The sequence below is a fragment of the Populus trichocarpa genome, chromosome 7 (assembly GCF_000002775.5).
Source record: "Populus trichocarpa isolate Nisqually-1 chromosome 7, P.trichocarpa_v4.1, whole genome shotgun sequence".
NCBI classification, from domain to species: Eukaryota; Viridiplantae; Streptophyta; class Magnoliopsida; order Malpighiales; family Salicaceae; genus Populus; species Populus trichocarpa.
Window position 1 is genome coordinate 1,922,374 of NC_037291.2, and position 71,129 is coordinate 1,993,502.

The following is a 71,129-nucleotide window of genomic DNA, read 5'->3' on the forward strand; positions in this document are numbered from 1 at the left end:
ACCCACTTCCCTGATCTGGATATTCAAATTATTTGTCATTTAGAAATCAGAACCAGTAATGCTCTCAGAAAATTGCAAACCAGCATTAGTCAACAGTATCTGGCCCCTAGTTAACCGGTCCCGTAAGGTAGAGCACAAAGCTGATTCTGTTCTGTTCTCTTTGATGAAAAATCTATGGTCTTAGAACGAAAGGAAAAATGGAAAAAGACCCTTCGCAAAGATTCAGAAGGTGATCTAACGGATACAGGCAGTTTGCATTTCTTTTACTTCCCAAGTGCCCTAGCTAGTTTTTTAGCAAGCCAGTTGAGCTATATTTTAGCTACATGTTGCAGTGCCTAGAATAAGAAACTAAATATACTAAAACTACATCATTTAATAGTATTAAACCTCAGTTTTCATTATTGGCAAAGATCCATAATTGCTGGTGATGTTTGTTAAGTCAAGATCTTATGCTGATTTAAAATATATAGAGAAGAAAGGCCAGTGCTTACTTTAGGCCAACTTGTTAGCACTTTTATGTTGGTAACATCCTCGACTCCTAAGCAAAGGCAAAGGTTTCATGGCGCAAGGGGGTATCGTAGGCAGAGATGTAGTAATTTCGTAATTCTTGCAGAAATTTTTGGCATGTTTGGCATTGGAAATCAAGTTGCTTCCTTGAGATTGACTGACTGACTTAGAACTGTACGTAGGTTTGTCAAACTGTGATGCACATGATTTTTGGACAAGCAAACACTTGAAAAAGGTGGGTTTTCTGTCTGCCAACCCATGGAAATGTTGGTAATAGAGAGAAAACACATGTCTGAATTTCTTACTGTAACATCATGTCCCTCTTCCGAACTAGAAATGATTATGCTGACAACGCCGCATGATTATCAATTATCATGAGCTCCTGGTCTTATGAAAGCATTTTTACTACACTATTACACGGCACATTTTTCTTAGAGGATCATTTTCCCTTTCTGTATCCGAATTCAGCATGTTCCTGACTCTTTCGTTTTTTCTCCCTTGTGGTATTATCTTTAGCTTTCAAATAAAATCGCTTGAGAAATCAATTTCATATGCTAGGAAAGAATGCATCCATGACTAATTTTAAAGCAGAAAGGAGAGTTAACACAACAGATAAAATGTTTAATGCTGCTTCTTTGGTACATATATAGGATAGAAGTCATCACATTTAAGAGAGTAAAAAAATGACGACTCAAAACTTCAAGGAAAATAGCCGTCTCTATTGTTGATATCCTTCTCCACTAGAACTTTAGTTACTGCAGCCTGCAGAAGAGAGGGCCAAGTAAGGAAACATTAGCAACATAATCAAATCATTTCATTCTTTCAACATACCAATCACTACCTCAAAATTATCAAATAGCAATGACATTAGCATTAGAATATATTCCGTTGGTAATTTTCAATAAAAATAGTGACAGATAAAATCGGTGGGGGAATTCCCAACATAATTATAGAAGAAAAACACTTCATCGTTGAATTATCGATGGAAATACAGCTTATACACCGATGGAATATTCCTTTGGTGTAAATCAATTTTCTAGTTGTGAACTACATTCAATAATGTTTTTCCAAATTTATAATAGCACAAAAATGAGATTTTTTTTATACTAGAGAATTCACGACAAGTTAGTGAATCTAAATTAATCAATCCATATAAGAACTATGCTTTCCTGGACTCAACATTCAGCAAATCTCTGTCCATTCTTCGGATTGATGATTAAGGTACCGATCATGTGTTAGTATTACCTCTCCTCTTCATTACCGATGATGTTTTCCTTGCTGCTTCCTTCGTTCTTGTAATTCGGTAGCGGGACTTTGTCCGACTCAATGCTCTTTATATCATCAAGAAGGATCTCGTATTGCTGCTTTACTTCATCCTCGGTTGTTCCTTTGACAATCTTGGCTATTTTCCCCCAACGATCCGGAGTGTCCTTATCATATATCGCAAGAGCATTTTCGAACAACTTGTTTTGTTCGGCTGACCAATTTGTGCTGGGCTGCGGGAAAGAACTTGATGCCATATCTCCCATAGAGATTTTAGAGAGGGTGGAGGATGCTTAAATGGCGAAACAAGTTTATGTCTGTCTGAAATAAGACAATATTGTAATTCAGGATGTCAAATTTGAGTATGAAAACAAGAGAATGGAAAGATAGCAGAAAGGCATGGTCTTCCAAAGAGATTCAATACAGTACAAAGCACGAAATGTGAGCCAAGGAAAGGCGAGCATAGGAAGTTGCGATGCAAGTGTTTAAGCCCGATCAGCACGGTGTGAGGGATGATTTGCTAGTTGGCAAATGCATATTGAAAATTTGCTAAAGTACACATTATTTAATGGAAAAGTACCTCAGAGCAGCAGTGTCGAGATAAGTTTTTCGGAGGATCACTTGATGATATTTGGATGTGATAATGATACCCTTTGCAAGTACGATGTCTGTTTATTTTATGAGCATGTGGGATTTTATTAACAGGAAATTCACCTACCATTCTTGAAAGAAATAAACCCACTGGATACAAATATTCAAATGATTTATCATTTGGTGCCAGTATTGCTCACGGGAAATAAAAAGCCTCTTTGATAATCAACCTCGGTGACGCAGGCAGGCGAGCCATCTGATTTGATAATTTTAAACAGCTGAATCTGCTACAAGTTTATCATGCAAGAAGCCTAGTATGCTCGTTTATAAATCAATGGAACGAAGCTAAATTTAAAAAGAGATTTGTTCATGTCAAATGAACAACCTAATAAGAAAAGTCTATAACTTTTGTTCTGATATTATATTTTAATAGATGATTTTACATGCATGTTAGATCTAACCATAACAAATTGAGCTTCAAAAAAACCCTTAAATAAAACTTGAAAGATGTCAATTTCGTTAGTTTTCTTTTTCTTTTTGAATTTTTAACTTTATTTTAGATTTTATTTCGCTTTTCTATTTGGTTTAAGATTCTAATTTTCTTCTTATAAAAGTTTGTTTCTTGCCCTATATATAATATGCAGTAGTAATAAAGAGTGTAAATCCGCCAATTCTATTTTTCTCTGTGATTGCTGTTTTCTTGTGTTGTTTTTCACCTACTTAGTAGAATCTGTGGTCTGATCTCATATAACCCATCTCAGAAGTTAAGAGGATAAATCCAATTGTGTCCTCTTGATGAAAAATGGACTGTCTGATCTAGTTTCAGTCCCGAAACCCCCCAGATTCATGGTGGTGATCGAACTGAACTGACACTAACAGTTTGCCTTGCCGGTCCTCTCTTCTTCCAAAGTGACCTAACTTGATTTTATATATATGGTCCGAAATCAAGTGTTCATTATTGCCGAACATTTACAATTTTATATACTGCTAAACTGGTTTTTGAAATCTTTTGCTGATTACAAACTGATACGAGAGGCCATTACTTTAAGCCAACTTGTTATTAATCTGATGACAATAATTTTGGTCTTGACTCCTAGGCAAAGGCAAAGGTTTCATAGGTGGGGGGGTAATCTAGGCTGAGCTGGAGTTGTTCATATGTGTTGAAATTTCTGGCATGCTTTGGTCTCACTGACATTGAAAATCAAGGTGGATCTTAGAGATTACTTGATTAACTTAAAATAATGTAGCTTTAGGAACTGTGATCATCATATTTTATTGAAAAAACACACCCTTAAAACTATAATCTCATGTGGGGTCTGCAGTCTGCCTGCTTCGCTTTTCTTTGTCCACCTCTAATCTCCAATAGCAGGTTGCGAAGATGCTGGCATTTGAAAAACACCGTGTCTGAGTTTTGACTAAGAACACAGGTCTAAAAGTGATCATGCCTCGAAGAATTTTACAATGCCTCGTGTTTATCATGAGCTTTACCTTTTAGTTCAAGTTTTAACACCTTTTTTTGGCCCATTTAATTTTATTATCCCATGCGGTAGCATATTTAAACTTAAATAATTAATCTCTCCTTTTCAATCTTCTCAACACTTGATTGATTGTGGCCGGCTACCACATTCAAGCATCTTTCTTTTAGCTTTGATCTCTGCCTACCCCGACACCAATAAAAAGTTATAGATGATGTACAAAATTATTCAAGAAGTTTAGTAATAAGATTTATGTGTTAAATAATCAGTTAATCTTTTAATTTTAACAATTTAATCTATTTTTTCTAGCTAAAAAGGTTGTTAGTTGGTGTCTGATGCATGATAAGCCAAGGTGGTTAGTAACTGATATCTATAAAAGATTATTTTTGATAGATATAGAAACTCTCGGATCCTTAAGTAAATATTTTTGTAGAGAAAAAAAATGTAATGATATTTTGAAGGATTCGTGGAGTATTTATAACTCATGAGTTTTATCTTTTTTATGAAGAAAAGAGATTAAAAAGTCATTTTAACTTTGTGATATTTTGAGTTATATTCTATTTAAAATAATATATATTAAAATAATATAAAATATCAAGAGATCCACATAAAATCTTATCTTGAAAGAATTTTTAATAAAGTATTGGACTTGGACGAGTTTCATCAGCATGTTAAAAGTGAAAAATAAATTCAGACATGCTATCTAAATCCAAATACATTAAGCTCGGGCATGCTAGGGCGTGTGCTTACGAGAGTACCTAAGAGTGCTGGGTAGTGTGCCCTCCTTGGGCTCAGGCATTCCTCTTGGTCAGCTGTAGCCTGGACCCATGTGGTTATGGAAAAGTTTTTTGAGCTTTTATAAGGAATTTTGAGCTAATTAAATTTGAGTTTATATGTTATCTGTATGTATGTAAACCTATCTATGACTTAATTATGGCATACAGCAAAGTACTTTAGTTGTTCAAGGTAAATGCTTTCCTCATGCTATGTATTTTCATTTCAGCTTAAATATGATTCCTAGAGAGGCCACTGACCAGGAATTTGCATGCTTAACTGGTCAGACAAAAAATACTGTCAGCTGTTAGAAGAAGGTCCTCAACATACCTACATAAATTGCTCCTTTTTTCCTCTTTTCTTTTCTCTCCAAATAAACTGTTTAACTGCTGAGAAAATTAAGTAACACTTCTGCATCAGTATATAAACTCTGACATAAAACTACGTAAATGAAGTTTGCTGTACACTCGAGAAGCAACTATAGACAGAAATACAACAAAAAGACTTTCAAGCTCTCTCCATGGAAAGCATGATCGGCCAATTTGCGCAGATTAATCCATTTTCCATCCCTAGTTGCCACAAGTCCGTCCCCAAAGAGTTTCTTTGAATAAAAGATGGCAGCTCAGACTTGAGGTAATTTCCATCTTTATTGTTCGATATCTCTTTAACCTGTTCAGGTTCAGCGACTTCCAATTGTGCTCCACTGCCTTTCCACCAAAAGAAATCCTTCCCTGCACCAAAATATGGTAGAGATAAAATTAAACATGAGGTTGAACTCGAGGGAATGGTTGATGGCATAATTCCATGGGCTTGCTCATGGCCTCTTTTGTCAAGTCGAGGACCTCTTTCAAGTTTCCATGAAGGAATCTGCAGTAAGAAGGGCCTTCAACTCCTTGTGAGTACTGCAAGGCAGACTGTGCGTAAATTGGAGTCTGTTAAGGAACTTGATGAGAATCAAAATTAAGCATAGGCATACACAACTTGAAAGGAACATTATCGTGGTTCCCATGGTCACCACGGCCACGCTTCATTGAGTATGCACAGGGTTAGAAAATCTTCTTCTTTTAGCTATATAACTTTCAATAAGGGTTTTTTTTATATATAAAGAAGAGGATTTAGACTATTTAGCTTGTTTTTTACTAGAATTATTCACATTCAGAGTTTATTAAATCAGAATTTTCCCAACAATTTAAGCATAATTTTAAGGTTTGTGAAACTCTAGTTTTATCTTTTTTAATATAAACCATGTCAATTGATATTAAAGCAGACTAACATACTTGATGAATGGAAATTGACATTGACAAATATCATCCCATCTCGCGATGCAAATCAAAGAGTGGAGGCCGTTAAGATCATACTGTGAGGGCTCAACATAGTGTAAGGCTCAACATAGTGTAAAGAACCAGAGAATTGATTGGATGAAGTTTTTGGTAGTAAACTTAAGTACAAACATGGATCATGATGAAGAAGGATATGACTAAAGACTTACCTCTAGGCAGACAAAACCCAAGTCTGTTCCAATAATCCAATATAGACAACTTCTCTATTATTTAATAGAATTATTAACCGATCTAGTAGGTAGCCAGTGGTAAGAGATTATGACCAAGAAGTTTGGTTTCCCTTTGATTTTAAGTTTGAGCTCTATAGTTGCTAATATAATGGTCACTAGAGGTTTACATGGTCGTTAACTTCAGGGCTCGTGGGATTAGTCGAGGTACGCGCAAGCTGGCCCGGACACCCACGTTAAAAAAAAAATAGAATTATTGACATTTAGAGTTTATTAAGTAATAATTCTCTCTACAATATAATTAGCTATAATTTTTAAGATTTGTGTGAAATTTCAGTTTCTTCTTTTTTATCATGCACTATTTAATCAGTATCAAAGCAGGTTGGTTTGTTCAATGAACATAAACATTAGCAACATCATCCTACCCAGTGATATGGATCAACTAAGTAAAGGTGATTTAGGGCACTATATATTCGAGCTAAAAAGTTAGTGCAGAGAATTTAGTCATAAAAATTTGATAATTGGAGTGTTTAGTAGAGACTTAATTGAGGACTAGATCAACTATTAATGGAATGTGCATATAGGGATCATAATGAGGAGAGAGACTTGCACAAAGTCTTACCTTATGTTAGACAAAACCTAGAGATTGCTAAGAACAGAGTAAAAGTTGGAAAAAAACAATAACCGGTGAAGTCATTACCTGCGTAGCTAAAATTTGAGTCATAATTGATTGTTTTCTTCTGAGTATCGAGCCCTGTAATTATTAATATAATGATTAATGAAGATTTATATGATCGTTAACTTTAGAGTCCGTATAATTAATCGTGATGCGTGTTAATCATAGTGCACACAAACTGATTTGAACATCCATATTAATAATTAAAAAAAAAATTTAGTCATAATTTTTGTATAGAGACCGATAATTGTTGCGATGTTAAAGTAAAACACGCTTCCTAGCCTAGTTGAATTTTCTTGAAAATCATATTATTCTTGATTAGCCAAATACTCTAAGCAACACCAAAAGAGAGAATATTTCGCGCTTTCCTTTGAAATTTGCTCTTAGCCATTATATACCATTTGAAAAATAGCTCATCGAAAGTCTTCGGGACGCACCAGAGATACCCCACTAAAAGATGAATTTTGATTAAAAATTTCAAGCAAACTTGCACTGAAGTAACAAATCGTCTGGAGTCTTTGCAAAAAAAAAAGGATAACAAGATTGATCAACTGGAATTAACAGTCTGCTAAAAAGAAAGGATCTTGTATATAATCTATTTTGCACAGCTAACCATAAAAATGTCTGAATCTTTAGGGGAGCTGCAGAATCCCAGATGTTTGGTGTAAAAGAGCAAGTTCCATGATAATCCAATCCATCAATTAGTGTATTGCAAGATTAAACTGAAAATTTCCCATCTCTTTCAATATTGATCCAGATTTTAGCATCTGGTTTCCATTGAAGCAACTGAATCTCGTTTAGAAAGCCTTGCAGTGAAAAAACTTGATGAAGCTAAAAAGCCCTTAAAATTCTCTTGTCCAACCCAACTGCCAAGTCCAGAATCCATTATACCATGAGCCCATGTTCGAAATTGTCACCAGCTTCCCAGCAGACAATCTGTACAGTCTCAAATGTCTATGTTTCAGCGATGAACCTCCCAACCACGTATCATTCCAAAAGTGAACAGTCTCGCCATTCCCGACTACAAATCTAGTGCTATTTCTTAAAGTTTCTACACTAATTTCTGATGGATTTATTGTTTTTATTCTTCCCTGCCAAATACCTGATAGTTTCTTGCTGCAATAAGGAAGACCATTCTCAAAACTTTCGAGGTACTTTTTTTTCAGATTAAATCGCTCCATTTACCTTTACATTCCGTGCTTGGTCACCAAAGCCATTCGAATAACATAGCTTTATTCTTTTCGAGTAAGGATCTGATACCTGAACCTCCACAAGACTTTTCTCTGATAACTGTGCACCATTGAACCTTGCAAATCTTTCTCTGTTTAGCAGCCCCTGCCTAGAGGAATCTTCTTTGAATGGATGTCAGAAGCTTGCATACCCCTTTGGGCATTAAGAATATTGATATAAAGTAAAGGGGCAATGAGTTTAGAACACTCTTAATCATGCATGTTCTTCCTGCCATACTAAGCATCCTCCCTTTACATGATTCATAGAAGAAGAAATTTGATTCATGCTGATTAAACTTCTTTCCTATTAATCTGGAAAATCTTTTTAGAAAACAGTAGCTAAACCCTATCCTTTCAAAATGGCTACAATATCAACTAATTTTGCCTAAATTATCATGTTCTTGTTGAGATAAATCCGACCTAATTATCAATTGATTTTGAGATTTTATTTGAAAAACGAAAAGATAACTTAATATGGAAATTCGACTTCGGAAGCATTGATTTCAATCTTCCTACTTTCTTGCTGCACACGACCTCTCCTCCTCCTCCCCTCCTCCTCCTCCTTCTTCTTCTTCTTCTATTAACAATTTTGAACACTGATTAATCTGACCAAGGCCAGGTGGCTAGTTCCTCTTATTGGGCTAAGAGATTCTTTCTCGAAAATTTGTTTGTGGTGATGCAAGGGTGGGATAATTTCATTTTCCTCCTTGAAATTTAGGTACATTATCAATTCTTCCCAAGACTTTTGCTCAATCGATTCCTGAACTTTTCGAAAAGGTTCAGTTTACCCTTCACATCAATCTCCATTAAGAGAACTAATGGAAGGTGACTTTCATGTCATTAGTTTTCTTTCCAGATGTGCATTCTTTGATTAATTATATATTTCTTCATGTATGGATTCTTTTGCTAATAAATTGTAGTTCAATTAATATTAGTATTCTCTGTTCTCTTTCAAATGATCTTGAGTTTGAACATCTTTTTTGTAAGAAAAAATGAATGGATTGTTTCAATTTTTCTTTATAGATTTGAATAATTTTATAGAATAATTGAGAATTTATAATTAAATTAGTAGTTCTTCATTTATAAATTTTAGTTCCACTAAATCGAGACCATCTTTCTCTCACAAACAAATAAATAAAAAATAAAAAAAAGACAAATAGATAAAGGAAATGTTTGTTTTTACTATTAAAACAACATTTTATGATTTTTGTAAAAATATTTTACTCGATATTATTTTTTGATATTATGATATTAAAAATAATTTTTAAAATTATTATTTTAAATAAAAAATATTTTAAAAAATAATCTATGTCGCGCTGCCTAACTGTTTCCACTTCACCCCCTGCCACTGCTGCCTCACTCCACTCCACCGCCTGATTCTCCCTCCAAACACCACAATTATTCATTTTTAAGAATCGCCAACAGAAACAAGCCAAACAGAAACTTTTTTTATTTTAAGAAAAAAAACACCGTAATGTGGAGACGGAGCTTTAGCACGGCAACCAATGCCTCGACCGCACTGAAGGAGAAGAAATGGGACGCGCTGGTGATCGGCGCCGGCCACAACGGCCTAACAGCTGCCGCTTATTTAGCTGGCTCCGGCCTATCCGTCGCCGTTCTTGAACGCCGCCACGTCATCGGCGGAGCTGCCGTAACGGAAGAACTGATTCCAGGCTTCAAGTTCTCTCGCTGTAGTTATCTCCAAAGTCTCCTCCGTCCTTCACTCATCAAGTAAACTACATACACAAAATCTCTATTTTCATTTTGTTTTTTTTTCAGTCCGCGTTTGACATGTCGGTAGAATTTCTCGTTATTTATCCGTGCTTGAAGAGAGTTGGAGTTAGGGAGGCATGGATTGAAGTTGTTGAAGAGGAGTCCGTCGTCTTTTACGCCGTGTTTAGATGGAAGCTACCTTTTATTAGGGCCTGATAGAGAGCTTAATCATTCAGAGATCTCTAAGTTCTCTGTTAATGACGCCAATGCATATCACAGGTAATGATTAGTTTTCTTTCTTTCTTTCTCTCTTAATTAGTTTTTACCTTTGAGATAAATGGTTTGTTTTGTTTATTATTATTTTAAAAAAAAAAAAAACTTGGCATTTGCAGATATGAGAAGCAGCTAGAGAGTTTCTGTAAGTTGATGGATCCTTTGTTGGACTCGCCACCACCAGAAACTGCGCAAAATGGAGCGTCTTTTAATGATCGATTGAAGGACAAATTGAGAAAATCGGCTTTTTGGGCAAGTTTTATGCGGCAAGCGCTCTCATTAGGGCAAAAAGATTTGGTGTAAGAGCTCTTTTAGTGATCCAAGTCCGTGGGTTTGGTTAGGTAGTAGAACTAAGTAAGAAAAGGCGATTAGGAATGCTGATATGCAAACTTTGAATGTTAGGATATGCTTGTTGATTTTGGCAGGGATTTTATGGACCTTTTGTTGTCTCCAGCTTCGAAGGTTTTGAATAAATGGTTTGAGGTTTGTTATCTAACTAGTTTTCTTAGTACTTTATTCTCTAATTCAAAGAAGGAAATTCCTTTCATTTGTTTATATGTAGCATGTTCATAATGTGTTTAAGTTCAAGAATCAACAATAAAATAAAAACTGTTTAAAGCATACAATTATGAGTGGATGTCACTCATTTTACTCTAATGGTAACAAAGTGATTGCAACTAATTTTGACTTTTTAAATATGATATTGTTTATAATATGCATTGGATTCGAATCTTTGTTGTGTTTTTATGATTTTTGGCTTTTTAATCTTCTGCTGCTGAATTTACAGACAGATGTTCTTAAGGCAACTCTTGCAACAGATGCTGTGATAGGTTCTACGGTAAGATTCCAGCACCAGTGTGGAAAATTAGTTTTAGATCTTGTTCATTTCATGTAAAACACTCAGCAGGCAGCAGCACACAGCGCACAGTGCACACGCAGAGGCATGCCTATTAACTTACTCCCCTCTAATGATGAAAATATGGGAGAGAGGGGGTTCAGAAGAAGAAAGCAAATACTGTGGATTGAACCTTTTTTTTTTGGTTTCTTGAATGTATATGCAGGCAAGTGTCCATACACCAGGGAGTGGATATGTTTTGCTACATCACGTGATGGGAGAAACTGATGGGGAACGTGGAATTTGGTCGTATGTATTTCCATTGCCATTTTGATGTGTTGATTGTCAATCACAGAAATAGAAAGCTGTAAATTGCCTAGATCTCTTTATTTTTTATTGCTCTAATGTGTTACCAGTAATCACCTTTTTTTTTAATCGGAACCAGGCTAATCTAACTAAATTGTGATGTGGCATTGAATCTCAGTGCAGTCATTTTGTCTTCAAAAAGGAAAGGGTTTCTGCATCGTCCATCAGTTTAACAAGCAAAGCTTGTAGAACTTTCATTATGAGTTGAGAGTACCTCCAATATGCATATGCTCTTTGTATGTGAAACATTAGGATTGTTATGTTGAAGCTCATGAAATAAACTTGCTCTAATCTTCTTTAACTAACTCACACTTAGGCTTCATCTAAATTCTCAATTTAATTCATTTGACTCATCTTTTCTTTACCTTACATATTGTTCCTCACACATTTTCTTCTTTCAGATGTATAAAAACGTAGTTTGCCTTTGTCACATTATAAGCACCACATTCATCAGCAATTATACATGAGAAGTCATATTTTGTAGGTATGTTGAAGGTGGGATGGGTTCAGTATCCTCTGCTATCGCAAATGCTGCTAGGGAATCTGGGGCTCATATTGTGACAAGTGCAGAGGTATCTTTGGTTCAATTACTCTTATCTTTCTTAAGGCACCTGCTACAAGTGAAAACAAACAATATACATCTGAAAAAAAAGGAAAGTAGCTATCTTTGGATGGATAACTGATTGTTTGTCCCTGAACTGCCTACCTCTTAATATGAGGTTTGGAATCATTCTCGATGCGAACTCAGCTGAAGTTAATTCATGATGCTTTGATCATCATTTCTTTTCTCTACATGAATATGGCTTTGTATGTTCATGTTAGCATCTGTTACGCTTTGGAGATTAAGTTGAATTTCTTATGCTACTTCTGAAATGCCTTAATGATGATGGTAAGGTTAATTGAACTTAATTAGCTAAGATATATTGATTCATCAATCACTGTCATGTAAGTTGAGAGCCAATCATGCTTTCATTTCCTAAACTTCACTTGTTTGTACGTTTAGCTGTTTGCATTGGTGCCTTGTGGAATTGTTCTAGGCTATCTTTGATATTTTCTTTTCTTTGTCCAGGTTTCACAATTGATGATCAAGGATTCTGGCACTGTGAATGGGGTTAGTTCATTAAGCAGTTCTATATAGTAAGTGTGTTTAAAATCTCAGATCAAACTAATCAGATACAGTGAACATGATCAAATTATTTAGGTATTACTGGCTGATGGTACAGAAGTTCTCTCTCCAATTGTTCTGTCAAATGCCACTCCTTATAAGACTTTCTTGGTAAAATTTTAATTATGTTCTTCCATCACTAATTTTTCTGAGATGAACAGCCTATTGAGTTTGTAAAAGCGATATTGGAAATATCATGTATACCGAACTTTTGTTTTTAAATTAACTTATGTCCTAAACAAACTTTGATTTTGGTGATGTATTATGCATGTATGGCACAGGAATTAGTCCCTAATAATACCCTTCCTGATGATTTTACCCGTGCCCTGAAGTACTCTGACTATAGCTCTGTAAGCTTGATTTTTTTGACTAGAAATTTCTGTCATACATGCATAGCTTGATTCTATTTAGACCCAATCTTCGTGGTTCTGCAAACAAATACAGGCAACTACAAAGATTAATCTAGCTGTTGATAAACTCCCCCAATTTCAATGCTGCAAGTTGAATCATCCTGATGCTGGTCCTCAGCACGTGGGCACTATTCATATTGGTTCAGAGAGGTATCCGTTTAGATCTGCAGTACTGTTCTGTTGGTTCTTGACCTAATCTGTAAGACTCTTGATTTTTAAGTTTTAAAGTGGGCGTTGAGACCCAGATAGAGTAGAAGGATCATAACCCAATCATGGGCCAAAATTTTCTTCTAGTTTTCTGCTAGCTGATCTCAATTTAGGGAGGCACTAGAACTTGCATGGTGATGTAATTGATTGATTTAGCCAGCTTTTCTTTTGCTGCTGTTTGTATAATGTGTTTCAGTTTGTTATTTGTTAGAATTGAAACAGGAAGTAGGGGTGTGTCTACTGAACAGGTAACTCATTTCTGCTGATTTTCTTACTAGTGACATCACGCTGGAAAGAAATAGTGGTAATCATGCAAAAAGTTCTTAGCAATAGAGTTAGATATCTTGTAGAATTACTGGTCGTTACACTGGTGGCTGGAAAAAACATCCAGCCCAGTGGACAACTACTGACAACTGTAAAACATTACTGGATGATCCTGCAAAACATTACTGGATGATGCCGCAAACAAACTATCACCACCTTTTATTATTAGATTTGATTTTACTACCTTAATGGAGAATTGACAATCCACTGCACACTTTTGTTCTGTGTTTCTTTAAAAGTATGGAGGAGATTGATTTGGCTTGTCAAGATGCTGTCAATGGGGTACCATCAAGAAGGCCAGTTATCGAAATGACAATTCCTTCTGTATTGGACAAAACTATTTCTCCTCCTGGTACATGAAACTTTGTTTTTGATGCAACTTAATCTGTTGTAATTTCCTGTATTGGACAACACCATTGGAATGTTACCCTCTCTTTGCAGGTAAGCATGTGATCAACTTGTTTGTCCAATACACACCCTATAAGCCATCAGATGGAAGCTGGGGAGATTCTGCTTATAGAGTAAGTTAAATTGTTGAAATTTTAGCCTCTACTTCCAAGGTTGGGAACTTTAACATTCCTGTGACCTTATAATTGGTCCCCCTGTGCCTACTATCTAGGCTGAGGCTCTTAGTGTTGACCAGAAGATCTCGTTTTTCTTCTTTTACAATGTCAGCTAGTAGTTATTACAGTCTTAAGTTTTATACGTGATAATGCTTCTCATTTCTTATGCTACATGTGATTCTCACTTCCATCGAGTAAAAGGTGCAAGTTTCATCTTTTGAACTCTGAAAAAAAATGATCTGCTTTATAGGAATCATTTGCACAAAAATGTTTTAGCTTGATTGAGGAATATGCCCCTGGGTTCAGCTCATCAATCATTGGCTATGACATGTTGACTCCACCAGATCTTGAAAGGGAAATTGGTCTTACAGGTACCTTTTCGGCACCAATTATCTGCTTTTGGATTTTAGACAGGTCATTTCGTAACAATGAATGAGACAAGGAACACAGGCACGAAGTTACCGCCATTAGATAATTAGAATTAGGTCCTCGTAGTACACGCACAACTTCAAAGATGATTTGTTTTTAACTGAACTCCAGATTCTCCAGGTTCTTACCAAGCTACAAAATTTCCTGATACTTGAATGGTTTCTTACAGGAGGGAATATATTCCACGGTGCTATGGGATTGGATTCCCTTTTCCTCATGCGACCAGTGAAAGGATGGTAACTCTAACAAGTGGATTTTTAAAGAGTAACAAATACGATGTTGTTGCTAAAAAAAATAAAAAAAATCATGCATGGTATTCTAAACAAAATATTTTTTCTTGACCATACAGGTCGAGCTATAGGACTCCTCTCCAAGGGCTGTATTTGTGTGGAAGCGGAACCCATCCAGGGGGTGGTGTGATGGGCGCACCTGGACGCAATGCTGCACATGTCGTTCTTCAAGATGTTGAAAAACGTTGAACCGATTCTCTTGTAGTGTGTTTGGGATTTTCAAAAATTTTGATTTTTTTTTATTTAAAATAATTTTTTTTTATGTTTTCATATCGTTTTGATACGTAGATATTAAAAATAATTTTAAAAAATTAAAAAAAAATTATTTTAACATATTTATAAATAAAAAAATACTTTAAATTGTTATCGCTATCACCTTCTCAATCTCAAATATAGATGATCATCATATAAAAGAACTTTTGTTTCTTGATGATTGATCTGTTTTCTTTCTCTTATTTCCTTAAAATACCCTTAAAATAACTTTATCCTTGGAATTGTTTCATAGCCTAGACAACAAGCTCATAAAGCAGCTTCGCAATTAAGATCTGTGGCTCTTCCTGAATCAACAGTTAAAGTAGGGGTTCCCCCGGCTATTCCAAGGCCTATTTCAATGCAAGAATGTTCGGAAATCACAAACGGGGAATATCATAGAACAAACAGCAGCAATATAAAGATTTTCCGATGGCTAGCCTTGAGCATCCAATTTTTACTGAATTAGTTAGCGACAAATCTAGATTATAGAATCTAAATCTCTGTTTAGCATTGAAAGAATTGCCAGTGCATCAAACTCCGTTTACTGCATGAGCTTGCATCAAAACTGTTTGACTGCCATAACATTTTGAAGAGTCCATCGATCGTTATTCCAACATTGTTCTAGATAATGTATTACCGGCTCCGCCAACCAGAAACTGTTTTGGGGACTAATGAGATGGAATTTGAGGCTGCTTCTGACCTGCATCAATTTAGATATAATCCATTAACTCATCATCGCCATGGACAATAACAGTACACACATGAGGGAGGGAGGGAAGGAGGACTTTGATATTTCTTCAACAGCTCTCATAACTTCTGTAGAACTTGTTTCCAACACTTGACCTCCAGAAATTATCTCATCTATAATAGCATGGAGCTGCAAAAGAAAGATGAAAGCTTAGTTTCAATGGAAAATATTTGCATCTATACTACTGGCAAATCGAACATTAAGAACTTCAGGTTATATGATCAAGTGAAAACTCCTAAAAAAATAGTCAACTGATTCGATGTTGGAGATTTCCACAAGCAATTGGCAATAAAATCTCTGAAATGCATGCCCTCCTATCCTGTGGGTCGTCAAATAAATATACAATAATGTCGGTTGAGTAATTTTCTTTATTCTATTTAGAAGTTGAAAACCTAAATCCCAAAGCACTATCGGCGTAACAAAAAAGCTAAGAAGAAATGGGGGATCCACATACCTTGCTGTAATTGAACACAATGTCAAGCTCGCATACATTCCTGAAGCACTTGTCCAATGTTTCTACAAAAACTGAAAGGCAGGAGGGTTTACATAAGCAAAAAACACAAAAGGAATGTTAGCAATAAAATAAAGGAAGCACTTATATTTGTGACAAGAACACGACCAATAAGCTTAATCTTTTGTCCTTCATAATGCAGGTTAAAAGGATACCAGAAGCTATCAACAATCTAAAAAGGTCCTAAAAGTTGTCAACTGTACCGTTTCAAGTGCTAAATGAACATCCTCTTGGTGATTATATAAGAAAAAATCCACTTCAAATGACAATAAATCTTCAGACCATAAACCGTAAAGCCGCCAACCAAATGAACAAAAAATGCAGTTAAATCAGTTGATGGTTTTTGATACATTGAAACATCCAGTTTTCCTCAAGTGGTTTTGCCTCTATCAAACAATTATCGATACCAAAGTTCAATTCTGTACAATTCCAATGCCATTCAGCCCGCCTCCTTGCATCTTTCTCGCAGCTAAATCATTGGTTCATTCAATACTCCAAAATTCTCAAAATCCATCAGCCTCTCTACCATCCACCTTCCACTTGATAACAGCTAGCAATAAATCATTATGCAATAATCCATTTTTGTCATATCATTCAATCATGGTTAGTAAAGGTAGTAGTACCTTGTATGAGATCAAGCATCGCAAGCTCGTTCTCAGAACTATCAAACACAAAGACAAAGTACAATGTTGCATAATGTTTGTACACAAGACGACTATCCTGCCCACATAGAACAGAAAAATCATAGAAATCCCCAAATGAAAAGACAACCAACCGCAATCAAATCAAATCAAAATTCAGAAATGAAACAAAATAAGAAAATTTACCGGGCCGAAGATTGAATCAACCTCCATGAAATTGCTAACTTTCTCAGCTCTAGTACATAACACTATGGCACATAAAAATCAAAACCCAGAATCAGAAATGACACGATCATCAACAGAAGAGCAAAAAAAAAAAGTGATCAGATCAATCTCAACCTCCAAATACACCGCGTATAAGCTCTTGCTGCTTCTCTACAGTCTGACATCATCAAAGAAACAAAATTTTAATAATTTGTTCGTGAATCTTTATGAAAGAAAGTTCGTTAAAGAGAGAAATTGTTACCAAAAAATCGTAGAATTTGGTAAGGCGAGGTTTGCCTTGGGTGTTAATCACCAGCACCGCTTTTATCATGCTTGCTTTCTCAATATCTTGTGCCTCTTGATGATTCCTAGTCCCTGTGTTTCCAGCTTTTGGGTTCTCTTCTCTCGCTCCCTGTTAGCTGTATGTATCTTATGTTATTATTTATGTCTCCTTCAGTCCTTCTCGAATGGAAGTTTGCTATTAGATCCGAGGTGGATCTGGTTCAAGTCCAAGGCCTAGGTCCATAGTCAGGTAGACCGACTCAGGTGACACTCAGATTAATTTAATTTTTAAAAAAAGATTTAAATCCCTATTGTTTTCATTAAAAAAAATAAAAATTAATGGGTTTTTACTAGCCCAACACAAGCTAGATTTTGAATCAATAAGTTATTGGGTTGATTTATTGGACCGGATCTTATAAGAATTGTTTTATTCAATCCTGTCCCTAGAGATTTTACTATTTATACTTGCTATCAGCATCGAGCAAGGACTAAAGTATAAATAGTTATGGGAATGCACCAGTATTTTGCTGCTGCTGAGTTGATGCAGCTAAGAGAGACCTCGCCAGCTCGAGCTCCCGGTCTTTATCTGACAAGGCCTTCTTAAGTTCTTTCACCTCCTTCAAAATATATAGCAAATATATTTTCAATACTAATAATTTAGGTCTTCTTTGAAGTTGTATTAATAATTATTTTTCAAAATGTTTTTTAATCGAAAATATATAAAAATAATATTTTTTTATTTTTTAAAATTAATATAAAAAATAATTAAAAAAATTAAAAATTTTATAAAACACGACAAGTAACTACAATATCATAAGAAAACTTTGGTGCAATGCCTATCTACTAAAAAGAAAAATTGAGATTCTTCGTCCAATTAAACAATAACACATGGCATTCAACAAACTATTAGAATTTTTCTTTTTCATTTTCTTCTCAAGAACGGAATCTCAGAAGGGGACTGATTTGATGTAATTTAGAGTTAGAAATTTGATTTGTCACATGCAAAAAGTAGAGTTTACCGAAAATGTAAAGAAACTATACAATGATGTTTTAGCTATGTAGTAGATCTTTGTTGAAAGTTAAAAAATTTATTTTAAATAAAAAAATTATATATATAGGTTTTTTAACATATTTTTGTAGTTAAAATTTTTTAAATGAAAATCAAAAAATTTATACATACATACAATCAAATAAATAAAGAATTGTGTGTGTTAATAAATAAAAAAAAACCATAAACAATAACTAAAAATAAAAATGAAAAAATTGAGAAACAGATGTAAATCAAGATATTTAATCTTGTTAGCCAGGATATTTACCCAGTAGTATTTGCTAAAATTGTTTCTTCAAATAATTTCTTTATTAAATCAAACAATAATAAAAATAAAGACACAAGTTAAATTGATTGAACAAAATAAAAGGGTAAAAAACATTATACAAGGCTGCACATATTAGAAATATTATCCGAAAATAATTTTTTTTATTTTCAAAAATAAAATTCATCTATGTAAAAGATAAAAATAAATCATAGATCAATAAGAAAAAATCTTTAAAATTTAAATGTATAACAAAAAATAACTATCATTTAAAAGAGGTTTTCTAAATAAAATAAAAAGAAGAAGGGGGTATTAATCTAAATATAAAAAAAGAATTAGACACAAAAACCATATAAAAAGCATTAATTTAAAAAATAATTAGAAAAAAAATAATTTAGAAAAAGAGCAAAGATCAGGCGTTGTGGGGCTAGGTTTGCACGCCTGGCCCATTGCGTCAAGGCCGGCGCGACTAGGCCCTTTTTTTTATTTACAACTAGGGCAGCATCCGCCCCAATTTTTTTTATATAAAAAAATCAGACAACACCTCATCTAATTTGCTCATATTCTGGCTATTGTGGTGACCGTAAAATCATAGCTTATGTTATTTTTACCTAAAAACCTATTTTTAACCCAAAACACTTTAGGAACCGCGATAAACCTATCAATGGCCTTAAAACATTTAGAAAACCATTTCAAAAACCAAAATCAACCCAAAACCAAAAAACAACCGAGCTCAGATCTGTTTTTTCACGAACTTTAAAGGTAAAAAAACATCTAATATGAACTCTCTTTTAAATGGAATCATTTGACACAAAATTGATTATTTTGGTGGTCTAAATCGGTGTCAACGATATTTTTCTCTCTCTACCACTGAAATTCAATGACCTTTCTCTATCCTTTCTGAACCAAGGACTATAAATATAACAAAAATTAACTTTTGTACTAAAATTGAATTTGAAAAAAAATAACCAAAATCATATAATTTGTGTTATTTTTAAAGTTAAAGGACCAAAATATATCTTTCTTAAAACTTCTAGCACGTCATTCATATTTAATGCCTTTTAATTTTGATCTTTATTCTTTCAATTCTATCATTGCCTAAAAATCCAAATAAGTTAGACTTCAACGATGATCAAATCATCTAAAAAAAAACTTTAAAAATCAAAATGAATTTTTTAAAAATAAACAGGATCATCTATAATATTTTGTGAGGGGATAAACAATGTTGGCAGCACAGTTTCACCCACACGTTTTTAAGTAATATTAATTAGATAATGCCCGTTACCAAAATGGCATTCTTTTCTCGAAAAAAAAATAATCAGAGGTACTTTTGTATGATCCTTTTAAGTTAAATGCGATCCAAATAAAATTATTTTATTAATAAAATGGAAAAAACGAAATGAGGACATTCAAATGGAATTTTCAAAATAGTGAACTGAGAAAAAATGTATAAATAAAAATAATCTGGTTTATTAATTTTAGGAATACTTACCACCGTCAAATTCCAACAACTAAGAACTTGGACGTCTTCAAATCGGAAGTATTCATATTGTTCGCTGAAACCAAAATGTAGCATAAGAAAGCTGACATGAGTGAGTAGCTCTCCACCTCTCCTCAGTTGCTGAGCATGTTCTTTTCTTGGACAATGAGCTGCAGCATAAGCAAGCATTTCTATCCAAACTTCATTTATCATCTTCCATCGCTTCTCGAGTCCCCATGACCGCAATTGCCTGGCGAGCCAATACCCACCATCTAGCACCGACTTGGTTGTTCTCCAGTCGCTCAGAAAATCACTCTCAGCAGTAGTGTATGATTCAATGCCGAGCAGTATTGTATCGACAACATCCTTCTTACTCAGCGCCTGCTCGCCTGTTGCAATGACTTTTCCTAAAAGCGCCAGGTCCTGGCAAGTATCTAGATATCCCTTCTCTATATCACCGATTCCTTTAGGGAGCATATTTGGTCTCGCCACCAGAAGATACATCGTGTATTCAGACAAGCATTTGCTTGTTTCGCAGTCTGAAGGGACATTATTATTTGCATCTTTATCAGCAAAATAGCAAATATCTGTTGCGAGGTGCCAGACAAGAAGGCTCCGGCTGAATTCTACTTCAGTTGTACACCACTTGAAGTCATGTAATTGTCCCTCTCCTTCTAGCACACCGTCTCCTCTCTGACCAATTATTTTCCTTCTGAAATTTGTATCAATGAAATTAAAATTCTCCTTGATCTTCTCGCATTTCTTTTGAAGGTGTCCGAAAATAGAATTTCGTAGTCCAACATTCATATCTTCCCGATCCACATACACCTGCCTCGTCATTTCAAGGATTCCGAGCAATTCCAAACAATATTTAAGTGGCTTGTTTTCAATGCAAAAGCTTATCAGGTTATGCTGCGCTATGGATCTCGACTACCTCTTGCTTCTAGTTAACTTCCTTATCAGAGAATAAATAGCTCTAGTTAGGGCGTTCCCTCTTTCATCAATCAACCAAATCATTGTCTAGTCAGAGAAAACGAGGCATGAAAAGGCATAAATCTCGTGCCCGCAAACAATAAATACGTAATTGTAATGTCGATTGTTGGGTAGGCATGCTTGTCAATCATGACTTGGAAGGTAATAAACGCAGTAAAAAAGAGTAGAAAGCTGATAGAGCGAAGAATGATTCCGACAAGGGAGTAAATCAGGGGCGCTTTAGTATAAAGCATATCATATATTAATCCAAGCTCAACTTCTACCACCTTGAAGGCATCGTCTGCTGAATTTGAGGAAATCAGCAACTGGCTGTTCATTAGTGCAGGAATGCCAGGGACAAGATCCTGCATCATAAACATGGATATATCGAAGAAGGTATAAACTCGACGAAGATAATTTCCCCCGAGAGCTCGTTGAAGAGTTTCTGTTGCCCTTAATGGGTAAAATGGTCGAAATTTTGAGAGAAAGGTGTTTTTCAAGCTCTTGGAGCATGAAGACCTGAGCACCCAGGTCATCTCTGCGTACTTTATAATGCCAACAATGAGCATTGGGATCGCTATGAATGTGAGGATACCGCTACCCCAAGACCTTGAGAAGACCTGCAAAGCCACTCCGACTTGGACTGCAAGACCAAGTAAGTGCCTAAACCACAACTCGTTATCTTCAATCGAGTATGCAGTGATTGTGTCTGGGCCACCAAGGTGCAGGAGTAGAAAAGGAGCCCAAAATGCCTGGATTAAATTGTTTGCTTTATTTGAACCGCCACCTGCTGAATCGCCTTGGCTCCTAGATAGAATACCAGTGCAACAGTTGCCACCAAGTCAGCTGATAGGTATGCACACCAAACAAAAATCCTGACCCAGCTTCTTGCAATGTACTTTCTTCGGGAACCAAATATAATGAGGATGATTTGTAGTAAGAGACTAACTAAAAGCATTCCTCGAATCTCCCATGTGTTCCACAAATTTAAGACTTCTTCAGGCAATTTCTTGAGCATTGTCATCTTTTCCTCACCAGTACTACTGGAAATTAACTAGTTCTCTCGATTGTAAGATGAAAAGTAAATGTACGTGGATATTTCTATATATAAAAAAAATCTCTTAAAATAGATAGTGAAACAAATCTAATGAGGAAAAACTTTTGCAGTAGATTTGGGGTAAGGTGTCATAAGATTCGAGTTGCTGTATAATGTTTTGCTAATATTCTCTTGAGAAATAATTATTTTAAAATATACGTTCACAAAAATCTCGAGTCGAGGTAGATTGTTTTCATGAAAATGATTGAAATTTTAAATTAGAATTTGATTAAATTCCTATATACTATTTCGATTTGCATATATCAATTAGAATAGAGATAATATTTATGAAAAAGACTAAAAAATAATATGTTTAAAACATAGTTATCAAACCTAGTCTGGAGGTTGACCCGGCCAAGTCCAGGGTTATACAAGGTTGACCCGGGTCAACCCGGAAAAATTTTAAAAAAATATTTGAAGTTTTAATATTTCATATGAAAAAATTATGAAGCAATCCATATGGATATATGCTATACATGTTGTAAATAATGAACTTTAAAAGATTATTTCAAAAGGTTTTTTATCCCACATTGAAAAAATATAATTTTTTTTCTTGTGAACATAGAGTATATATACTAAAAAGTTTCAAATCTTACATTGAAAAAATAAAATATTCTTTTAGTATTTATATAGTGAACTTTGAAATGGTTTAGTAACCAACTGAAAAATATATATAAAAAGAGAGTTCTCTGGTTAGGAGAAAAAACACATTTTAAAAAAATTTTCTACCGGGTTTTGCCGGGTCACCCGGGTTCCGGGTTGACCTGGCGGGTCAACTAGTTTTCTTCGAGTCAATTGCAGGCCCGGGTTTTTAATAAAACATACCCGGTCAAGGTTCCGGGTTGACCCACCGGGTCAGGTCTGATAACTATGGTTTAAAATCTAATTAGATTAGAAAATCATATTTAGAATTTGACTAAATTTTTATATACTAATTTAACTAAGAATCATATATTATTTTCTATCTCCCCGCACTATTAGGAACTATACTAAACAATTAGTATTTGCTACCATTTACACAAGAGATTTAGAATTTGACTAAAATTTTATATAGTTATTAAACTATAAATTTGATTTATGATGGCACATTATACAAATTAATTTGAATAGACTTGTGTATTCAAAGTTGATTAGAAAATAAGTTTATAAATCAAAATGAATTATATATATATATATAGTAAAACACAAATAAAAAGAAAGATGAGTTTTACTACAACTGATCTTGTAGAATTTACCTTACAAGTTTTATAATGAAGTTTATTAAATAATTAAATTCATAGGATAACCTATAAAATAAGATTAAAAATAATATTTATTAAAGCATGTTTAGAACAGGGCATTATCATCTTTGTATATTATCATGAAGATTTTTTTTTTTGGATTTTTTAAATAAAATTTATCAACATAATAAATAAGCAAAGATAAATCTCTTTTTACTTTTAAAAAATACCTAAAGCTTATCTACAGTACAAGGAGAGAAGGAAAAGGAGAGTTTGAATATCAAGTAAAAGTTTGAATGACAGCGTCATAGTAGTTTTTTTTAAGTGTTTTTTTATTGAAAATATATAAAAATAATATTTTTTATTTTTTAAAATTTATTTTTAATATTAAAACGCAAAAATGATATGAAATATTTAAAAATTTTAATTTAAAACAAAATAAATAAAGGAATTTTTATTTTAAAAAAAATACTTTAAAAAAAGTTAACAAATAAATGCAGCATCACACTTTCCTTTAACAGATAGAATTATTAAGGAAACTCTGGATAAATAATCTGTTTTCTAAAATTAGTAATAAATTTGTCATCATCTGCCTTTCTCCATCAGTATTATCCATTTCAGAAGTTTGTTGGCAAAACAAGACGTAGGGCAAGATAGAAAATTCACCAACGCATAGCCAACATGTATATAAACAACCCTTTCAAAATCAAAGCCCTAATTTATCAGGCAGCAACACTTTAAGGAAGGTGAAAAGCTTCTGCCTTGGCGGCGCATGGCAACTCCTCAGCAGCAAGAAGACGACTCTGAAGATGACTTAGACCCGATCAAGATCCTACTACCAGACAACCAAAACGGATTCTCTAAAATACAACATGACACACCAGCACAGGAAGTACAGCAGCATTACATCCATTCGATCAAGTCAACGGTGGTAATCAGACAATTCCCATCACAAGGTCTCTCCTTCCAGCTCTGGCCAGCAGCTACAACTCTCTTCACTCTCCTCGACAACCACAGCACCAGCCCTTTATCACCAATTCTTGATACAATATCCAACGGTTCTACTCATGGGGCTCTTAAGATTCTTGAACTGGGGTCAGGTACTGGGATTGTAGGAATTGCCGCAGCTGTGACGCTTGGTGCTAAGGTCACAGTCACAGACTTACCTCACGTGATACCCAACTTGCAATTCAACGTGGATGCTAACGCTGACGTGTTGGCTTCACGAGGTGGGGCTGTAGACGTGGCAGCTCTAAGGTGGGGAGAGGATGCTGACGTGGAGGCAGTGGGGAGGGAGTTTGATCTTGTGCTGGCATCCGACGTCGTCTATTACGATTACCTTTATGAGCCTTTGCTTAAAACACTGCGTTTGTTGATGCTGGGCGAGGGTAAGAAGATGGTCTTTGTTATGGCTCATTTGAGGAGGTGGAAGAAGGATTCTGTGTTTTTTAAGAGGGCCAAGAAGGTTTTTAATGTTGAGGTTGTTCATGTGGACAGTCCCTGTGAAGGGTCTAGGATTGGTGTTGCTGTTTATCGCTTTGCCGCCAAGGCCCAAAGGTTGCCTGCTGGCTTAAATCGCATTTCTTTGTGATCAATGCCATCTTTGTTAAACAAGGAAATTCAAGATCTTCTGTTTTCTTGCCATTGAAATTCTATTTTTGCTACATAATTGCACTTGCCAAGCATAGGAGGGAAGAAAGAAAACAGATCAAGGAAAATTACACGATGCTATCATTATCATATTGTCTCCCCTTATCAAAGCAAAACTCCCAGACGAAGGCGTAAAGAAAGAAACAAAAACAGATCATTCAACAAATACATCACTGTCAGAGTGAAGTTACACAACGCTACCATGTTTCAGGTGATCGGGGAAAATATCTTTACATGGTCTCAAGCCACTCACTAACAAATAGAAATATTATGCGGCTATTTTCACAAGCTTTTTTACAACAAGACACCCTCAATCAATCACAATACTCCAGTCAATAAATATGAATCATCTCAAGCCCCTTGAATTGCAAGCCGCCACACATCTACACTTATCTACATTCACGACATAAAATATTACCAACCGGATGAGAAGTCACCGTCCAATCACCTGAACCATTGCAGTTTCAAATCCCGGGCAGGAGAAGACCAACAATAACCTTAGATGTGCTCAAACTGATCAAAAGAAACTGCCATTCCCAAGCTTCGGTCGAAAAGGAATATTTTATTTAGCCACTGAAAAAATACCTCATCTCTTCCTTAGAGCTGAGCCCTTAGCCACAGCTTTCATACTCTGCGAATCCTTAAAGCAAACAAAGTGAACAATTGTTTGACCATTGGGGTAGACCGCAAAAACACTCGTCCCGATTTTCTTGTTGCAAAGAGCGCATGTGGTATCACTGGTAATCTTGACTACTGTTTTCCTACGGTTATACATTTCATCCTTCACCTGTATACATGATAATTTGTGAGGAAAATAGAATGGGTACAGATAGTTGTGCAAAGCACACCAGTAAAGAAAAGGTACCAATTGGAGGGGAAAAAAAAAAGGAGGGGGTGGGGGGCGTATGAATGCATAAAAAAAATACTCACCTAAGGTATATATCAAGACTATCACTTTGATTTGAGAATGAATGTTTTAGTCATGTTAGCTTCAGTTTGAAGATAATTGAACTTGCCTCTTACAGTGAACTTTGCTATAAAACTTGGTGTACTGTAAATTGCAAGGAATTATTGAATCTTGCACAGAAGTTGTGCAAATTGATGGTTTGATAATTATTGAGCAGATTTTTTTCCGTGTCAATTATGTTTTTCTTTTCAACAGCCATACTAGTGAGTACTCATACAAAAGGGTTACCCCATCATAAATATGGCCTCTATGACAGAAGTTACGATCAGTGCAAGCTAAATGCCATAATTCTTAGTGCTGCTCTCGTGTTTCATAAATAATCCTTTCCTTCAAGCTATTAAATCTTCTTATAGAAATACTGTGATTGGTTAGGATTCCTGGTGCAAATAACTTATACTAACACGTTCCCCCAGTTGAATGTGTATGCATTATACAGTGGATACCTGCAGGCTCTCACTCTGCCTCAAGCTTTTGATTACTGAGAGATTCCTGTATGCTTCACTGGATTTTTTCAGAAGAGGTCCAAGAAAGGGAAGCAAGTTCTGCAAAGGAATTAAAGCAAATAAATATTAATGGGAAGATCAAGATGGAATTGTTCAAGGTCTGTATGTTATTGCCATATATTAAGTACCTGTAATTTAGTTTCTTTTGGTAAGAGTTTGAGGGCCTGAGCTCCATTGATTCTGTCCCACCTTTTGCTCAACAGATCAAGGACCTCATCAAGCATAATAGTAGAACCCCCTTCCTCACCAAATTCATCTGCATCTCCATCACTCCTGCTACTGTCAGTGCCACTAAGACTGACTCGTATGTCTTCTGCACCCTCTATAGCAGCAATTTTCTTTGTAGCACGACCTCCTTTAGCTTTAACTAGGGTCCCAGAACTTATCTTGGGAATGTTAGTATTCTGTGGGGATACTAGATTTGTTATTCGCTCTTCAAAATTCTTGGTTGTCTTATGGGGATTGAGGTAAATTTGCAAGAGAGTTAGGTACATATTGCTAGATGATTTTACAGATGGTGGATGAGCTGCAGACTCGTAGACACGGTCACAGTAGGATAATGCCAGATCAGGAACATGAAGCTGGAAAGGTAAAAGAACTTGTAAGATCTAACCTCGACTCAACAAAGCCTCAAATCCAAAATGAGTTGAGGTTGGGTAACTTTTTCAACCAATAACGATAAAAAGAATGAAGAATCACATTATATGTATGTATGAACAAGGAACATACAGATGATCTTTAATACAGAATACCTTGTGAACATATAGAGATAAGGCAAGCTCATGCTGGTTCATTTTTCCCAACAAAAGTGCACGCTCTTCAAATAATGCATCTGCTGGAAGACATTTCAACAAAGATTCTGGGTTATACCCTGAGATGCTCCCCAAAGCAGACAATAACTTCTTCCGCGATGGTGAATAAGCCTTTTCATCCCATTTTTCTTGAGCATTCAACTCTGCGTGCCAATCAAGCACTTCCAAGAGATAGATTTGCACCTGTAACACATAAAATTGGGAAGTAAATACTACTAATGATCGTAAAAATTAGCAGCATCACTGCTAGTACCCATCCTAAGAACATGGGGCTGGCAGCACTATCTGTTTTGCCAAGTCAATTAGAATGAATAAGAAAAATGATATGACATAAATGCAAGACTTCACCATTTCATTTTGCAGGTTTCCAGAGATCCCATTTTCATCCATTGCAAGCATAAGTTCTAAATATCTGCCTTGCATGCTTGGAGCATGCTGCTTCAAATAAGAGTTGACCAAGTCTGCAGGAATATTCCCGGACAAAAATAGCTCGATAGTTTGAGTAGGACAGCTTTCAAGAACAAGCATCGAAAACTCCAAGACAAGCATGGGATCAGTCCCGCACAAAGGCTGCATGTAGAAATCCATCAGAACTTATTCAGAATCGAACATGTAAAGGTTGTAGATTTAACTCATTGAGTGAAGTAATAATCTATTTAAAGAAAGAAACTACATAAAATTGCTTTCATGATATTCCAGCAACAAAACATCAAAACTACTTGTGCCGTTACAAATGGTTAAAAGCACAAAAAAATAGTAATATTAATATGTTAAGACACAGAAATATTTAAGATCAGGAGAGAATTTTTTGTGAAAACCTTGATGCCAGGGAACAGTTTTAGTGGGATACATAAAGTCGAATTAGTTGTCAAACCCATGTGAAGGAGTATGCTGGCACGATAAAATGAGAAAAAACATGGTGTCTAATAAGTTTGGCAGCCATATATGTACTTTTACATATCAGTGCCACAAAACATCATATTTTGTCAAATTATTTTATGCAGTTGATCCAATCTTATGTTTCCATGCTATTTTCTAGTTTCACCAGTAAAACAAAAAAACAGCACCAAAGCTACAAACCAAATGAGAGATCCTACCTTGAGATATTCAATAATAGACTCAGGCTTGAACTTGGGGTTGAGCTCGGGCTGCGACTGGTTTGACTCTTCAACTAATTGATGCAGAAGTTTAAGAGCTTCACGGTGCATGCCATTGCATTTGTAGAGTTCTAGTAAAGCACTATAATGATTCCATTTCTGAAGAATCTCCTCACATATTTTTAGGTCACAGTAGTTAACACCCTTCAGTAATTCTAAGGCTGCTGAAGTCTGCCCTGTAAGAAGAACAGCCTGAAGAAGAGCTGTGTCCAATATTGCTGCCATTTCCCTGGCACCTGAGTTAATGGCAATGTTACCACGACCCTGGGGGACCAAATACAATATGAGGTTATAAACTTAAAATCAGTAAGTAGCCATGGCACCAAGACTTGCTTTGACAAGTATATTGGTGAAAATAATAAATGTTGATTGGCATGAAAAACCAAATAATAGACAACAGATAAACACCATCTGTTATGTAGGCATTCGATCTCTGTAAAACATCAATGAACATGCTCAAGGCTCTCGTGCCTCTCCTACTCAGTCACTCAGCCCCCACCCATCCAAACACAGCTATGCGCGTGCGCACAGACAATTTTCATAGATTAGTTTCTCTATATGAAGGAGCCAGTAGTTAGTTCTCTGAAACAAAGGACTGGTACATAACCCTTGTTTAAGGTCCATGTATGTGAACTTCATACCTATTTAGAACATAATAACACCAAAATCACATAAAAATGAAGAAATAAAAGCCAGGTATTACCTTGCTGGATTTCTTAAATCTACTAGAGTCATAAGCTCCATAATTATCTCCGACAGCGTCTAAAACAACCTCGTCTGTTACCTCAGCAGTGGCCTTTTCAATTATGCTATATCTTCTTTTCTGCAAGTACTTGATTAAAGCCTTGAGAGTGTTATGGCTCATCTTCTTGGATTCAAGTGCTGAGTGCTCATCAAAATCAGGTGAGGATTCCATATCATCAGACAACCCAGAGGAACCTCTTGAGAGATATGGAACATCTGGAGACATGTCAATTAGCTTCTCGGGTTCTGGAACCATAGATGTTTTGGGGAGAACAATAGATGGATATAAAGAAAGCACGTAGGTGATATCAACTTGGGATGCTAAAAACTGTTCCATAGCCTCCTCGTAGCTCCCATTATCAAAAAGATAATGAGCGTATCTGAAAGGCGATGACATTAGCTTATTCAAATAAAATGTAAGACTAAAAGTGGTACAACTAGCATTATTCTAATGCCTATTTTAAAAGTCTATGTGGAACATTCACCTTAAGTGAATTGACCCCTCCTTAGCAGCTCGAAGATTTGAATCTTCTGGTGGAAGCAGCTTGCACAAGGCCAAGGCTTCCTCAAAATTTCCAGATGCTGTCAATTGTACAATCTGCACCATAATACGGCCCTTAGTTCTGTGTCTGAAGTACCACTTCCTTGTAATTTTTTAGGTTCTTATGTGAAGGTTATAGAAAAAGGCATAATTCAATTACAGACATGGGTACTGTGCAAAGAGAAATGTAATGTACATTTTGTTTGAAATCTTAAAAACAGTCAAATTGTGAACTCAATAGATGGGAAGGTGTGCCTTCCATGTCTTTACTACAAGTAACTCAAAGATAGCAAATCAATAAACTTACAAACAGGAATAGGGAATACCTGTGCCCCAAGAGGAACAGGGAACAGCGCACAAACAGAATTGCTTAATGCAACAATTATCGCATTGTTGCTTTCAATAAGATGGCGAACATTTTGAAGAACAACAGCTTGTATCAATGAATATGGAACTCGGAGAGACCGGATCTGTAAACATTAATAGCAAATTCTAACCAAATGCACAACCACATAGATAGAAACGAGAGGGAGGGTTTTCCCTTTTAATTTTGGGTGTGGCATATGGTTAAGGTACCTCAATCCGTCTTGGAAGCAGAGCAATTGCATAGGACTTCTGAATGACGACAACAGAAGGGGCCTCTGACCAACATAATTTCTCTGCTTGGAGATGCTTGCCATTTTGGTCCACAAAGACACCAATGTTATCCTGATGCAGCAACAAAAACAAGAGTTTCTTGCTTCATTCTTGTTGTGTGGGAAGAGAAGACAAATAAATAGCATAAGGGAGAATAGCCAATATGCTCTGGACATGCATATTAAGAGTTATATCTGTAACTCTTGAGCAAAGACATTCCTTATGTTCGAGGTTATAAAAACCATTCCATTTTTTCATACAATGAGATAGCAATGACCACATTGAAAACCTTCAACAGCCATTTAATATTTCTGTAAGGAATACTAATGCAACCTATGCAGTTTTTAACCATTGTGATTACAATATGCACAGGTGTTCTTGCAGCACATAGCTCATCATAGACTAAAGTCCATCATCTGTCACATACCAAGTTTCCAAAGAAAGTGACATGTCATCGGCATCTTTTCTGAAAATACCACAACAATTATGTACCAGTTTAAATAGTTCAAAGAAATCAAGCAGGCAAACCCCAAAACAAGCTATCTAACTTTGATCTTTTTCCTCCAGTGCTCAACATGAAAAAGAATACCAATTTTTCAAATCAGCAGGGGTATCAAGTCACCAAAAAAGCACATAATTTACTAATGAATTAAGAAACTAAAAGGCAGAAATGAATTAATTAAACAGTTCCTATTAACAAAGGCAAGCCAAATAAAACTATGTAAATGTCAGCAGCAGAGAGACAGAGTACCTTCCAAAGAAGAAGCTCCCTGGAAGGAAGAGATACCACTAATGGAGGAGCTAGTCTTCCAGAAGGAAAAACCTGACTCAATGCACCATTTGTTGCATTCAATATCCAATATTCCTTTCTAATCCCCATACAAATGTTCTCACCACACCATGACATTGACTTCACTGTATCTGAAACTCCAAAATCTTTCACCTCCACAAATCCCCTTCCTCCTGAAAAATAAGCTCAAAATTCAGCTCCACCAAAAAAACAAACAAGAAAAAAAAAATATTAAACACCTGATTATCACAATATCAAATTCAAATGTAGTATCACAACTCTTTCGCAATCAAAATAACCTAATATTAACTTTATAATTTTGTTTTTCCAATCATTTAATAACAAAGAAACATTTGTTCCAATCATTTTTAACACTATAATTAGCTCCACTTGAAAACAAAATACTGATTTATCATAACATAATATAATTTCAAAATGCATTTAATGATAAATTGTCCCATTACTTAATTAGAAATGAAAGAAACAAAGATAATCATGTAACTCCATTTGCAATCCAAATAACCTAATATCAACTTTAAACTATCGATTCAAGCCCTACCAGCACAAAGTAACATCAAAATAACTAATTACCACCTCGACATCAACAATCAAAATCGAAGTTGATAATGTCAATCACTCCACAATCTAAATAGCGATTCAAATCAATTACACCATTATTAAAACCTTAATTATCAAATAACAATATAATCATCCAAAACAACACCGAGTTTTTAATTAATTATATTAACTCCAAGAATTACTAAACTCTCCTAGTTTCCATTGCTTTCACTAACATTTACCACTACAATCCTCGAAAATAACCAAAAAAAATGCAAACTTCTAGATTCTCCTTATTTCTATCGCTTTCATTATTATTTATAACAAGATAAAATCAATTCAAATCAATTAGTTAAAAAAAAATACACCAAATTTTGAACTAATTACCGTCATGTCTAAAAATACAGACTCTCTTTTGCCTGGCGAAGCACAAAAACCCTCGCTTATCATCCCAATCAAACACATTAGCACCTTTAGCTTTAGTAAGCACCGCAATAGTCTCCAAATTAGGCAATCTATGAAACGCGATAGACTCAGAGAGCGATAGAAGCAGTTCTCTTGAAGCCAATACTTTCATTGACAGAATCGGCTTTTTAGAGAATCCGTTTACGGTTCTCTCCAGTGCGTACGGTTCCTTTCGAAGTTGATCACCGTGGTTATGGTAATCAAGCGGTGGAGATTTGTCGGAGATTGTGGATTCTGGAGCGTAGATTCTGAGAGCTCCATCGGAGCAAGCAACCAGAAGTTTTGAACAGTAGGATTCGATTGCGTCGATTTTGTTAGGGGAATTTGTGAGGAGCTCGAAGGAATCGTAGGCATTGTGCACCATTATTAGTTTCAGCTTTTGATCGTTACACAAAATACAGAGAAGAGTTTCATAAGAAGATCGGTTAATTACAAATCAATCCCCTGTCTTACATTTTTTATTTGGTATTAACTTTGCAAATTAATTTAATTTTTTTATTTAAAAAATTTATTATTATATCTGGTTAAAAATAACTTTTAACTTTTTTATAAAATTAAGTCAAAATCTAATTTAATCAAAAATTAATTTTTCTAACTTTTGACTTATAAAATAACTTTTTCTTAAAAAAAAATTGTTTTGAATCATTTTTATTAAACATATTTTTAACTTAAAGTCGCTTTTAACATAAGTTATTTTTTAAATTATGATTCAAAATCAAAGTTATTTTTTTAAGTCATATCAAAAAAAAAATCAAACTAGAGAAGGGTTTTTTTAACTATCTCTATTTTTACCCATCATATAGTCTAGCCTATCTTATTATTTTCACTTGAAAAAAAAAACAACAACTAACCATAGGCTATGTAATTTTAAGTCCAACCTATTATGCTCTTGTTTTTTTGAAGTGTTTATCTCTTCTATAAAAACAAAGACTTGAAAAGCAAAATCATTTATTCTTTTATTTCTCTTTAAATTGAGATTAAAAAAGTTAGAAGACTTGAAGAAGACCTCGTTGAATTTGAGTTTTTTAATGATTGATAAATAGGTTGTAAAGTTGAAAGAAAAGAGATGCACCAGAAGCTCATACACACTTACAAAACAAGTCTCTTGTAAAATTTGAAGAACCTCTCATGCTTAAGTTAGTGAAGTTATATAAGAAATATAGTCATAAAAGAAATAAGTCATATGTATTAAAGAAGATGATAAATGTTGGTGTTGTGGGGGAAAAAAAGTAATGCATATGTATATGTTTGAAATGGATGAAATAACTCTTGCCTAGTGTTTAATAGGTGTTTTTATACCAATAAAAGACATCAACTTGCATGGAGAATTGGTATATATGAGAAATTGTTCATAATCTTTAATGGTTGGTAGTTACACTATTAATAAAGAAATGATAGTTTTAGATGGACAATACTCTAGCATAGAATGCCCTAACACCATCCTATAGCACTACTATAGTAAGGTCACATTAGCATTTTATGCTAAGTACTAACTACATAAAGGGGTAGATGAAGGAAATTAGGTTTAGGTGTTCTAACCCGAGCGTGAGAGCATTGATCCTAAGTCCAAATGAGGGTTGGTATATAAGATGCTAATTAGGACAATTAGACCACTTTAGAGGTCATTCTAGTTGGGCTAATTAGAATATTTTATAGTTCATATAAGTTTGGCTAACTAGGCTACCTTAGAGGTTATGCTAGTTAGGCCAATTGGGCACCTGGGAGACCATACATCTTTTTTAGAAAATGAACCAAAATAGAGAGGTAAATTCTATTTGAGCATAGTGTTCTCTTATGGGACTAATGTCTTGTCAAGTTTTGGGTTGGTGATCTTAATGAATTTTGCCTTACATTTCATACAAAGTCTAATGATGGATAAGATAATCTAAGTTCAATTATGAGCTCAACCATGGATCTATTATTGGTGCGCTCAGTTTGGGCCTCAAAATAAGAGTGTTAATCCTAAAACCACTAATAGTCATCTCAAGTATTTATGTTCAGGATAACAAAGACTTTGTCATGCATCTAGGCCGATCCCAAGCGTAGATATCTAATAAATGAGCCATTATGATAGAGTACATGGAGATGTCTATATACCAGCGAGTCGGCATATGACAAAATATAAAAAATTAAAGAGTTGTCATATGGGACATGTGGTTGGAGATGATAGGACATCATTAATGGGGTGTGTGTGTGTGTGTGTGTGGATAAGGCTAAAAACTATCATTATACTATCATTTTTAGAAAATTAGACTAGTTTCCATCTTGTTCTCTCTATTTTCTATCATTTCAAGCAAGTGTTTATGTCGTGAAGTTATAAACTAATCATCAAATCACACTAAAAGCTTATAAAACCTCTTTTAACCATCATAAAACCAGTTGTGTTTTCTTTATCTCGTTATGAAGGAGTTTAGGTATGATTTTGGAATGAAGAGCCAACATCATGAAGAATTTTGTTTAAGGTTCTCTCTCCCAAAACTTAATGATTTTTTTAAATCATGGTACATATTTTTATGATATCCATTAAATTTGGAGCGATCTTAAGTGAAGAGACACTAGACAACCTTGAATCCAAGAAAAGGGAACCTTGAGAGTGGTAAGAGGACTTTTTGTAGAAACTAGTAAACTCTTTAAGATAATTAGATAACCTTGAGACTGGTTAGATGATAAATACCCTAAAAAACTAGATATGAAAACGTCCTATTTTTTTAAGGAATCTATAGAGTCTATATATTGTGAGACTAGTCCTGTTAAAGACAGAAAAGTTGTTATGCAACTAGTTATGATAGTTCATAGCTAATTACAACGTTAACCAACTAATAAAAAAGGACATCTTAGAAGGCAATATAGTTATTAGAAAACCTTACTATATGTGCATGTTCATATCTTTGTAATTGTTTCCTACATATTTTATATTTTTTGTTAGTGTAGGTGGACTCGGACCTAAGAAGCAACAAAAAAAAAAACAACTCTCTACATTGATGGATTTTTCATCATCTAAACAATCAAGTTCATGGTTTATAGGGAAACTAGTTGCTCATCTCTAAGCCGAATGACTTTGCACGTATCGTTAAAATATTACAGGTTTATCCCACACATTGGTGAGTGTTTGACACACGCCAACTATTCTTAGCCCCTTGGTCAATTTGCCCCTGCTTGTATAGGAACCCTTTAATTAATTCCAAAATTGCATCCCACCTTAGTTAAGATTTTTTTTCTCAATATAATCTCTAATTATCTAATAACTTTTTAATTTAGACTCATATTCAATCCAAGCCAATAAGGATATGGAAAAGAAAAAATGATAGTTAATTGCACAAGTTAATGCATTTTGATTGTGCTTAGATCATGATTTTTGTTTTTAACTTTGGTTGATTATAAAGTGATTTGCTTAGTATCTGCCTCAAAAATTATTAAAAAAAATATCATACTAATTTTTTTTAGTAATTGATCAATGTTTTAATTGATAGTTAAAATTAATCAAATCAACTTAGTTAAATCAAATCAATTCCTACATAGTCAATTTAAGATTACTGACACTAGAGAAAAGTTCCCAAGTTTCCCACGGCCTACTCTTTTTTTTTTACTTTTAAGAAAACAATGTTACGTAAGATTTTTGACAATTGAATTTGCTTTTACTTATATCATGTTGGTTTTGACTAAATTTTATATAAGTTGTTTACTAAACTTGCAATAACAGTACTGATATCTCGAATCCACAACGGAGCTCGGATAATAAAACTAGTAACATTTTATGCTGTGATGGTAGCAGCACCCTCCAATCTAGTTCGATGCTACAGTCAAATTTTGCACCATCTATGCTGCCTACTTTCGAAGTGGTGGTCATAGCTATCAAAGTAAAAAAATCCCAAGGAAAAAGTAGAAGATGAAGATACAGTCTAACAATATTATTGCTTCTTTTCTAGTTAGAACAATGAGGTTAGGGAACACAAGAATAATAGGACAGCGTACAAAGGAGGAAGAAGCAGTGGATGGCTATTATTTTTAATAGTTAGAAGTAAACATTAGCATAACAACATAATGCTTATTCACCTCAACGTTTTTTCAAGTTCCATTATGAGATTTGATAATGAAGTATCAGTTAATTTAGTCCAGGCTACACTGTCCATGTCTCTGGTCTCTTGCCTACTAGTCCAAGCATCAGCCAGACTTAGCTAGCCGGCAGTGCAAGAGGTGTTGGCTCTGGCGCCACCTGTGCCCCTGAGTGACTGTTAGCAATGTGGCTTGGTTTTTCATCTAATCCCCAGAACTTGGCTGTTTTTACATCATCCTGGGCCATTAGTCGTGAAAACTCTTCATGGTCGTACGTCAGTGTGGCTTTTCCCCCGAACTCGTTTGGGAGGTTGTCAACATCAAAGAAAGACTTCATGAGCTCGAAACTATTTTCTTTTTTTGGGTAAACAAACTTCACCTTCTGGATAGTAATTGGATCCAGGAAGAACTTGACAACCTATACAAATGAAGTAACACAAGGTTCGTCATTCCAAACATGAAGGGGTAAAACATTTCAAGCAATACAAATGTAGCAGTTATGCGCATAATACAACAGAAAAGGCTCTATCTATGATAAATTTTCAAATCTACCTAGGAGATATATCTAGAACACATATACCAGTTCTAAAGGGCAAACATGCATATTATAAGATTTCACCTGAGGGGGGGATGGGAGTTTCTATCACTAAACCTAATAACAGGGCAGACCCTCCCACCCTCTCCCATCTAATCTGAATGGAGAAGAGGATAAGAGCAGAAATAAACAAATCAACTGCCCAGGTGATAGAAATAACTGACAGAAGAAGACACGATCTAGAGCACCACACTTGGTCCTCGACACATTTTGAGTTGTCTAGATTATTTTGGTAAAGAGGGATATCATGCAATGTAATTTAGTGAGAAGCAAATAAGATAGTCCATACTTTCCAATACATTTTATTATGTTCACTTAAGTTCTACTAAATCCATTAATTGTATGAAAGTTGAGCTACTATGACCACGGGTTCTCTGAAACATGAGGTATTAGTTATGGAAGAATTCCAAATTTTAACCTTTCAAAGCCCCATGGTATATTTTATACCAAGTAACAATCAATATGCAATCAAAAAATAACTTGCCAAAAGATCAGTGAGTGTTAGGTTAATCCAAATATCAAATGGACTGCAATGGACATTAGGAAGAAGCATGCACCTTCCAAAATGCTTCAAATATTCTAGGCGGATTATAAAGAAATGCAACAGCAAGTCTCTCAGGGTAATGGTTCTGTAAGATGTTAATGCATTCACGGGCAGTTTTGATGGGGACCTTGACGCTCAAACCCCATCCAGTGAAGTCTATCAACCATGACATTTGTTCTTGACCCTCACCAAGGTTAAGAATACCGTTCTCTATAAGATAAACCAAATGGCGGACATTGTCTTCTGCACATGTTGTGTTCTGCAAAAATGAAAGAAAAGGTGGAAGGTCAATCTACAAAAGCTAAGTCACAGAAACTTTATAAATGGGGAAAAGACCAGTAAGAAGACATCAATAAATATAAAAAAGAAAAATACTAGAACAAACCTGCATTCCTGGTCTCATTATGAGCACAGTCCTCCCAGATCGATCATGAAAATCTGCTCTGGAGACTTTACCAGTCTCGCCTTCATGAGCTACTTCATGCTGCATAATAGTAAGGGATTCAATTGATCTAATAGAATGAAAAAAATATTATAAAAAAATTGATGTATCAAGCATATATAGAATGGAAAAACATTGTAGAAGTTATTAAAATAAGTAGGCAACAATGCATACCCAGCGGATTTCTTCAGGCTTATAAGTTGCTCTCCACTTGAGTGTCTCTTCCAACATTTTCTTTGCCTTGTCGACATTCCAGTTCCGCGCTATTAAATATCTCCTCAGGCATGCATCAGTGCAGTACTTTACACTTCGATCAGAAAGAGGTCCTAGAGCAGCCCTGAGTTCACTGACCTGCTTGCAGAAAAAGTATTCAACATCTGTCTTTCAATCACTCGGAAATCTTATCTTGTTCAGATAAAACAACAATTTGAAAGAAGTTTCTCATTTTGTTCATAAACCTTGCTTCGGAATGATTGTAAAATCATAAATTCATTTCTTGATGTGATGACACTTATAGGGTGAAACAAAAAACAAAAGCTTTCTACTTAAATGTCTGCCAAACTTTGACACTACCTTTGCTTCTTGTTCTGCAAGGCCATTCTCCTGATGATTCTGAGAGTGCTTTCTTCGAAACATGTTGACTGCCAATAAAGTTGAACCTATGGTAAGTAATCTTCAATAGAAAAGTCTGTTAAGGATAATTATTTGCCAATAGAGTTGAACCTATGGTAAGTAGTCTTCAACATAAAAGTCTGTTAAGGATAATTATTTCCAACCAATTTATTTTGCAGCTGAACTAATAGCCTCTCAAAAGGCCTAAATCGAAATGGAAATACAACCTCCACCTAAAAAACGCAGGATTTGTAGCAAACTCAAAGACAGACCAACAATATTGAATATTTTATCTTGATTTGAATACAGAAAAATTAAACTTGCCAACAAAAAAACTTTCATGAACGATAGGCTGTATTCCACCACACACGATCTAATGGCAGACAGAATAGGAATCGTTGGTCAACCTTTTCTTATTCTGTTTATTTTTATCTTCTAAAAAATTGGTAGTAGTGTATTGATCTATTTTATCGATCAGCAAACCAATGGGAGAATCCATGATCCAATCAAACACTGATCACCGAGACTACACAATGGCCGCCCTGATCCAACCAAACCTTATACTTTGGTTTCTAAACATAAATACAAACACAAACACTAACAGATTTCAGATTACTTCAGTTCCTTGAACCCAAAACGCTGAATATTTTTACAGTCTAGAATATCCAAACCTCTACACAGCACAGGCAATCTTAGTAATCACCGAGCAAAGAAATTACAACCTAAGACTTACCAAAACTAAACGACTTATCAAAACATGAAAAACCCACCAAAGAGTAATTCAGCAGATCTCAAATAACCTAATCATTTAAAAAAAAAAAAACTAGAACAATGTGCTCCACATCACATTAAGGAAAAAAAACACAAAAACAGCCTTGTGAGTTTAACAAGAGCAACAGATCTCCACCAAACTCACACACAACAAACCCCAAATGAAAAAAAAGCCACTTGGTCATGAAATGTAGAGTTTAACAAACCTTGTGAGCAGTGAAGCAAAACAAAGAGAGCTCTCCCAGATTCTATAGTGGTGAGCTTATTTAAAAAGCCACTTTTTAGGTGATGGGGATGATTCGGGTTCTGTGGAGAGGCAATAAAGGTGTGACTTTTAGATTTAGACAATGGTCCTCGAGAGTTTTGGAGAGTTATAGGTAGAGTAGTACATTTAATCTCTCTCTCATAAAGGAAGAACCCAACCAGATTCGGAAGAAAGGGAAAGCGAGGGAGATGTGTTCAGGGAAACTTGATATGTTCATTTATAATGGGAAAGCAAAAGGGCGAGAGCCGCTTGACATGACTTGGAATCTTTTGCAGGGCAGGGTGACTGGGACCTTTTGTGGTGGAATGTAGAGTCTGCCCATATTAAGCATCTTTTCTACGTTCTTTCTAGTTTCTAGAGGCTGGACGACTTTGTGGACTGAGGCAGAAGGGCGTTCCACTAAATTAAAAAAATAATAATAAAATTTTTATAAATTTTTAGATTAATTTAAGTAATAATTTCAAAAATAATTTTTTAAAAATAAAAAAATATTTTTTAATATAATTTTAAATAAAAAATATTTTAAAAAATAATTATTACTATACTCTCAAACACTATCTAATCTAAATATAAAATTAAAAAAAATTACTGAGAAAATTGGAGGGCAGACCATGTTTTATATAAGAATAAAAATGAAGAAATTAGAGTCGAAAAGAAAAAAAATTTACTGAAAAGAAAGCATTATTGGAGCAATTAATATCCTTGTTAATATGTTTCATAGAGACTAACTTTTCAGGTTATTAATGATATTTAAGCTAATGTATTTATAAGAAGGTTAAAGAGGTGAAACTTTTCTCAAACTTAAAGTCATTAAATGATTTTTTTTTAATCTTGATTTTAATTTTAATTTATTATATTTTGATATATTTGAAATCAAGCTGTCTACGTTTTTTTCCAGGATTTTGTGTATATTTTACATATAAAACTGATTAAATGACTTAAATATTCTCAATTTCAATAATTTTCAATGATTGTTTTTTATTTTTTTTAATAGAATTAATTTGAAAACGAACTAAATAACTTAAAATTTAATATCACATTTCCAGTTCTCCATCCAAATATTCTTAATTTTAATTTTTTTAAAAAAAAACTTGATAGCCTAAATACCCTTTTTTCTGTTCAAATAAAACACCAGCATTATTAAAATATTTTCTTAAGGAAAATTAAACAAAATATTTTAAAGGAATAATTAAGATTATGATTTAAATTCTATCTTTTAAATTCAAAATTAATTTCATAGAAAAAAATTTAGAACTGATCAGTTCGATTAGTGTAAAGGTTCTTAAAATTAAGGATATTTAAGTTAGTTTTATTAGTTTTATATTTAAAATATAAATAAAATCCTGAAAAAATAATAAAAGGACTTGATTTTAACTATATCAAATTATAAAAGATCAAAATTGAGATTAAAAATATATAAACTAATTCAAAAATAATTTTAAACTCAAAAAAAATATTTAATTTAATATCAAGGTGCACCACGCTTCATTATTATAAATGTCTTTCTCAGTACAGGAGAGTAACAATGATATATCAGCTAGAGAGGTGGTGAAATAATAATTCCAAAAAATGCATGCATTTGATTTACAATAATATATGCTAGTTTTCCCGATTCTCCTATTATTTCACTAACCAATCATTGAATATTCATAGGCATTTAAAGAAAAAAATTGATTAAGTGATATGATAAGACATTTAACCTTTGTTTTTTATTATTTTAGGTGGGGGGAGGGGGGGTCCTTTTCTTTGAGTTCTTTGGGATTATAGCATGGTGAAAAAAAATAACATAATGTAAAAAATATTTAGAAAAACATTAAAACATTGAGAGAGATGCAAATAATATCTGAGATTCCCGAGTTGTAAGTGTTATATGCGACTTTAAAATTATAAAATTAATGGACACAAGATTTAATAAAAAAAATGAGAGAGAAGAAAAAAGAAAGAAAGAAAAAGATTTTAAAGACACACTAAAACTCCAATGATGACACCACCAGTATCGTTAGAAAGATTTTGACGAAAAGCATCCAACAATACCAAGAAAGATCATCAACGATGATCGAAGTGTGTCACTTGAACACCCCAAAAACAAGTGAACCTTAACACTTTTAGATGGTTTGTATGACCTGCTTCGTTTACCATCTATGAATTTCTTTGTGGATTCATCAATAAAGAAATTCAGAATAACTAGTGTTCTCATCAGAATTTAATTTGCCTATGAGATCTTTTCCTCTTTTTTTCTTTTCTTTTTCTTCTTTCTCTTTTATTATTTTTCTATATTAAATAGGTGTTTAGCAATTTTATAATTTTTAAAAGTCGTAGATAAGAACTTGAGAATCACAAATGTCATAAGTAACTTTCTAAATTCCATTATTTTTCTAACTATATTTTACATGGTATTATTTTATATTATATATATATATATTAGAACCCATGGAACTTCCTTTTCTCTAATGATGATGAAATAATAATAAGATAGCAGTTCGTTTTTGACCCTCCTCTTTTTGACATTGGATTCTTTGACCTTTTTATTTTCTATCAATTCATTTATATTTTCTTCTTCGGCATATTTTTCTAAAGAACGTAATAGGTTTTATGAGTTTGTTTCCTACCGTAAATAGTTATTTTTAAAAATATTTTTATTTAAAAATATATTTCAATAATATTTTTTATTTTTTTAAAATTTATTTTTAATATCAGTATATCAAAACGATTTAAAAATATCAAAAAAATAATTTAAAATAATAAAAAAACAAAAATAAAATTAATTTTTTTAAAACACAAAAACAAACGGACTGTTAAATATACATAAACATAAGATAATATATTTTATTAAGCCATCTTATGGAAATTTAGATTGATAGGCATTGAATTTAATTTTTTTTCAAAACAATATTGGTATACAAGAACATTAATAATACTTGAGTACAAGTACCAGATGGTTGGAGACAATTTAAAAAAAAAAGGTCCTAAACCTATAAGAATTCTAAACAATCCATGATGTGTTCTTCGATCCTCTCCTATCGTCAATCAATTTGTGTTTGAATTCTTTTCTTGATAGTTCTGCAGATGACGGTCAATTGGGGCAATTAACTTCAACGTATTAAACCATATAATAACAGTTGAAGAAAAGAAATACATTTCAAGATTGTGGTCAATTTCTCGTTAAAATATCAGAGCTGCAATTGGCCCATATTAAAATTAAAATTAAATAAAAATCAAAAGGGATCAATGAATCCTTGTAGCTTGTGAGACAAAACAAAAAATTGGATTGATATAGTGTTTTGCTTCTTTTTTTTATTATGGTCTCTTTTTGTCGATTATCGAAAAACAATTTCACGGGTTGCAATTTATTTTTTTCTAGTAAATAACGTGTTGCAAAAAAGAAAAAAATAATATGGTTGGCATGAGACGATTACAAACGTAAATTTATTACATTTATTTAGTGATATGTAACGTAACGTGTTAGGGATATGTTTATAAATTAATTAGACAAGATAGAATTAAAAAAGAAATCTTGATATTTTAAACACTGACAAAAACAATTATAATTTTATATCTGAGGCTGAGATTGACCGGGAAGGGGTTTTACTGGTCTTATTACCTCTGGAGTCAACCATCTAACTTGACATAAAGTCGATGTCAGAAAAGCCGTAGAAATAAGCTAAGAAGATGGTGTTTTCTTGTTTATTTTTATTATTATTTCAGTTTAATGAATTATTGATTTTAAAAATACAGTTTTTCTTTATAATTCAAGACAGTAATTTTAAAGATTGGGAAACCCTAATTTATCATTTACAGGGGGACCCAAACTAAGCCTTAATTTCGACTGTTTTAGTTTATTTGGAATAGAAAAGGTTAACCATGTAATAGCATTTTCATCGATTTGTAAGTATATATATATGGACGCAGCCTGAATTGGTTCCCAAGGGCTCGAGCCTGACGACAAGCTGTTACAATCAAAACGTCAATTCTGATTAATGTCAACGAAACCGTACAAGCTTATATAATTGCCGCATTATTAGGCATTGGTGGTCCAATCAGTACTGTTGATTGTTGAAGAAATTTTCCCTCATAAATATTATATAAACTGGGAAAAGGTTGCCGCTGTGTCTACTGTTTTTTAGACGGAAAAGTAAAGTAATAATGGTTTTTTAAAGTATTTTTTATTTAAAAATATATTAAAATAATATTTTTTATTTTTAAAAAATTATTTTAATATTCAAACATCAAAATAATATAAAAATATATAATATAATAATTTTAAACAAAATTGTTTTTAGTAAAATAGCGTTTGGAATGTAGTCATCAACATTATTTTTAAACAAAATATATTTAGAATTGTGGTAGAAATTGTGTTTTAAAATATTTTTACTTAGAAATACATTAAAATAATATTTTTTATTTTTAAAAAAATTATTTTGATATTAACAATCAAAATAATTTAAAAATATATATAAAAATAATTTTTAATAAAAAAATTCAAAATTAAAGAAAAACACGCAGCCCGTATAAATCAATGTGGTTGATATAGCTACGGGTCCATTTTCATGGCTGGCGATTTTGAATAAGCCAACAACCAAAGACAAGGAAGAATAAACGCATGCTTTCTTGGTGTCCTTTTTCGTTTGTAAAGCATGAAGGAAGAGAATAAAAGATCGAATGGGTTACTCGTAACGTTCATATATTAAAGTTGTTAATGTATATGCTCTGTATATGCCCTGAAATATATATATATATATATATATAATATTGATTTTGTTTATGTAAATGTATTTAATTTATTAATAAAGTTTTATTTATTTTTAATATTTATTAAATATTTGATTAATGAATTTAGAAAAAATATAAAGTTCTCGGGACAAAAATACTTTGCAAATAAAATTACAATATTACTATAATCATGTGATTCTTATTGTATCAAATCATTGTTCCTAAATGCTCTTGGTCAATACTGATCATTAATTAGAGTTGTTGAGACAAATACATATTATATCCTTTTATTTATAAAATAAAACAGTTGTTCTATTTATGAAATAAAACAATTGTTCTCATAAACTCATGTATCCTTAGAGCTAACATGTAGGTGCTTGTCGGATGACATATACACTAAATTGACCCGATGAGAGTTCTATAAAGAGAGATCATTTGTGTCTATGAAAAGACTCATGTGACGGTTGTGTAAGTGATCCTTAGGCAAGAGATTACTAAGTTATCTTAGATAGAGAGTGTTATGTTTTGATCTTGCTACACGTTGTTCAAATCAAGAGTAGCAAACAAGCAAATATTGAGTATAACATGAACTATATGAAAGTATTTAAATAATTTATAAAGGATTCATCACCCTAAGTGAATTATAAAAAAAATGTTTCATTTGTTCTCAAATAGTATTGATTGTAAATCTTTACACAATATGAAATGAGATTTAAAAGGAGTTTCAAAACTTATTCAAATAATCAATGACTATAATGTTGAGAACAAACATGATTTGACAAAATAAATATAATTCATGCTATATTGTTTAAATAAGAATATTGTTGATGAATGAATAATGATTAAACTGAGAAATTGATCACTGAAAGATAAAATCAAATTGCTTATGACTTTCCTAATATTTAGAGAATCATGACAAGTTGTTAAATATTATACTTGATGTTCAAATATAAATCAATCAACTGATTTGTTTAATTCTATTTAATTTATTATTATGATTTATATTTGAGTCAATTTATTAAAGAACCTAATGGTTCACGCACATAAAAATCATTGGTCAAAAATTAAAATGGGATGATTAATCAAATGTGACTTGATTGTAAATAAATTTTAGAAATTAAGAACTAGAATGTAATTAATACATGAGATTACAGTTCTAGACCTATAAACAATTAAGTAAGGACTTGATTGAATAAATTTCTAAAATAAACCCAAAATGATATATGTGATATTATTTAAGGGGCAAGTTAAATTCCTCTTTTCTAAAAAGGATTATGGTTTATAACAACCTGACCTTAAAGTAATTGTTCAAAGTAAAAAAATCTTCAGGTAATATTTGTATAAATCCTAAAAAACCCTAAGTCTATCTAACGGAATCTTCAAAACTCCTAATTTGTTTTTTAAATTATAGTTTTTGTTATGTGTATGTATTTAAAAAAACCCATCAAACACAACATATACACTACATATTAATTGTTCAGCTGGTAGAAAAACCTACATGGAAGCTAAACTTTTCCTTTCTTTTCCTCAATTTGTTTGATTTTTTTTTATTTCTTTGAATTAAACGTTTAAAATGGAAGTATTAGATCTAGTCAGTCCAAGCCCTCCACAAAAAGTGTTGTTCTTGTAATTTTTTATGTATTTAGTATTGTGGTATATAATATTTTTTAAAAGTGTTTTTCACTTGAAAATATATTAAAATAATTTTTTATTTTTTTATTGTTGACTTTAACACATCAAAATCATTAAAAAAACATCAGATGATAATTATTTTCCTCAGCCTGTTGCGGAGATGCAAGCTTTGTAGAAGGGACAAGGTCATGTATTGCAAGGAAGAAATAATTATTTTCCAAAAAAAAAGGATAGAAGTAATTAATTGCTCATAAAAAAAGATTGAAGTTAATAGAATGGAAACTATTTAACAATAGTTTCTTTTCATACATCAGATGATATTTAGCACTAAACATGAGTTTATAACAGATTATGTTTATTAATTTACCCATGTGGTTTCCGGTTCCTTTTTTTAGATATAGTCCAAGCAACACTTTTCTTATCTTCAGTTGCTAGCATACCAGATTGAGCATCAGGCAGCCCAGATTAGCTAGCTGTTATTGCAAGAGGCGCTGGCACTGGTGTCATCTGAGCTAAATGGTCATGATCAGCAATATTGTCTCTCGACTTTTCATCAGATCCCCAGAACTTGGCAGTTCTTTCGTCATCCTCGACCATCAACCGTGAGAACTCCTCATGGTCATACTCGAGTGAGGCTTTTCCCCCAAATTCACTTGGAAGATTTTCAATATCAAAGTAAGACTGCATGAGCTCCGAACTTTCTTTCTTTTTTGGGTAAGCAAACTTCACCTTCTTGAATGTTATTGGATCCAAGAAGTACCTGACAGCCTGAAGAGATGGAGTAATAACAGGTTCAGCAATACACATGTCCAGGTGCTAAATTTAAAGTAAAATAAATGCAGCAATTTTATGGCTATCCGAAACCCGAGTCTAGTCCAATATAAAAGGTCAACTGCACAGGTGGTGAAAATAGACTAATAGAATTGTGATGCCCTCTAGAGCACGATGCTTGGTTTTCAACAAACATAAATTTGACCGCTGATTATGCTCAGAATAAACAAAATGGACGTGTGACAGAAGAACAAACCTTCCAGAACGCCTCGAAAATTCTTGGAGGATTATAAAGAAATGCAATGGCCAGCCTTTGGGGATAATGGTTTTGCAAAACATTAATGCAATCACGGCTAGTTTTGATGGGAATATTGGTGCTCAAGGACCATCCAGTGAAGTCTATCAACCATGACATTTGTTCTTGACCATCAGCAAGGTTAAGGATTCCATTTTCTAAAAGATAGACCATGTAGCGGACATTGTCTTCAGTACATTTTGTGGTCTGCCAAATTGCAGAAGAAGAGGTCAAAGGTCAATTTGCAAAAGCTTCGGTCACAGTATGCTTGCTTAAGAGCCAGAAAAATAAAAATCACTAGATAAAAATGAGGGGAAAAAACAGTACAAACCTGCATCCCTGGCCTCATTATAAGCACAGTCCTCCCGGAACGATCATGAAAATTTGCTCTGGAGATTTTCCCTGTCACGCCTTCATGTGCTACTTCATGCTGAGAAATTACACGTGCATATGTCAAAAAAATGGTCTAGATAATATCGTCTAGAATCGAAAAACAGCAGTTAGATCTGGCCATCCTATCAAGAAAGGCAATCATTGCATCCCACATACCCAGCGGATTTCTTCAGGCTTGAAAGTTGCTCTCCACTTAATCGTCTCTTCCAGCATTTTCTTTGCCTTGTCAACATTCCAGTTCCGAGCTTCCAAATACCTTCTCAAGCATGAATCAGTGCAGTACTGTAAACTACGACCAGATAGAGGTCCAAGAGCAGCCCTGAGCTCACAAACCTGCTTGTCGAAAAACCATTAATTTAATGTCTATTTTCAATCCACTTATTCATGATTTCTTCAGGAGACGAAAATCACAGAGTAAAAAACGTCCGTCCGACTCAAACTTTACCTTTGCATCTCGTTCTGAAGGGTCATTCTCCTGCTGAGTATGTGGCTGCCTTCTTATAAGATACATGTTGACTGCAAAAAGAGTTTAACTTGTGTTAAGAAATCAATCCTCCTTCTACAATTAGAAGAAAAAAAAGTCATGACATCTATTTTCTCCCTTAATCTTCATCAATTAGAAGCAAAATTAGTATTCATAGAAAATAAACTTTCCCATTGAAATAATTTTCATCAACTAGGCTCTGTCATGCCATGGACTTTCTGCTTTCTTTCTTATGCTATTAATTTTTTGAATAGCAATACCAAGTCAAGTATTTTTAGTAATCATCAGGCACACAGCATAATAGCCTGATCACTCTAGCAAAAACTAGAAGTTATAATTAGAACCTGAAAGACCCACCAAGAGAACAAATTCTAAAGTAATAATTTTGAAGAAAGCTAGGGTTTTGAGCTTCATTTCGGATGGAAAACCAAAAGGGCCTTTCAACAAGAAACAAAAAAACCAAGAAAAAATCGTTTAGTCATGCTAAACTCAAAGCTTACAGTTACTCCAACAAAGGAAGGTGGAAAAATAAAACTAGCAATGATGAAATGAATTGAGATATAGGAATGTCAAACTGGCAAACCTATATAATGAAGCAGAAGTGAAGAACTCTCCACTGAAGCTCTATCAAGGCCTCTTGTGTTTCAGAAATGAAATGGTATCTGGGAGTTTGTTTAAATGAGGCGGTTTCCTGCTTTTATATTGAGGAAGCAAGAGCAAAAGACTTGACCTGGCATGGCATGGCATGGCGTTTCAAAGTCTTTGTACAAACACTGCTCTGAAAAAAAAATATGTATATATTTCGAAGTCTTATTAACGTGTAATTTTCTCAGATGTGATGTTATTTGAGATCTTTGGATTCAGATCCAAATATCAAGAAGGGTTATTGAGATGATTTGTGCTATGAAGACTATATATGTGTTCGTAAATATGTATGTTCCGAGGATTTGTATTTCTGAGATGGTGATTTTGAGAAAAATATTTAATGAAATTAATGTTGCTGGAAATTAAATAGATAAAATTCTAATTTATATATACTAAATTTCTTATCTTTGTTCAAAAACGAATTTTTTTTAGGTGTTGAATTTCTCTTTGAATGGTCAATATTGTGTGATATTTTGAATTCTTGTTATTAAGGTTCCAACTATAATGGGAGTTTTTAAGTTATTTAAATAATACTCATTAATTTTATAATTTATTTATTTTATCTGAATTAGGAGTCTCCATTGAAATAGCAAGTATTTTCGGGTCAATTGGGAGTTGCTGGCTGCGTCCACAGCCTAATTCTTTTCGGTATCTTCTACGAGCAAACATAAAAAGGTTTGGTCACACATCACTGTTGTGTAAGAAATTAATAAATCATTTACATAATGATATCAAATGTATGTGTATAAACCATGATTTTTCATGTCATATAAACGTTATTCAAAGTACATAAAAGGCTACCCTGTTTGTTTTTATGTTTTAAAAGTATTTTTTAAAAAAATAAATTTTTTTATTTTTTTTAGTTTAAATTAATAGTTTTTTAGTGTTTTTAGATATTATGATGCGCTGATATTAAAAATATTTTTTTAAAAAAAAACATTATTTTGATATATTTTCAAGTGAAAAGCACTTTGAAAACCGTAACATCATTATATTTTTTTAAAAAATACTTTTAAAATATAAAAATAAACAGGAAAGTGATGAGAATATATTTTTAACTATATTTTTTTAAAAGACACTTGTGGTCTATGCATGGTGTTTGTTTTTATTTTTTGAAGTATATTTCAAATTATTTTTTATGATTATATTTTAGTTTTTGTAAAATTGAATCCATCTTAAATTATTATTGCAACTGGTGGCATGATCCTTTTAGGTATATTCATCTTCAATTACAAATTAGGAATGTAAAAAATAGCAATCTGAACTGGTCAGCTTCTTCTTCTCCGCTACCAATATCCATCTTTTCTGATTCCTTATTTTACCAAAATAAAAAATAGAACCCTGATATAAAATACCAAGATATTGGGAGAAGATGATATCATTATTAATGACTAAATAATATATGATTAGAAAAAAACTAATAAATTGTCATGCTTCAATTAATGACACATGTAAAAACAATTAAAAATAAAAATAGGCTATGTCAGTATGACGCCTGCTTATCATGAGCATGTGGTGTGACAAAAAAAAATGCCATGTCATCTGGACACATAAAAATTTGAATATTATAGCGATCACTTCATCCATTTCACTGCATAACGATCAAGGTGTGAAATGAAAATATACTCTTTTTTTTCCTGGTGAGAAAACAGACGATAGTTTTCGAATCAAAATGCTAATGATCCATGAACAAACAATAGGTATGATAGTCCCTCGTAGCTTACATGATCGTTAATTTCAGGATCTATAAAATTAGTCGAGGTATATATAAACTAGTTCGGACACCCACATTAATCAAAAAACAATAAGAATCTATGAAAAATACCATTGCGACTACCTACATCCATAAATATAGACTATAATATTTAAGATTATTGACAAAATTTATAAAAATATTTGTACTGAAACAATTGGTTTTGAAAAAAAAGAGAGTAAATTTTCACATCACTAGTAATTTTTTTCCTTTAAAATCTACATCAATAAATATAAACCATAATATTTAATACTAAGATGTTGTCACTTCCACGTTTTAGCATATATATTTAATATCTGGCAAGGTCTGTTCCCGCGCTTTACCCCAAAGGAAGGTTTTGGTAATTATAAAGTAGTGTTTGATTAATATTATTTGATAGAAGGAAAAAGCGACAGAAATAATATAAAATAAATTTATTTTTAAAACAGTTTTGAAATAAATTTATGTATTTTATAATAAAATAATATATAATAACTAAACGCTATTAGATAGTTTACGATAAATCTTGAAGATAATGGTAGAAATTGAGAGGATTGAAGATATATATATATATATATATATATATATATATATATATATATATATATATATTTTATTTGAGGAAACTTTATTCCTTGAAAAGCGTATTTTGTGGGCTTAGGTGAGCGATTAAAACCTCAGCTGTCCTAGACTCTTACAAGAAGTGCACGTCCTGATTCGAACTCGAGACCTGCTATGCAGATCTCAAGCTCTTTGTCATCACGCTACGTCTCTTGGGACTGAATCGAAGAGATATTGCTAAAGCTTGGTAAAGATTTCTTTCGATTCTTGTTAAGCAAATCTCACCAATAGAATTTCAGAGAGCACCATCGCAGCTTGGTCACGCTGAGTTTTTGTTTGAAATAATGTCTGGCCACATGCTTTTTTAGCATTTCTTGGTGCCCTCCTACGTTGAATAAGGAGGGTTTGCTTGCAACTTTGAATCAAATAATAATGAGGCTGAATCGTTGACTAAATCTCTTGGCGCAAACGAAAGGAAGAAAGGGACCGGAATCGTCGTTTTGTCAAACCATGTACAGGTGTATTCTGGAGAGTGTAACACCATCGCTAAGCAATGATCCTGTTAGTTTTTTGTACTAATTCTTTCTTTTTATTTTTTTATTGCCTCTCGATTCACAGATCAGGTGTTGTTGCTTCAGGTGACCAAGTTTCCTTTCTTTATTGTTGTTATTGTTTTTGGTTTTACTTTTCAAGTCATTAATTCTCAGGTCAGCAACGAGGATGTGGATATGCATATTAACATGAGAGAGAGAGAGAGAGAGAGAATATGTTGTGCTTCAAGAGTTACTATCAGCTATCGTTTTGCACCTGTTTTTGTATTTGCAATGTAAAAAACATAATAAGGTATCTGGTAACCATAAAAATTGTGTTTTATATTATGGAATTCACTAAAAAAATTGAATTTAAAATGCAATTTTTGTGCAACCACATAACTACCAAACATTTTATAAATGTTTTTTTACTGCAAATAAACCTCAACCATAATTTTTACTAAACGTATATCTAAATCCAACTAACCACACCTAACCATGCTTTTTTTAAATTTATTTTTTTCAAACTACAACCATACAAGTTACCTCAAAAATAAACGCACTCTCTAGAGTGTGATAACAGTTAATTTTTAAAATATTTTTTATATAAATACATTAAAATAATATATTTTTTTATTTTTTACATTAGTATATCAAAACAATCCAAAAATATATAAAAAATTAATTTTAAATAAAAATAATAATTGAATTTCAACCGATCTCTATTTGAACCGCAATATTAAACATGGGCTTACACATCAACTCTTGGAGGTGGGCTTAGTGAAAAGGTTCAAATTTAAGGATGGCTATTAACCTGGTTCCTTTTCCTGGGTTATTTGAAACTAGATAAAACTTGGTAGGGTTCATATAAGGCCCAAGAGAGATTATTATCATAATTAGGAAAGAATTGCTATTCCGTTGACTTTTGAAGCTGACTGCTAGCCTGCACATTTTGATTTTTTTTCTTTGACTTTTCTTTTTTGAGAAGAACAGTACATGAATGATAAGACTTGGCCCATCTGTCTCCAATTCATGAATAGCGAGCGATACCATCGGTGGCTGGAAGTCTTTTTCTTGCACTAGGGATTGTTGGATCCAAGCCATGAGCCAGATGGGCATATGCCTGAACAATTGACTTTCCTTACAAACCAAAATCGTGCTGGCGTCAAGCCAATTAACAGCTAGCAAGTCAAGTTTCAGGCTAAAATAAATAAGCATTAAATAATAAGTATTCCACAGACCAAACATTGATTAGGTCCTGGAAAAATCTCTAAACTATCCTCCACGGGATAGCAAGCCACGCAAATGGCCCAGCGTTACCGTCCAGCAAAAGAATCTATTACTTCTCAAAGAAAACGACCTCACTGATAGTAATTGAGAGGAACAAGGAGGATTATACTTTTTTTCTACCAAGAAAGATACAGGCAAGACAATGGAGCTTGTTTGCAGAAGCTTCAGGGTAGAAAGAGGGTCATCAATAAAGTTTGGGAGATCGAACAGTTCACTGCTGATATCAGAATCTATATCCTCGGAATGTACACGAGTTGCCCGCTATGAGAATCTTTCAGCTTCTATGAGGATGAGCAATGATCAGGATATCGGATATAGGAGCAGGAAAAGCAGGGCTTACACGTTTATAAGCAAGGTTTTCAGCTTCAGGAAAATCTCCAGCGATTGTGAGACAAGGCAGCAAGCAGATATGGTGACTCAAGAGGAGAAAAAAGAGAAGAAGAAAAGGTCTTCGTGGCTTCCTGATCCTGAAAGGAGATGGCCTGTGCAGGGTTGGTGATTTACAGTCAAAGTCAAGGAGCTAGGCATGGCAATAACTAAGATCATTAACTGGGTTTTCATTCCTCCGGATCTCATGTGGCGAGAAGATTGAAGAAATCTCAAGGAAAAGGATAGAAAAGACTACGAGGAAATGCTCAGATAGTCAATTGATCACATGGCTAGATTATCAAAAAGGAAGCATAGCATTTATTACTTCAAAACGATTTGTAATGTTCCCACCCAATTATTAAATTGTTCTTCTCACCAACAACCCAATTTAAAACCCAAGCAAAGCAGGTCTATACGAGATGGCTTCGTGGAAAATAATCCATAAACCTCAAGCAGAATAGATTTAGCTTATGATGCTGCTAGTTGTATTCTGCAATGTCCATGAATAATACATTGCTATTTGTAAAGCTTGTAAGGTGAAGGACCTACTGGGTTCTATCCAAATGCCCAGACTGCTTGAACCCCTTGATTATGAGCATCGGGTCTTTGAAAGTTCTTGCTTATGAACTTCCGATGTGATGAACACTTCAGTAGCCAATAGGCAACACTTGATGAAAGGCAGCAATGTCTCCGACAAGAACCATGATTTTGACAAACATGCGAATATAACGAGAAAAGGCTTCTTCTGATCAAGTTACCTTGCCTTGAATTGAATATGAAGCATCTGAATTAATTGAATATGTTTAACATAAGAACATAGAAGTCCCAGCACAGAAATTTGTTGTTATCAAGGACAGGGCCTAGGACAAATCTCTCATAATATGGTAGGTAGATAGAGAACAATACTAAAAGGGATCCCTACACAAGTTCCATTTTGCAAGAAATCAGTAAATTATCAATCAAAAAACTATATGAACATGATAATGGAAGACTAAGAGCATCATGATCAGTAGCTTTAGGTCTATTAGAGTGATGACACAGCAGAAAAATAACTCTTTGAATGTAAATTGGAATCTTCATTGAATGCCAACAATCCTGGGTTTTGCACTTAACAATGAAGAACATACATGTTTCATAATCGTATATATTCCAGATGGGTGCGAATGCGATAGCGATTAAAAGCCATAGATGATCTGAATTTTGTGCCAATAGCTGAAAAATCATTTACGATTCGTTAGATGAGTTTTCTTTAAAAAATTACAAATTCTTCACAAGCAAGCAAAAAAAATATTCTTTTTTCGTTATAATCACGCAGGTTACTGTTAGATATGATAAGATTAGATGGAAACAACAAATAAAGATTTGAAACACTCTACAGGGGTGTTTGGCCTTCGTTTTAACTAAAGTTTTGTATATTTTTAGAAGAAAATGTTAAATTTATATTAATTTTTTTTATTGTTTTAATACGATGATATCATAAATAAATTTTTAAAAATAAAAAATTATTATTTTAATATATTTTAAAATAAAAAATATTCTAAAAAAAAAATATTTTAAAAAGCAATCTCTATAAATATTCTATCACTATCCTAGACAACTTTTAAAAAAACTGGCAGCTGTCATTTGCACGCGTGCATGTGATTTTTTTGGGTTTTAACATCAATCAATCCGGCAGCAATATAATATGCGGCAAGCATATTAAGAATGTGTTTGAAATTGTAACGTGATGTCTGTTTAAAATATTTATTTTATTTTTAAAAAATTATTTTTTATATCAGTATAGTAAAATAATTTTAAAATTAAAAAAATTTAAATAAAATTTTTTTAAAAAAAAACTATGATTTACAACATGTTCCCGAACACTACTTAAATTTAAATAAAATAAAAAATAAAAAAAATAATCTATAGTTATGTTTCACTCGTGTTTTGAAATTCAACATGATTTGATGATTTTATTAAAAAAATAATTTAAAATAACTTTTTAATTAAATTAAATAAAATATAAATTTAATAAAATTTATTTGACTTGCTAAGTTTTTAATAACTTAATTGATTCAATAATATTCAATTTAAATCTAATCAAATCAATAAACATGAAGAAAAAAACCATGTCATTTAATTACAAAATCAAAATCTCTAATCTCTAATCTCCTCTTATCTCAGCACAAAACAACTAAACGGCCATAGATAAATAAAGTTTGAAAAAACATGTATCTCTCTAATCATCTTCATGTTATTTTCTTGTTTTCTTTTGTTTCAAGGAATTATTATTGTTTTGTTCTATTTTGTTGTGTTTGCATCCTCGGTGCTCAAGGTCCTCCAAAAACAAAATCAGTGAGGCATGGTAGCTTGACCATTTTAGTTTTTCGCCTGCTTTTGCTTATAGGTTATGTAAATATGTAGAGATTTTTTTAATAGTGATTGTTGAAAGACTTAAAAAAGCCTAAGAGGGAGTGAATTAGAGCTTCATTTATTTTTTATTGCCATTTTAAAAATAATCTCCAATTTACTCAAAATAGTTTAAATTAATCTCAATTTCTTTAACAATGTCTAAATCAAAAATTAATACCAAAACTCACAAACTATATCTTAATACACTAAGATAGCCAAAACACCGAAGTAATATAATTGATCATAAATAAAAAGATAAGGATAGAGCGAGACACACTAATTTTATAGTGGTTCAGATTAAATAATCCTTCTATCAGGCTTAAAATTAAACTCAATACTTTTATGGGCTAAGGATTAAACATGTCTCAATTGTTTTTTCGAACTCAATATTAAATACAATTTTTTTTACAGGCTAATAATCAAACCCATCACTTGATTTTTTCATGAGCTCAAGATTGAAAACTTATCACACAAATTTTTTTTGAAGATCCTCTCTCAAATTCACACCTAAAGAATAAATCTAAGTGGTTAAACTGTCACTTATACTTTTTATAATATATTTGTTTCTCACAAGAGAAAGATTACTCCTTACATGCTGAAAAGATTACAATATATAAACTCAAGTATTTATAGAATGTAATCTAACACACAAAGGTGAAAGAGTGATTTTGATGTTATAAGATTCAAAGATTTTTAAAAGATTACAGAAGAATAATCAAAACTTTTTAGAATAAGAAATATCACACATCATGTGCAAGAACAATTAGAAATACTAAAAATGTGTATTTATTGAAAAACCCCAAAACTAGTTATTACTTATGTTAAAATTATAAATTTATCACCTTAACTGATAATAAATAAATGATATAAAAACCAATGTGATAATATTTTTAACTACAATTGGTTATTAAAATATATTATAGTGCAAGGCACATAATAAGTATTATGCTCTTCATTTAAGTGTAAATAACAAAATATATGATGAAATATTTTTGGATGAAAATATATATGGCAAAAAAAAATATTTTTTATGATGTAAAATTATATTCCATAAAGATTTGATCACACAAAGATATGATTTGAAGAATCTTCAAGTTAAGTTTGCATCCAAAGAGTCTATAATTTCAGTCTGATGTAGAAAAATTCTTATAATAATAATACTTTGACATATATATTATATGCAATAATATATTGTTATCATCAAAACAAATAATCCTTGACCGATTAAAGGATTAAAGGCCTCTCATAGTAAATGAGTTGTATATTCATCTTTTCCTTCTACATTTCTTATGATCATTTCTAGAAATGGAAACAAATGAGGGAAAAAAAGAAGAGAAAAGCTTCAATTTTCGAATATGATATATACAAATTAATCAATGTATTACATAAATTTCTCCTAACTAATGAAAGATTGAGTTGTAAATGATGATATATGGAGTTATTGAAAATCCTTCAAAGATAATTGAAACATTTCATTTGTCTCTTCCTAGCGATTTCTACTCTACAACATTACGTTGTCTTTTATTTCATAAACAATGTCGTCTTTTTTAGTACTCTTTTCCTATTCTGTTTATTTCACTGATGGAAATAGGGCTTCTAGGTATTGAACCGAGGGAGTTCTCAAAAAATGTGATTTTTTTTTACTTAAAATAAAAAAATTATGTTTTCAGTTTTTTTTATGTGCTGATGTCAAAAATAATTTTTAAAAAATAAAAAAAATTTATTTTGATATCTTTCTAAGCGAAAAACTTTTAAACCGTTACCGTTACCGTTACCATAATCTCAAACAGGTCCTAAAACTTAGTGGATTGCTAGTTTTTTTGTTGTATTTTTGCTGCGATTGAATCTAAATATTTTATAATGTAAAAAAAATTATTTAAAATATTAAAAAAAAATTAGAATTGTTATTAGACTTAGAACAGAGGTTCATATTTAAAAACTCTTGACTCAGTTATTTTCTTAGTTTAAATTTTAAATTAATTTGACTTATTTTTTTATAAATTATTTCAATTTTGCTATGATAGTAACGTGTGACTATTTTCTAATCTACAACTAAATTTATCAAAACTCTATGAAAGTTTTCTTATCCTCATTCTCATTCGAGATACTAGGAGCTCTCCATTGGTTGAACTTTGAGTTCTTGTTTGCACTTAAGTTTTTTCATTTGAAGAGCACATTTATGTGTTTTTTTTTAATGCCTTTTCTTTTGTTTTTTTATTGCACATATTAAAAATATATACATTGTGTTCAGAATGTAATGAGGCTTATCTAGGTAATTAATTTAGCAATGTACTAGGTTAACTTTTCCCTGCACTATGGCTATATCTTGTATCAAAAAAATTTAGAATGTCAAAAAAAAAATATTTAGATTATAAAAATCTTTTTGATATTATTATTAAACTTAATATAATAGTTCAAATTTAAAAAATTCTTAACCAACTCTTTACTTAGCCTAAATTTTAAATTAAATTGTGTTCTAACATGACTTTATCAACTAAGCAGGTAAAAAAAATCAAAGAAAAAGGAAAAAAATTGGTCATGTTCACTCTAATCAACTCATCCAATCCGTGAATGGACTCCACTTAGTTGAATTAATTTGTTTATTTTATTATATGATAAAAAAATACAAAAATAATTTACAATCAATTCAATACTAAAAAATAAAATTCAATAAAAACTATAATATAATTAAAAAATCTCAAAGGGCCAATAAAAAGAGCCCGGATCATAATATATAATTTAATGAGTCAATGCATTGGATAAAAGGCCATGGCTAGTTTATATGTATCGCGCTAGATAAATCTCCTGAGCTCTCTGGTCTGCCATCCTCACTTTTTCTATTTTTACACTAGGTTGAATTTGAGACAAGACAACTTCCTATTTTTTTCCGCAAACGAGAAGCTGTATTTCTTACTAAATTAATTAATTAATTAATTAATTATATTACAAAATCCCATTAATTATATCTATTTCAAACCTCTCAATTCTTTTTTCAGAGTTATGATTTTTCTTTTTATTTAGTCATAATTGCTCATCCCATTGATTGATTTTATCTTTAATGAAATATTTAATTTAATTCATCTCCAATCACCTAAAATCCAATGTGAATAGATTTTAGTTTGTATATTTGTAAAAAAAAATATTTTAGAAAACAAAAATCATATTATGAACCCGAAATATGTATATTCCACAAATCCAATGTGAATAGATTTTAGTTTGTATATTTGTAAAAAAAAAATATTTTAGAAAACAAAAATCATATTATGAACCCGTAGTGAAATATGTATATTCCACGCCATTTAGTATTTTCTATAAAATAATATAATGCGTATCCCTGAAAACACTATGAAAAATAAATTTTATGAACAAAAAAGGTATTAATTTCTTTTATGACATCATTTGTTCATTAAAATGTAAATTATTTTATTATATTTAGTTGTGTAATAAATGATGAGTTGAAAATTTATTCTTACCGTTTTTGCGTATATTGAAAAACCAATTACAAAAGCTAGTATGAAGCATGCAAAGATTAAATGTGGTTTTTTAAACTCGAATGAAATATTTAAATATAATTATTTCGTAATTCAAATAAAATCTAATTGTCATAAAATGTAATTATCATATATTTTAAAATTAATACTGCAAGTTAATACTTAAAAAAAATAAAAATAAAAAAGAGGGTGAGAAGTAGTAGAATAAACAAAAGAATTGTGCTATACAAAAAATTGACTGATATTATTTTAACAAGAGCTAGAAAACCGCCAAATAATTGCTAATAAATTATTTTATTTTTACTAAGAAATGTAATATTGCTTTCAAACGATTTATTTTACTTTGTTTAAAAGATTAATAAGAGATCCGAGTGGATTTGAACCACCAGCCTCTCAAATCCCCATTACGGGACTTTGAGCGCTCTACCGTTTTGAGCTTACGGATCTTATCATCATTGAAGAACGGGCATCAAAACGAGAGTTACCTCTCCCCTTTTCTTTTCTCATCTACAAATCCTCCTCTACTTAATTACCAAAGTTACCACAAAATGAATTTTTTTAATGACCTGACCTTTTTTCACGGGCAAAAACACATTTCCAATACAAATATCAATTGACTAAACAAATCATTAATAAAGAGCTGACCGCATCAAGCCAGATTCCTGCCTGACACATTTACACTAATGTGAATCATTTATCACCGGAAGCCATATTTACATAACCGTTGTGATGTTGATTTGAATAATAAAAGAACATGTTCAGGGGAAAATACATTCTACCAATAAAAAAAGATACATTCAAGATAAAGTTTGATACTACTTTTGTATTAAAAATACCATATTTTAAAAACAAAAATTCTTAATATTGTTTCATTATAATTACATTTATTATAAAAATTAAATTTATAGCTCTAAAATATATACATTTCATATTGTTAAAAAGAACACGCAGAAAAATTACGTTAGTCGTGTTTTTTTTTTAATTTCAAAAATTAAAAAAAAAACTCAGATATATTATAGGTGCAAATTTAAAAAATAAAACATCTGAAACTATTTATAAGTTCTTCCATAATTTTCACAAAGTCGAAAAATAACAACTTGAGATTGTATATAGCTAAAATAGTGTATGAAAATCCAATGATAGACATAAAGAAAGTGTTGAATAATATAATGCCGGATGTATTGCTTTTTAAATGAACATGAACTAGCTTATTAGAATTTTTATTGTACTTTTATTTTTAACATAAACAGAAAAAAAAATCAATAGTTCTTTTCAAACTTCTTAAAAAACAAAGACACTAACACATTGGACACTTCAAATATATATTTAATATTGTGATGACAGTAAATTTTTAATTAAAAATACTTCAGGATAATTTTTCTTTGTTCGACATTAAAACTAAAAAATCAGTTTAATACTTGCAATTTCATAATCCGAGGACTGCAATTACTAATATGGTTGTTCTGGCGTGTCTTTGAATAAATAAAAAACACCCGAAAGCTTGATTTGAAAGAACTTCGGTCAGGGATGAGCATCAATCACCACCATCTGGTCACCGGAAAGGCATAACCTAACCTTCCAATACGTGGCAATTCATGAAACCTATCATGTGAAACTTCTGGAAGAACAATACGTGGAAAATTTGGTATTTAAATTAAATTGCTTCGCCTAAAAAGGCATTAAATTGATGCTAATATCAAGAATATTATATTGAAAAACACTAATTAATTACCAAATACCAAAGACAATGAGAGAGGACCACTTTTCTTCGAATTAGTGGGAAAGGATAGATAGATAATTATGAGCATGTTTTAATAAAACGGCACATAAAAGAGAAGACACGCAGCATTTACTGACTTGTAGAATAACGACTTCAGTAGATTACTACATCTCCAGCTAAAACAAGGAAACCATAGCAGCGCAGATTTTAAACTGAATGACACTGAACAACAATTTAATTGAGTGCTTTATTTTTCTTTCAGGTGGAATAGTAAACCATTGAAGAACTTATCACCTCAAAATTGTGTGGCTCAATTGAGAATTGCGTGAGGACCTCCTGAGCTTTCTGTCGCCCTTTGAAGCCATCATCATGATCGTTGAAGCTCAGCAGCACAAGGTCTTTACAAACGTGGATCGCCTACTGAGGACTACAAATCCATCTTCAACGCTACCATACTAAGGCCAAATCACTCACACCCAGAGAACCAAACAAGAAGATCCAATTGCAAATCACAAGACTAGGTAAGAGCCACTTAAATCCAGCCCCAAGGTCTTACAAGGATATCATAGAGGACAATAAGCTTAATTAACATACTTGCTACAAAATATGTAATTGTAAAACGCTAGCAACAATAGTAAAGCTATCGAAACAGAAATTCTGCGCAAGATCGCAGTAATGGATTGACAAGCTATATCTAAATAAACAAAACTCGTGCTCATGTTTGCTCTGTAAAATAATAACATGAGATGCGTGCGTTGGATAATGAAATAACTTGGAACGAATGTTACCTGCAATAACGGGGTGGTGCAATGGAATAAAAGCTTGAGTGCAAGGAAAGCATACTGTTTAATATAGAATAGAAGGTAAGCCCTGATATCATAATTTCCAGTGTCTTTGTTTTTTATGTACTCTGTGATGTGTGACTGCCAGTTTCAAGTGCTGAAACATGTTTTAGTAGAATTCTCTTAATAGCCCATATTACCAAGATGAATATTTGATGGGAGCAGATAGTGATGAACAATGAGAACCCAGATTACAAATTCATGATCTTGCTAACGACTGATTCTACGTGAAGGGGCATGTGACTACATGATTCTAAGTGCAGGAAAATCGAATTGAGGATATAGGATATAAGTAGGAGAATACCTTCGGGTCACCGTCATAAATTGCAATATCGTGCCATGGATGAATTGATTGCTAGCTGGAGTCGGGGCCGCGCTTTAGCCATGGATTGTAAGGCAAAGAGAAGAGAAAGCGGGACACAGAGACTAGAGGGGAGAACCCGGGAAATCCCCGTGCGATCTCCCCTCCAAACACGAAAATGATAATTTTATTAAGATAGTGGTTGACCTGCCATGCAAGCGCACCTGTCATGGCAAAGGTCGGATGACAAAGATAATAAACAAGACCTTGGCCTCTTGGCCTTCTGGTCCCGATATATATCTTATACATCATCCTCATAAATAAATCGAACACCAACACCAGCATCATCTCCTTCCTGTCCTTCTCCACCAACAAATTACACATAACATGCTACACCACAGCTCACATAACCAATCTTCAGCCATGTCTACATCCAGCAACACGTTCAGCGGATTCTGTAACTGCTTACAACACCACCTGCAGAAAAAATCTCAAATCATCTTCTGCTTTCCGCCAACAACCAAACTTAAATATTGCTAAAATTCCTCATGATCGAAGAAAGCATGGCCGGAAGGGACAGATCCGCTTAATATTTGAGCTATCGAAACAGAGCCGCGCCACATCTACAGAACAAAATTAGATTTACGCGGATTAATGACTTGATCAATAACCAATAGACAGATATTCAATCAGATCTAGCTTAGGAACGTAAACAAAACACTTATACATACCTCTGGAGCTATCTCCGAGCAAATCAAGATCATAGAGTTCGAGCATCGAAACGGATATCAAGATAAAGATCGCAAGGCGATCTATATGAAGCTGCAATTGAAAAGATCGAAGGATGATCCATGAAGAGTAGATCTATGGAGAAACTAGAGCTTTGCTGATAAGATTAGGTAGATATGAAAGTTGTGTATGTGATTATTATATAGAGGGTTTGGGAGAATGGACGGACAGGATTAGTCGCTTAGTTGAATAATGGAGGGCTGAGATTCCGTTTAAATGGTGTGGAAATGGACGGCACATATGAGCTGGCAAGATATGATATTCGTGGTAATCACGCTGGTTAGTAGGATAGATATGGACGGCATTGAAAGGATTGGTTCAAATACGCGCGTGCTTTGTGACCTTTATTTTTCTTCCACGTTACGCGTGTGATTTTTATATTAAATACAGCAAAATTAATCTTTGTGATAAAAATAATAACTATGAAGGTTGATAGCCTTTTGTTTGAAAAAATGTATTTTCAATGGTTTGATATTTCCCATCTCCTGGCTTTTTTTTTAATTTAAATAAATAAAAAAATTATAAAAACACATAAAATGTATAGACAAAATTAAATTATGTGTGTTTTAAAGATTATATAATTGATAGAACCGAAAAGATTAATTAATTAATTAATTTTTCTAGATTGTAAGAACCATGGTGTAAATAGCTCGTCTTGAAAACAATGAATAAATATAAGTCTAGCCAAAATAATAAAAAATGAAGAATTATCACTAGTACGTATTATGCTAGTCAGCATGTTTTTATTTTAGTCTATGAATACATTGAAGGTGTAGAGAAAAAATTGATAATTTGTTTTCTAATTTTAAATATTGAAATAAAAAAAACTGAGATTTTTATTAGAAGGCTTGACGAATCCTTTGTTCGGTGTCATTCCATGGCACGGGTTTGCTCATTACGGCCAATTGGGCTTACGAGTGAATCGTTGTTGTGTTTGCACTGGATAAGCCCACGGTATTATCTATATATATCAAAACAAATCAAATTCTATATCTTATTTTAAAAAATCCATACCTGATATTCTTAAAAATTAAATAGATATCATTATATTTAAATTATACGTAGGTATTTAAAAGACTACTCTATATAAAAAATATTATTTTTTTATATGTCAATGATATGAATTCAAATCTATCTCTAATTGGAAATGAAATTAAAATATTAATATAATTCATAAAAAAATATATCAGTTTTGATACACAACAACTAAGATTACAATTGATATAAAATAAAATTATTAAATCTAATGTCTATTGATAATCTATTTTAAGCATCGAATACAACAAGAAATCCCATAATAAAAAAAAATAGAGACAAAAAAATTACATTAAAATTAATTAAATTCATATCCTTGATTTTTAATATATATTCTTGATGATGATTATAGTAATAAAAATAATATCGAATCTTGGGTCTATAAAATATTTTATTTTTCCCTTTTATAATAATTATTTACATTAGAAAAAACATATTCCAATTCATATTTATATTCTTAATTCCAGTTAAAATTCAGTAAATTAGACTTTCAGTTATTTTCCTGCTAGGTACTGTAACTAACATAAAAATCTTACATAAAATTTTTATGTACTGTGAGCGATGAAAATATTTTTTTTCTTATTTTTTTTCCATCAAGACCATAAAAAATCTTTCACACTTCTGATAAAAAAAATCCCTTGGAAGTCCCACTATAAACTGTGGACGAAATCACATTAATATAATAAATTCATATTGAGATCGAATTAATATTAGGGTATATCAAAAGACGCAGATAATTTCTAAGAACAGAAAATCTCAATCACCATTCAAATTGAAAGATTCTGATTTGCTCTTCGGGCAAAATCTCTATCGGATAAAATAGTTTGTTTGGATTTGATACAAATTTTTAATTTTTAAATTAGAGGATTCTTCTGTCTTTTCTTGTTGAAATAGTTCAAATACAACTTTAAAATTCTAAATAGATTTTTTAAAAATCATTTTTGAGAAGGATAGAGAGAAAAAAAATAAGATGAAAGAAAGTAGATCTAACATGCTTGTCAGACTCGACTAATACGGGTCTGTTGGATTTGACATGTTTGTCAGGCCCAACCAACATGAATTGGACATACTTGCCAAACCACTTAAACTTGGATCAGGCATGCTTAATGTTATAAGTATTATTATATTCATTATTATTAATATAATTATTAATAATTTTGAAAAAAATATTATTATTATAAAAAAAACCCTTAAATTTGATTTAAATGGTAAAAATAAAAATTATTAGTGTTGCTGTTGTTTATTATTATTGTTATTGTTATTGTTATTGTTATTTTTGTTATTGTTAATATTATTATAAAATTGAAAACAAATACTATTGCTATTGAAAAAAAACCAAAAATTTGATTTAAATGGTAAAATTAAAAACTATAATAATTTAAAAAAAAATCAGGGAAAAAATAAAAAAAATAAAAGCAAAAGAATTGAATTGAATAATACTGTGGGTCTGAAATACTTACTTGACCCAACTAATATGGGTCTGACATGTTTACCGAACCCAAAAATATGAGCGTGACATGCTTGCTAGACCTAACCAATATAGGTCAGACATGCTTGTCAAACCCACTTAAACTTGGGTCAGACATGCTTATTATTATCACCATCACCATTACTATTATTGTTAATATTATTAATATAATTATTAATAAATTAAAAAAAATTATTGTTACTAGAAAAAAAATTATAAATTTGATTTGAAGGGTAAAATAAAAAATTATAAGAAGTTTAAAAAAAATAAAAGAAAAAAAAATAAAAAAATAAAAAAACTTAATTAAAAAGTACACCAAGGTGGATTTGACGTGCTTAGACTTTTAGCAACAAGCAGGTTGATGCAGCAGCTAGAAGAGGTATATTTTTCCCTCACTTTTGTATTAAATGTTTTTGAAAATGCTTATCTATTTTTATCTGTTGAATCATAAGGCTTTTGTGTTAGTGTTTTTATTATTAGGTCTGTAGGTGTGCTCTAGCAGCATGCATTACTGCTGTTCTATGTATTTTGTCTTCTATTTATGTCAAACCTTCCATTAAAATAATTTTAAAAGATATTATTTTTTCACTACTGTTTAACTTACTTTAATTTTAAAAGATATTATTTTTTCACTACTGTTTATTAATATTTTTTATGAATGCCTGTAACGTGTAAAAACGAGCAATCTAACTAGTAAACTCTAACTATCATAAGGGCATGCGCAAGGCCTACGGGTCACACTTAAGGCCAACTGGGCTCACGTTCGTTGGCGAATGGTGCAAGATCGGCTCTAGCATGCAAATGGACTAGATGGGCTTGGCCCATCTAGCAGCTCACGTGCTTCGATCAGTGTGAGATTTAAAAAAGAGAATTAAGCCAGAGATCTGCAGCTTGTGTCCTGTTAAGACAGAGCGATGGTATTGGTGGTTGGTCAGTCCTAGTCTAACACAGCTTCGCTGCTACTCCCCTGTTAAGAAAAAAACAGAAAATGTGAAAGGTCACTTTTTTTACGTTCATGTCTCCAGTCGGTGGGACCACCCGACCGTTGCAGCTGCCACACAACGTCAGCTAGCACATTCACACTCAGAGTCGTAGCTAAGAACTTGTAAAGTAACAGCGCCGAGACAATCACCCATCAGGTCATGACTTGACTTTAAATCCGGCTCCTATATATTTTTCCAGGTCAGTTTTTTTTACCCCCCCCCCCCTCTCTCTCTCTCTCTCTGTATACTGCAGGGCTTGAATTTTGAAAGTGCCACTTTGGCTAGAATTCTATCGTTTCTTTATTATATTAGGATCCAGAACCAAATTATTTTTTATATTTTTATATTATTTTGATGATCCAATGTTAAAATTTTTTAAAAATATATTTGCAAGTAAAAAATATTAAAAAAATAACAATTACAATAATATTAAACACCTGAAGAACGTAAAATTTGACAAGGCTAACTGGGTTTTAAATTTGATTATAGATCTATTGCCTTTTTTTTAAATTAATGTTCTGCCGGGGTTCTGAGTTGATGCAGAGGTGAGAACTCCAATAACTTACTGGCATGTAAATACGGAGAAAACAAGGCAGGCCAGTTCACCAAGGTTTACCAAGTTGCACGGTGGAAGACAAAACCTAACCTTGTCGCACTGGATTTAGGCTTCCTTGGTGACCATACGCTATTCACTCAAGTACAATTACAAGTAGTAATAAGGGCCCTAATGAGAGCTTTTGCTCCCAGTCATGCAGACCTTGGAGCGTTTTTTTAATTTATTTTAATTACTTGATAGGAAAAGAATTTGGCACAACAATTATGCAGAAAGCTTTTCAATATTTTTTCTCTAATCTTAGACATTAATTTGCAAATTAAAAGACCAATAAGTGCTAAAATCACAATAATAAAATCTTGGGAATTTTGAAATCTCACATGAGTACAAAATTCACAAGAGCTAGAATCATAACAACAAATATCTGGTGCAATTGGATGTACAGAATTTTAGCTCTCGATGCATCAAGCTCATAGCAAAATGGTCCCCATCTCCACCATCCCAGATACTTACAACTGTAGAATTTGAATTCTTTAAGGCACGAAATCTGCTGGTCCACTGCTCCATAGTGCATTGTTTTGACGTGGTCAAATTAAATTGCAGAATCAAAGTACACGACTTCTTGGTACTGTGCAGAAAACGTGAAAACCCTCATCTTTATTCGTACAATTCACATTGCAGGGCTCAAATGCAAGAGAGATCAGATCAGCTTGACATGCCACAGTACAGGGCTTATCTGGTGAGTAGTGAGTGAGCTCGTGAGAGTTTTTTTCGTATCTGTTTTTGAGGCGATGAACAACGGTAGTGATTAGCAACGATGAATTGTGGTGCTAGCCTGCAAGAAGAGAATTAGAGCTTGGAAGAAAGCATGACAAGCACTACAAAGAGTTGTCTATTCTTGTTAACAAACAATTAATAGAGGGGAGGGACCCTTGGCATATGAAAAATTTTCTGGTACTCTTTAACTTGCTAAAGAAGACTCTGAATGGTCACAATCACTTGAACCAGGAACAACAACGTCATGCAATCTATTGCCAGACTTGTCGTGTCCTGGCCCATTAACTTTCAGAGAGCTGGAAAGAGGTTTGGTTCCTCCACCTTTGTTTCTTCTCAATTTATGTCACAGAGATGAGAGAGAGTCTGATCGCTGGATGACAAGGGCAGGCATTAAAGCCATGATCAAGAGATAAAAAGCCTTGTAGTGTAGACTGAGATTATGCAATTGTCAGGGAAGGAAATGAGGCCCCATGTACAAATTCAAGTCCTTTTCATTCATAGATTTTTAAGGAAATTGATAGCAGCTAAGCAGAGTAAGAACTGGAAAGCCTAGAATATAAAAAGTAAATGTGTAGGTTTGCTAAGATCTACTAAGATCATCTGCTAATAAGAGCATTTACGCAACAAACACAGCTGTGTAGGTCTAAATCAATTACCATTTACATTTGTAAACACTCATCGCATGTCCTCATCACATTGCCAATTTCAAACGCACAGATTTCAATGACTTGTGGGTCTGCATCAAACACCAACTGCAGTACCTAGGAGATTATGACCCCATTTACAACCTTCAGTTCTTGTTTATCATTCTTGCTGCCTGCAAGTCACAGCAAAAAAAAAAGAGGATAAAAAAACCTGATCCCATTACAAACTTAAAGATCATGACCCCATTTACTACCTTCAGTTCTTGTTTATCATTCTTACTGCCTGCAAGTCACAGCTAAAAAAAAGGAAGAAAAACTGATTCCATTACAAACTTAAAGACCCACACAGGCCATGGGTCCTGAAGCAGAGCACCACAAGAGGCCTCATCAAGTTTTACGGACATCAACTTTACCCTGGATCTATTTTCTTCATTGCAATCTACTATTACAAAGTACTAAGAACACAAGAAATAAAACTAAAACTCAAAAGATTGAAATTTATATAAAAGAGTTACAAACACCTAAGAGAAAGAAACTTTTCCTTTCACTTGTTTTTTACAATTTGTGAGACTCAAGAACTTCAAACCTATAACAAAAAGCCAACAGAATACAAAAGGAAACCATATATCTAAATGACCAAACTGAAAGACTACAACTAGTTACAGGCTTCAATGGACCTGTCAATGCACAATTGCAATAAAAAAAAAAACTAATTACCCTTCCAGTTCGTGATCTGATCAAGAAGCACCCCCCAACAATCCCATTCGATGGCGTATAATACAAACTAGAACATTGTTCCACACCAGAGAAAAATTACCAGGTGGAAACTTAAATCAAATTCAAGTCCAGCCCCATCGATTATCGCCATGACGAAACTGTGAGTAGTGGCACCTCATTCCAAGCTAAAGTTAAGAACCCAGGCTGAGAATCATCAAGAGAATACAAATCACTGTAATTGCAATACCATAAGAGTATCTTAGCCTGACTCATTGCATAATGGCTAAGCGAAACCGATTCAAAACCTGAACTTTCCATTAAAACTCCCCATTGATCTTTATCCTCCATCCTTTCCCTTCTCATTCCAGGCTCCTCTGGCCCTACAACACTAGAAATTCTCTGACCCAATAACAACCTCTCAACTTGAAGCCTCTCTGGTGAGTCTCTACTCAAGTTAGGCTCAAGAGACTCAAAAACAGCAGTGTAGTATCTCAAAGCATTCTTAAACCGAGTCAAGTACCCAACCCGGTTCAAACTAGCTTCATATTCACCAAGAGTGACAATTATCGGGTTCAACGATTTAGCCATCTTTAAAGCAGTTTCTACAGCAACTGGAGACTCATCCAATAAATTATACAATTGAAGCATGAAATTAACAGCCAAAACCTCATCCGGCTCGGCTCGAAAACAAGATTCATTTAACTCCTGAATTGGAGTCAGAATAGGCTCAAACTCGAAATTCAAACCAAGAAGCTTGGCATAATCAAGAAGCCTATTACCAGTAGCTAAAAGAGAGGCAGCTGGATTCTTACCAAGAACTGGAGCAGGTATACCTGAGATCCGAATTCTAACAGGTTTTCCAGCTGAACGTGTAGCTAAAGCTTGTAAAAGAGCAGCCCATTGAACTCCATGAACAATACCAAAATCAACTATGTGAATCTTGCTTGCTTTCTCAGTTGCCTCAAGAATTGCTTGGTTTGCTGTTAAATGAGCAAACTTTGAATATGGACAGGCATCATTCAAAGCTTTATAGGACAGAGTGAACTCTTCACTTGTCTGATCAAAATTTTTCAAGACATCAAGCTCTCCTACAGCAACTCTTCGGCATAATCCTTCCGCGAAGTAGAAACCAGCTCGCTCAACTGGATCACCGTTTTCACTCACCAAGTCCTTGCACTTAACCAACGATTTCACGGCTTGATCAGCTTTGGACTCGACAAGTTGAGCGCACTCAACAAGCGCTTTCAAAACCGGCGAGGAAGATAACTGTACAATTTCCTCTGACCCTCCGACGGTTTCATTTTTTACTGTTGGCGGAAGCAGTGGCGGGGGTGACGTTGTGGGCTTGATTTCTTGAGGAGGAGATGGGGCGACCCAGAGCGAATTAGAGAGAACCCCGTTAAGATCAGACGGTGGAGAGCAGCCAACAGTAAGTCGACTGGGGCAAGTATTAAACGGATCAGAAGTGTACATCCCAAAATCAGTACTGTTTTGCCACGCGTCACAACCAGAAGGAAGATTAGAACTATCCGTTGAATCTCCACCGTTCATTAAACTGTCCATCCACTCATCCGAGTCAAACTCACCACCAGCTCCAGTAAAATAAGGAAGCCGAAACCCGCTTGAGTGGTGCTGCTCCATGTTCGAGAAACTAAACACAGGTGGGTCACCTGTTTCTTGTCCACTCTGAAAAGGGTCAGAGAAAGCAGCCGGACCCGAGAGCCCGTAACCCAAGTTTGGGTTAGCAGACATTATATTAGTCGGCCAAGGATTTAAAGAAAATGGGTTTAGGCCAAGAAATTGTTGCTGTTGGTTATGGTGGTGGTGGTGGCTTTGTTGCTGCTGTTGTTCTTGTTGTTGTTTTTGCTTAATAACTTGTTGGGCTATTGCCATTAGATTTCCGCTATCTGCACACATATATGCCATTCTCCAGCCAACCTTCTTACCTGCAAGTTACGTTGAAAGAAGACATTGTTAGTAAAGAAAGAGTGACAGAATCTTGAAATGGTGGATTTATAGTGCCATAAAAAAGCAGTCAAAGAAAGAAAGAAGCAGGGAGAGAGAGCACGTACTTAGAGAAGAGGGCAGTGAAGGAAGAGGATCACCAGCTGGATTTGGTGATGATGGGAGACAGTGGGGAGGGGGGGGAGAGAGAGAGAGGGATTTTTAAGTTCAACGTTTAGAATAGAGGAGGAGGAGGAGGAGGTGATGGACAAACGATGATTAAAGTCTACACAGACGACGAGTGGGGGCCACTTATGCGATTGAAGAAAATATTAGTTTATGGTTTTTAAATAGGATTTTAATTTATGGTGCTATAATGAGATACGGAGCAAATTGTATTTCTTAGGGTTTACATTTTATTTTATTAAAAAAAAAATTGGGAAGAGCAATTTGTATTTGGTATTATTATGTAAAAAAAATATTTTTTAATTAAAAAATATTTTTTTTATTTTTTTTACATTATCACATTAAAATCATCAAAAATATTACATTAATTCTTTTAAAATAAAAAAGTTAAAAATTATCACAATACAAATCAGTCTCTTGAAATATTATGTATTCTAGAATTAATATCCTTCTCT

General features: G+C 33.2%; 7 protein-coding genes across 13 annotated transcripts; 2 read left to right on the forward strand and 5 right to left on the reverse strand.

The window, feature by feature from the left end:
• Nucleotides 1-1,107: 1,107 nt before the first annotated feature.
• LOC7480125 (protein RADIALIS-like 4) lies at nt 1,108-2,399 on the reverse strand. 2 transcript variants are annotated; one of them, XM_052454672.1, is made up of 2 exons: nt 1,769-2,399; nt 1,108-1,269 (listed from the first exon to the last, which is right to left on the reverse strand). In XM_052454672.1, exons 1-2 carry the CDS (start codon nt 2,034-2,036, stop codon nt 1,256-1,258), a joined length of 282 nt encoding a protein of 93 aa, XP_052310632.1. In that variant the 5' UTR covers nt 2,037-2,399; the 3' UTR covers nt 1,108-1,255. The 2 variants fall into 2 exon arrangements, with proteins under 2 accessions (XP_052310632.1, XP_002310232.2); XM_002310196.3 differs by having other exon boundaries at nt 1,753-2,399.
• Nucleotides 2,400-9,334: 6,935 nt separating this feature from the next.
• LOC7473179 (uncharacterized) lies at nt 9,335-14,859 on the forward strand. The gene is made up of 16 exons (XM_002310769.4): nt 9,335-9,753; nt 9,853-10,014; nt 10,128-10,307; nt 10,434-10,491; nt 10,796-10,846; nt 11,070-11,152; nt 11,694-11,781; nt 12,279-12,320; nt 12,411-12,485; nt 12,656-12,724; nt 12,819-12,934; nt 13,555-13,667; nt 13,757-13,836; nt 14,129-14,249; nt 14,477-14,543; nt 14,657-14,859. The coding sequence occupies exons 1-16, from the start codon at nt 9,497-9,499 to the stop codon at nt 14,784-14,786; spliced, it is 1,692 nt and encodes a 563-aa protein (XP_002310805.2). The 5' UTR covers nt 9,335-9,496; the 3' UTR covers nt 14,787-14,859.
• Nucleotides 14,860-15,151: 292 nt separating this feature from the next.
• Nucleotides 15,152-17,436, reverse strand: LOC7473178 (AP-3 complex subunit sigma). The gene is made up of 7 exons (XM_002310195.4): nt 17,216-17,436; nt 17,089-17,131; nt 16,936-16,997; nt 16,732-16,828; nt 16,052-16,122; nt 15,635-15,726; nt 15,152-15,549 (listed from the first exon to the last, which is right to left on the reverse strand). Exons 1-7 carry the CDS (start codon nt 17,282-17,284, stop codon nt 15,483-15,485), a joined length of 501 nt encoding a protein of 166 aa, XP_002310231.3. The 5' UTR covers nt 17,285-17,436; the 3' UTR covers nt 15,152-15,482.
• A 6,534-nt stretch (nt 17,437-23,970) lies between these two features.
• On the forward strand, nt 23,971-24,960 carry LOC7473177 (uncharacterized). Its single transcript, XM_002310768.4, has one exon. It carries the CDS (start codon nt 24,089-24,091, stop codon nt 24,905-24,907), a length of 819 nt encoding a protein of 272 aa, XP_002310804.3. The 5' UTR covers nt 23,971-24,088; the 3' UTR covers nt 24,908-24,960.
• A 138-nt stretch (nt 24,961-25,098) lies between these two features.
• Nucleotides 25,099-32,559, reverse strand: LOC7473176 (vacuolar sorting protein 39). Its single transcript, XM_024605484.2, has 12 exons — nt 32,062-32,559; nt 31,078-31,289; nt 30,267-30,398; nt 30,017-30,160; nt 29,635-29,747; nt 29,109-29,529; nt 28,346-28,669; nt 27,597-27,818; nt 27,189-27,431; nt 26,565-27,017; nt 26,377-26,475; nt 25,099-25,753 (listed from the first exon to the last, which is right to left on the reverse strand). The coding sequence occupies exons 1-12, from the start codon at nt 32,501-32,503 to the stop codon at nt 25,553-25,555; spliced, it is 3,006 nt and encodes a 1,001-aa protein (XP_024461252.1). The 5' UTR covers nt 32,504-32,559; the 3' UTR covers nt 25,099-25,552.
• A 3,553-nt stretch (nt 32,560-36,112) lies between these two features.
• Nucleotides 36,113-48,396, reverse strand: LOC7473174 (uncharacterized). 6 transcript variants are annotated; one of them, XM_052454682.1, is made up of 6 exons: nt 48,295-48,391; nt 47,668-47,739; nt 47,379-47,555; nt 37,717-37,815; nt 37,345-37,590; nt 36,113-36,610 (listed from the first exon to the last, which is right to left on the reverse strand). In XM_052454682.1, exons 2-6 carry the CDS (start codon nt 47,731-47,733, stop codon nt 36,311-36,313), a joined length of 888 nt encoding a protein of 295 aa, XP_052310642.1. In that variant the 5' UTR covers nt 47,734-47,739; nt 48,295-48,391; the 3' UTR covers nt 36,113-36,310. The 6 variants fall into 6 exon arrangements, with proteins under 6 accessions (XP_052310642.1, XP_002310229.4, XP_024460710.2 ...); XM_002310193.4 differs by lacking the exons at nt 47,379-47,555; nt 47,668-47,739; nt 48,295-48,391 and adding exons at nt 37,948-38,124; nt 38,347-38,414; nt 39,363-39,720; XM_024604942.2 differs by lacking the exons at nt 47,379-47,555; nt 47,668-47,739; nt 48,295-48,391 and adding exons at nt 37,948-38,124; nt 38,347-38,414; nt 39,119-39,313.
• A 19,902-nt stretch (nt 48,397-68,298) lies between these two features.
• LOC7473171 (SCARECROW-LIKE protein 7) lies at nt 68,299-70,785 on the reverse strand. Its single transcript, XM_002310190.4, has 2 exons — nt 70,617-70,785; nt 68,299-70,490 (listed from the first exon to the last, which is right to left on the reverse strand). The coding sequence occupies exon 2, from the start codon at nt 70,468-70,470 to the stop codon at nt 68,686-68,688; it is 1,785 nt and encodes a 594-aa protein (XP_002310226.2). The 5' UTR covers nt 70,471-70,490; nt 70,617-70,785; the 3' UTR covers nt 68,299-68,685.
• Nucleotides 70,786-71,129: the final 344 nt, after the last annotated feature.

Coding starts and splice junctions, on each gene's coding strand:
- LOC7473178 (XM_002310195.4), bottom strand. CDS start 17,284: ATGATAAAAGCGGTGCTGGTGATTAACACCCAAGGCAAACCTCGCCTT. Junction 16,998..17,088: donor TATACGCGGTGTATTTGGAG/GTTGAGATTGAT, acceptor TATGTGCCATAG/TGTTATGTACTAGAGCTGAG. Junction 15,727..16,051: donor TTGTGTTCAATTACAGCAAG/GTATGTGGATCC, acceptor TTTCTTTTGCAG/CTCCATGCTATTATAGATGA.
- LOC7473171 (XM_002310190.4), bottom strand. CDS start 70,470: ATGGCATATATGTGTGCAGATAGCGGAAATCTAATGGCAATAGCCCAA.
- LOC7473179 (XM_002310769.4), top strand. CDS start 9,497: ATGTGGAGACGGAGCTTTAGCACGGCAACCAATGCCTCGACCGCACTG. Junction 10,847..11,069: donor ATGCTGTGATAGGTTCTACG/GTAAGATTCCAG, acceptor ATGTATATGCAG/GCAAGTGTCCATACACCAGG. Junction 14,544..14,656: donor ATGCGACCAGTGAAAGGATG/GTAACTCTAACA, acceptor TTGACCATACAG/GTCGAGCTATAGGACTCCTC.
- LOC7473174 (XM_002310192.4), bottom strand. CDS start 47,733: ATGTATCTTATAAGAAGGCAGCCACATACTCAGCAGGAGAATGACCCT. Junction 47,260..47,378: donor AGCCTGAAGAAATCCGCTGG/GTATGTGGGATG, acceptor GTAATTTCTCAG/CATGAAGTAGCACATGAAGG. Junction 46,532..46,790: donor TTTTCGAGGCGTTCTGGAAG/GTTTGTTCTTCT, acceptor CCATCTCTTCAG/GCTGTCAGGTACTTCTTGGA.
- LOC7473177 (XM_002310768.4), top strand. CDS start 24,089: ATGGCAACTCCTCAGCAGCAAGAAGACGACTCTGAAGATGACTTAGAC.
- LOC7473176 (XM_024605484.2), bottom strand. CDS start 32,503: ATGGTGCACAATGCCTACGATTCCTTCGAGCTCCTCACAAATTCCCCT. Junction 29,530..29,634: donor GAGGGGTCAATTCACTTAAG/GTGAATGTTCCA, acceptor ATCGCCTTTCAG/ATACGCTCATTATCTTTTTG. Junction 26,476..26,564: donor CAAAAGAAACTAAATTACAG/GTACTTAATATA, acceptor ATTCCTTTGCAG/AACTTGCTTCCCTTTCTTGG.
- LOC7480125 (XM_002310196.3), bottom strand. CDS start 2,036: ATGGGAGATATGGCATCAAGTTCTTTCCCGCAGCCCAGCACAAATTGG.